Source organism: Dreissena polymorpha, chromosome 1 (assembly GCF_020536995.1).
Source record: "Dreissena polymorpha isolate Duluth1 chromosome 1, UMN_Dpol_1.0, whole genome shotgun sequence".
NCBI classification, from domain to species: domain Eukaryota; kingdom Metazoa; phylum Mollusca; class Bivalvia; order Myida; family Dreissenidae; genus Dreissena; species Dreissena polymorpha.
The window spans coordinates 82432458-82483625 of record NC_068355.1 but is presented as its reverse complement, the minus strand read 5'-3'; the positions used below and the strand labels follow the sequence as shown (position 1 = coordinate 82483625).

Sequence of the window (51168 nt, the reverse complement as noted above, 5' to 3'; positions counted from 1 at the left end):
TATACCAAATACGCACAATATGAGTTAGCGGTCGATAGTCGCATAATTTGGTATAAATTACCCACTTAAGGGATCAATACAGAGACCTCCCAGTGACTAAGCCAGTTAGCGGACACTCCATCCACTATACCACAGATACCAAACCAGCTATAAATTCCTATGGCTAGAAAACAAAAAAGTATCAGATGCTAGATCTGTAAGCTTGGAACATGTAACTCGTTTTAAGATTGATTTTTTTGGATGCATTACTTAATTATTGCAACAAATTATAATATGTTGAACACAATCATGTCCATATATTTATTAAAAATACATGGTTATCAAAAAAACTTAAAAACCTTTTGCCCGTAAATTAGGTAGCACCTATAATGATATTATATATAAGCGTTTACTAATAATCAACACTGAAGTCAACTTTTCAAACAAAATGTGTTTACTTGTTTAGCTATGTTTGAGAAATATTTTTTAATGAATTAGCAGTTTCCCATTGTTTATATTTATTAAAATAGGTAGGGGGAGTAACTGGTATAATAATTTCGCATTTATTTTAAATTTCAAGTCAAAAATTTTAATAGTATAAACATTGATTAATACTCTGAAATTGAGGACATTTGTCAAAAGATATTGCTTTGTAATTTTATCAGCAGATCAAACTGAAAAGTGGCCGATTTTTTAGGTACATTTAACCTACGAAAATGAATAGTTTACATGTCATCATTTTCTGTTCATTAAGTAACATTCACCAATCTAATTCTATTTAAATTTTCATGCTAGGTGAGTTTTGAACCCAGGATTATATATGTGAAGTTTAGTTTCAACCAGTTGCCTAACACTAAAGATTTTTCTTAAATAGTCCCAAAAGTGTCCGGAATTACGTACATGACCAGTACTACTAACACTGCTACATCTTCTAGTTCTTGAGAAGCTATTCAAATAGTTACTTGACTAGAACGACAAATGACCGAAGTGATTGCTGAACAGTTTGACTAGAATTTCTTAAAATTACAAAACAATTGTTTCATGCACCGTCTATACAAAATAGGAAATTGGAATCGAGAAATTGAAAACAATGAAGCAATTAACGTTGTCTGAGAGGAAACAAATTTAATTTCTAAGCTTCCCTGCCTTTCATGTTATTTTTAACGTATCATGGGAAACAATCAACAGAAAGCACCTCTTCGGAAGGCTCAATCCGTTCCGGATACTCAGGTTTCACGTATTTGCAAAATGACATGAGTTTGAAAAACAGCAGAAATTCCATGAATAAATATCAAATGCACTTATATGATAATAGGTGCTACCTAATTTAAGGGCAAAAGCTTATTTGATGTTTGTTAAAGAGAAGACGGGTAATATATGTTTGCAAATTATCATGCAACAAAACATTCAATTTCTTTACAAAACAATATGTAATTTAGCAAAGCAATAAAATATAATTTGTTTTAATCTTAAACAAGTTTATGAAGCTATGCTTTATGTATAGTAACCCCTTGTACTGTTTTCAAACTCTTAAACATGTATTCATTTTTTGTTTACTTTTAAAAACAATGTTAGAATTTTTAAAAACATTAAAAAATCTCGCGACACTGTGTTTTATTGATGTTTTCCATATCCAGGGATGCCATTTATGTTAAAGAGCGCGATAATTTCTAAAACGATTTTATTTAACTTAAGCATAAAAAAGAAAGGTGCCGTACTTCATTATTTTGGTCCCATGTCTAAATCATCGACATTGTAAATGTATCCCCTGCATATGTAAATGAAAAACTTTTTGTACTTAATTAATGTTAATAAACATATAAATGCAAAAAGGCTTGCTGGAGTGTTTGCATCTATCTTGAAAGAAGTGCATAGACCTCATTCACTGCGCAAAATTACACAGACCAGAAATATCACCTTTGGCTTTGGACACAATACTCTTTGCATATCTTCCGCACTGTTAGAGCTTATGTCATGAAATGTGGTAAACTTATTGTATTTTTCTGAATCCTCAGGAATTAACAGTTGGTAAAAACTATCGCTTATGGCATACACAGATTGAACATTACTAGGTTGGTGTTAAGGAGAAAATACTAGTAGCAAAAATTTAGATTTATGATGAAGACCCACATCATAAGCTTAACGCTAAATATATGAGTGTACCTGTCACTTAATGTGTGAGACAAAAAAAAAACAACATACGTATTATTACGAATTTACTGTTATGAACAAGAATTGTTTTACCAGTAAATAATTTACCAAACCATATTTAAATAAAATATAATCAAATATTTTTCACCTGAATTTAATTACATTATTTCGTTTAATTTCATTTAATTCATTTTCATGTTTTGAAAGTAAAAGATATTCAGTCATTATGGAATGTGGCATTAAACATATAGACAGCAGCTGCGTATTGCATGTGAATGAGGCCGTTTCCACATGAATATGATTATAAAATAACAACCCGATTATTAAACTGCATGTACATCCCAATTGATTAAAGTCAAGTTTTTGTATGTTCAAGCTCATAAACAAAATAACACATTCAGTATATTCATTTATACCCTTATCTTCTTGCCCTTGTTTCTGTGCACTCAACACATGTAGTATTAGACACACTGTTATGAGTTTGCATATATTCAGATAAGTTCCTACCACGCGTTTGTTAGTTAAAAAACACGCTCAGTCATGGCACTAAATGTCAATGAGTTGACTTCATCAAAGATGTAGAACCAAAAAAAATACTCCACTCATCCAGTAGGCCTTCTATGAAGAAATAATAACAAGCAGTCATCAAATAAAATGAATACTGTATCCTACACTTTCGCTTCTTATATGGTCTTCAAAAAATTAATCAGAGACAGCTGACAAGACTAAACTTTTGCTTTTCGCTTATTTGCAATTTTTTCAAAGTGTCAGCATAATGTGCAAAATAATAATGGTAATACACAACATGGTCTCAGGTGTGTCAAATGAATTTTTAGGCAAGGATTATTAATTATAGGTATAAGTTCAAGTGTACAACACACTCTTTTGTAATAAAAATATTGTAAAGTGTGCTACTGGCACTGCATTATGCAAATTTATATTTAAGCAAAAGTTAACATTCATTTATATAATAAACAAGAAATCTGATACTTAAAAACAACTTAGTAGATATTGTTTAATGTACAATGTATTACTCAAAGTCATCATCACACAATGAGACAACACAATGGTCTCTAAACAGAGTGTGCTTTTTAATTGTGGCATACATTTTATGAATTAATACTAGTAATAGAAATACAACAAAAAAACGTCTAGAGCTGCCTGGGAACTATGATCATTTTTAATATCAACAATTCATTTGACATGCCTGATTGCAAATTGTTAATTTCGCTATTCTTTCACATTGTTTTCACACCTGATATTTGTTATGCTGTATATTCTTTTTGCTTACAGACATACAGAGTCTCTTCACAATAATTGCAGTTTCTTTACAGTCCACTAACATTGAACATTACAGAGACACAATTGCTAATGTTTCAGTCCCGGTCAAGCTTTATAGGTCCAGAATTGCTTCGTTGTTGAGTACAAAGCACGCAGTCAGTTTTGCTCAGCAGAATGCTGCATGGAATGTGTGAAGTCCAGCATTTGACAGAGCAGCTTCTAAAAGAAAATCAAAGAGAATCCATAAAATGTACATATGAATTAGTCTACATGTATTTCCAATGTGTATGTAAGCACAGTTTGATTTTTTACAGTGTGGAACAGTTTGGTACGAAAATGATCAAGTATGAGTCGGAGATGCAATATTGTTTACAATCACAGCGTAACTTAATACATCACAAAAGAAAGGGTCTTTAGAATAATCACGTAGAATATACTCAAGAAATAACTCCAAAACTGAATAAAATGATAACTTTTATGTTCCATTCGTTTGACTGAATAATAATGACCTTAAATTAAAAATCGGCGAAATTTTGTATGTGCCTAAAACAGTTCCCATGTTATCAAAGGTAATCTTTAGCAATATAATTACAGATTGATGTTTTATGTAACCAAACGCAATATTTTAATTGAATAATTACTTACCAATCGAGTGCATTCCATTAATTTATTAAATTTAACAATGTAAACATCCACCAGAGTATGTCAGTTTCAGTTTTCACTTCTAAATGACGTATTGACGAAAGCAGTGACGTCACACAGACATGTATAGTTGTCGACGAAAGAAACGCGGCCGTTCATGTTGTGAACAAATTAAACTTTTAAACAATTGTTTATTTATGTAAAGGGATAATATTAACTATAGAATATTGGGTTCATTGAAGAAGTTAATTCGAAACTAATCTTATTCGATATTGTAAACCGGAAGTACGCAAATAATTTAGACTGGTTATCTTTTTTAAGATTTGTTAACAACATCTAGAGCAATTTTCAATTTGCAATGCATTATGGGAAACAGGAAGTGTCACACAGGGAGGCAAACCGACGTTTTTTGATCGTAGAAAATCATATAATGCAAGGAGATAGAGTACCATTACCTACAAAATAATAAATTTATTGTTGTATTTTTTATTGAGGTATGCAAATACATGCGATATGGTGTTTGTCGAGGTGTCTGTGTTGCTACATCTGTCAAGTAAACTGCCCATGCATCGCGAAAACAGACGACGCGGGAGGAAATATTTGACTTCAATACCCTATCAGATAAGTAAATTTGTATTTCAGAAAAGTGATACAAATAAACGGTCAACGCCCTTCGGGCTTTTGCCCGTATAATGCAGGAACATCTTTCTTTAAAAATCTAAGGTTTTTAGCAACTGTAAATTTCTTCCATGTATAGAACAAGTTCTATATGGCAGTAGTTCTTCTTGAATGCTGTGAGCTTTTATAAGTACATACGTACAGCTCAGAGTTCATCTTGTTAACCCATTTTTTAATGTCAAAAAATTATATCTCACGTATGTCTATAAAATCAAGTTCAATCAACCTTATACATCCTTACAAACACAATACCAGTTATTACCTTATATCAATTTGTGAGTTAATTGTGGAGAAATACTCAAAACAAAAAAACAAAAAGTCAAAAACATACTACAAAAACCCTTATCAATCTGAAACCCGAAGTTTTGATTTGACAATTGAATCTATCTTACCGATGTTCCAGAGATAGGAAGAATAAGAACTGTGCGACGGATTGCTTAATGAATATGAATGTGGATTAGCCCTAAAAGAAATGCAAAATAACAAAAGCCCAGGATCTGATGGCATCACAATCGAATTTTATAAAATATTCTGGAATGATATAAAAACACATCTAATTAATTCACTTAACTATTCTTTTAACAACGAAAACTTAACTATGCTACAAAAACAAGGTATTATATCACTTATTCCAAAACCTGGCAAAAATTAAGAATCCTTATCAAACTGGCACCCGATTAGTTTACTAAACAATGATTATAAAATTGCAACTAAAAGTATAGCAAACAGAATATAAAAAAAAATTACCATCAATCATTTAAAAATCTTAATCTGGTTTCATAAAAGGACGTTACATTGGTGAAAACGTTCGTCTCATCCAAGAATGCATAAACTATTTCAACAATTCAAATAGTCCTGGTCTAATATTCTTTGCAGACTTTGAAAAGGCATTCGATTCGCTTGATCATTCATTTATGTTCTCTTGCTTAGAAAATATGAACTTTGGTGAAAGTCTCATTCAATGGGTCAAACTATTCTATACCGATATTAACAGTATAATCATCAACAATGGCTTCTTTTCAAACAGTTTTAACATCGAACGAGGGGTTCGATAAGGATGTCCACTCTCATCATCGCTTTTTATTATTTGCATCGAGTATCTATCACATCACATCCAATCAAATGAACACATAAAAGGCATATCACTAGAACCTGACGAAGAAATCAAACAATCCCTATTTGCTGATGATGCAACTTATTTTTTAAATAACAATTACGATTCTTTTCATAACCTAATAGAGACGCTAACCCTTTACGGAATGACATCGGGTCTTAAACTAAACAAAAGTAAATGTACTGTGCTATGAGTAGGTAAATTAAAACAAAGTAATGTTCAATATAAAAAAGAAATGAACTTTAATTGGACATCCGATGAAGCCACAACGTTAGGAATTACATTCACAAATAATGAAAAGAATACAGTTCTTAAAAACATAATACCTAAATTACAGAATTTTAAAAACTGCTTAAAATCATGGCATCATCGTAAACTTACACTAATCGGAACAAGAAATATCTTTAAAAAAAGATATACGGCGTAAATAGTTTAATGAATGAGATCAAGGATAGCGAATGTCTTTTTCTGTGCAGTTCTTAGCTGCATCACACGCAGTACGGGATGTTACGGGGAGTTTTCGCGGCTTATTTTACATTATAACATATTGCTGGTCATAAACCTATAGATACAAAACAGAAAACCAAAAGAAGAATGGAAGTGAAATTTAAACATATGAGTCAACCGGCCACACGAGAAGTATCCGTATTTATAGGCGCGTTCTTCGAACAAACCTGTTTTAGTGGTTTGTCGGGCATTGCTATTTGATTCGATTATTAACAGTATCAATTATCATCGTGCTAATGCTTAAAGTGATATTATGGGCATTTTGCACTGTTGAATTGAGCTGAAAAGAATTAACAGGTCAAAATAGTTAGTTAAAATGTGGTTACTGATTAATTATCTGCAACTCACCTTGCTACCAGTTGTTTATAAAAATATATTTTATATTCGATATTCTTACGTGACCCACCCAGTCCTGTAAGCTGAAATGATCCGTAAAACAATTTCGTGTCTTTGTGTCGTATGAACAAATCTTAGTTCTTCTTGAATGCTCTGAGCTTTTATGAGTACATCTGGGAGTTGGATTATTGCAACTAGAACAAATCTGCACTAAAACTAAATTTAGGTTCAACTCGTAAACGCATGATCAGTTGTCAAACGAAAGTACGGTTGATATTCAAATGCATTATATTTCTCTTTCTGGTATATTGTTTTAGTATGATGATGCTGCATTAATTAATATAAGTGTATATGAAGTAGAAACATCAAAAATAATCAACGGTTGCGATAGACACCTATAAACTGTTACATGCTCATAATATCACTTTAGTACATTAGGCAATATGGACGAATAATTATTGTTAAATTTATCAACAATAATATTTATCATTGTATTGTTGAAAACACATTAAGAATCTATTATTTACATACCATAATTATATTGCTGAGTATCTTCATTTAACATATTTCTGGTCTAAAGAAAATTCCAGGTCACCTAGTTCACGGATAGCGTCTTTATTATATAACGATTATTTTACTGGCCGCCAACTCCGGTGATGACCTGTATATAAACTCTGAATGTCCGCGAATTGACCCGATATACCTCGCGGGTTGAAATGCAATGCTTTAAAGTGAGGCCTCGCTTCCATTGCTCTTTATACTTTTACATGTTAACATGTTGACAGGAATAAGGAAGTAAGTACTAAATATGAGAACATAGCCTTTTAAATATAAACGCTCTTGCGCTGGTAATACTCTGAAAATAAAAGGTGTACGCACAAACTGTATTGATGTCGAGAATTGAGTGTAAAACTGTTCTATCTATTAAGCCTTTTCATTCGAGATAAAATTGTTTCATACAGTAAAACAGTGTTACAAAGACGCGGATATGTTTCCAATGTTCTGGTGGTATACTCAAATCAGCCAATGGAATAAATGAAGTGTCTTCATTCGTACCTAGCCGCGGGAAATTTTATTGGAATTTTATTGGACACTTACAAAGGTCAGGCTAAGGTGAAAAGCTGGCTTATGCAGCTTACGCCGAAAAAACACAGTATTGAAAACGTTTGCACTTCCTAAATTAATATATGTATTAACAGTTCTCCCAAATTCACCAAGTGATGTTATTAACGATATAAAATCAGCAATATTCAATTTCATATGGGACGGTAAGCCTGATAAAATAAAAAGAACTCAGTTAATTCAATATGTAGAAAATGGAGGTATCCAATTAACGAACATTGACTCATTCTTGAATGCAATCAAATGCAGCTGGGTTAAACGATACCTAGATAATACCAATACGAGTAAATGGAAATTATTCTACCAGAAAATCCTAAAAAAATATGGTGACTCCTTACTCTTTGAATGTAACATCAGCAATACTATCTTACACGAAATTGCAAACGAAAACATATTTCTGTCTGATGTTCTATCAGCGTGGAGTGATGTCACTCATAACTTAGAGACCCAAACCAGCAGTAAAACAATTTTATGGAACAATAAAGACATAACTTCAAACAATAAGACGTTTTTCTATAAAGACTGGTTTGAACGAAGCATTAAATATGTCGAGTATTGTCGACCAATTATATGACTACAGAATTAAGGATTTCTACTCTTTTGATAATATATGCTACATATACGGAATACCTTCAAATAATTTTTTGAAGTACTACACACTAATCAAAAGCATACCCATACATATTAAATCTGAAACCAATACAAATAATACACCATGTACTCAAACAACATTTGTAGAAAACATACTTGGAAGAAAAAACTAAACAAATAAAATATTGTACACACTACAAATTAAAAACCCTACAGAAAAATCCAAAATAAATGGCTAGTCCTTTTTGGAGAAAAAGAACTTAATTGGAAACACATATTTACCATGCCATATAAAGCAACTATTGAAAGCACACTGAGAAATTTTCAATATAAATACATCCATAGAATTATAGCTACAAATACCGGTAAATATCTCTTTAAATGTAAACTATCTAACTCAAATCTGTGTGACTTCTGCAGTGAAAACATTGAAACTATAGAACATCTTTTTTGGGAGTGCAAACACATCCAGCCTATTTGGAATCAATATCTTTTCTTGAACAACATCAACTAAACGTTAAACTATCTCTCTTAAATGTAAGTTTCGGAATTAACTCATTGAAATCAATAGACTGTAATAATGTTGTGAATTTTATGGTTATATTGATGAAATATTTTATCTTAAACATGAAGTACAAAAAACAAGTACCAAATTTTAATTGTTTTGTCCATAGTCTTAAAATAAAAATTCAGATTGAGAAAGAAATAGCCTTCAGTAATGACACATTACACATCTTTGAACAAAAATGGAATCAGATTAAATTCTCATAATGTTTTGTCCACTTATATACATTTCATTCTTATGTTAGTTTATCTCTCTAAAATAGTTTTGTTTATTTTTTTTATTCTTATTTATTCAATCAGACAAGATCATTGTGAATATACAACAAAACACACAAGTCCATTATGTTTTCTTTCAACTTTATACAATTCATCATATTTCATAACTATTCCTCTGTTGTTCTTTTCTTTGCTCTCTAAAAAAATATATATATATATTAGCATATCTTGAATCACATGTCTGAACTATATTGCTTTGTACAATCACTATGTTGTATGATCATAAACATGTTTACATTGTATGTATAATATTGAATAAAACAAAAAATTAAAAAAAAAAAATGTTCCAGAGATAGTCAGTATATTACCATTTGTAGATAAGACACGAGATCTATCTCGCCAAGGATTCCGGAGATACACAAATGTAGTCTATAGTGTATTTTTGAATTCAGAATTACTCAGAATACTCGGCTTTGTCCATTGCAAAAACATAGACACATTTAAATGAACCGTTGACGTGTTTGAAACTTAGGATTAATATCAATATTATGCGAGCATAACATATCATGTAAGTTCTTTAAATTTGCGCATCATAGATATATTTCAGGGGGTTTTCTGCCTACTTTGGGAAAAGGAGTCTGACCAAATTGGGAATTTTTTATCGACAAAATTGCCCATTTTGGGAATTTTTGTTTCGTGAAACGGCTCATTTTTGGAAAAAAATGAATTAATCATGCTTAAATAAGTCTGTGGTTTAACAATTTTCTTTATATAAACACATGCAAAACAAACACTGCCCAAACACAAGTTACAGCAACATTTTTGGCCGAGCTAAAATAGAGCCATGGGTATTTCATTGTATACTTAAATGTATTAAATGATGATTGAACTACAACTTTCTTACAAGGCCCAGAGCATTCAGTTGCCGATTTTGTGATTGACGGCCCTGGCATTACTTCTGTTCCTGTTACATTTTGCTGCGTATTGTCCGAGCCTGTCTGTTCAGGGTTACTCGCAGTAATTTCGGAAGATTCTGAGCGTTTCGAAAACATCGATGACATCGTTACACATCCTTGAGCGTCTATTTTTCGTGTTTTTTTAATGTAATATTTACTATTGTGCGAAGACATGATTGAAAATAAGCGTCTACAGATGTGGTATAGAATGTGTATTGTGCGGCTCTATATACTCTTTTGTATAATGCGGAACAGTTCGAACGTCATCGCTGAGAGTAAATGCATCCGGAAAATACACAAAAAAATCTGTGTCACTAAAGGTTTTATTACGACGCGAATGAAGGGAAGTCACTCTTTCGATATAAATTATGTTTACTTGTTACGATTTTGGAAGATTTTATTTTTTGGGAAAAATGCAATCAAAATTCGATTGGGAACGGGTCCGTTTGCTTTGGAAATGCCTCCATTTCCCGGAGGCGCAGACAGTGCTGAAAAACCCCTGTATTTACAATCTATTTGTGTTTATTTATGCCAGAAAATAGTTTATATGGCTAATATTTTCGAATAAACTGCCGCCCGGATTCTGGGCGGCACGTTTCTATGAAAAATCGGGTAGCAGTTGCAACTGCCAGCGACCTGGAGGGTCAATAACTAGGCGTTGGTTTATTGCAACTATATACATGTACGGCAGGACATTTTGAGAATGGGACCAAGACCCTTTGCATTTGGAAAAACTGCAACGTTTTGAGTTAACTTAAATTGGGAAATATGTGTAATGGTTTTCTGGCTAACAAATGAAATTGAATTGAAAGTAAACATGATTTAAATGTTACATTTACTAAGTTTTATCTTATAGAGTTTGATGGGAGATAAAGAAAATGTTAAGACTGAAAATAAAACACCACGATTTGGAAATGTAGGTCCCATTTGGAAAAAATATACACTTTTGACAAGTGGGAATGACAGCCAATTTTTTCCTTCATTTTAACGTACCCATAAAAGGTACCTTCCCAATTGAGGGAAGACTACAAAAGGAAAACACATTCGCCATGAAACAAGCAAATTCATTAAATAAATATCACCTGCCAAACAAATTGTGTCTACGGATGGGTGTTGTTTTCCTACAGGCCCCTTCTTGTACGAAAAAACACTGATATCAAATAAAAGAAATGTTACACTCTTTGTGGCTAATATTTCAAAATGTCCCAACACGAATGGCCCCCATTTAAATGATTAAATTATTTAATTATAAAGATTTGCATCAGTGAACATTTCAATAGGAATTTTTTTAATGTACATGTTTATAATGTTATTAGGAAATATTTGCTTACACCAGGGTTGGTGCTAAGGAAGTAGTAGCCAAATTTCAGCTTTACAAAAACAACCCATATCAGAAGCGATTTTGCTCTATATATGAGTGTACCTGTCACTTTTTATGTGAGAATAACAAAGAATGATCAGCAACATCAGGGAATTTTTCCTTCTTATTAAAGTACTGTAAAACAGCACTTTCCCAATGACTAAAAAAACTACACATTTCCCAATTGCTGTTAAAAAAATTCCCAATGGAACGTTTCTTTAAAAAAAAATAAAAAATTAATAAAGTGCAACATTTAGTTAGTTTCCCTATGCAGCTTTATTTTCCAATTGAGCAAAAAAATGCTGAACATTATTATTATCATCAATTTATTGGTATCAACAACAATTTATTTAATTATCAATTAAACCACATTTTAATAAAATATTTTTAGCTGAAATTAAAGGCTTCGCATATTGTTTATATGCTTTTTGTAAACAAAATAGCTTTAAAAAAAATTACTACTGAAACAACATGGACCAGCGGTGTAATAGTTGATATGAAATATTGTTGTCATCTTCCAAGTTCGTTCAATCCATCCACGACCCAGGGCCAGGTGGCACATTATTTTTATTGACTTGTATTACAAAATAACTTAAAATTTGAACTTAAAACCACATGTACAAGTGATTTGGTATTTTAAGTGTAATGTCAGATGTGGTCTAATCAAAGTTTGTTATAATCATCTCCTTGGGTTTAAACAGACCATGCCATAGTTCATTAGTTGTCACAACTGCTTATGTTCTGTGAAATTTCAAGGCACAGAGGTTATGTGTTTTGGTATGTAACTTCAGTTCAGATCTTGTGTCTGTAGTTCAAACTGGCTATACCTTGGAGACACATGGTTATTAAAGATTTTGTAAGCAAAAAACAAACAGATGAGCAATCTAAGGCCATATTGGACCTTTTTTATGTTTTTATTTGCAAATGTTCGCCAGTGCTGCATTTTAATTATGAAGAGCATTGTTTTCAAGTATGCTTTGAAGAATTAGTTTTGGTCTAAACTTACCTACTAATACCTTTACCTTTCCTCTGACCTTTTATCCCAAATAACAGGTATTATTATTTTGTAGGCGCTGGATGTGAATACAAACTTCAACAAAGCAAACACCAAATCAGGAACTGCATGGCGCATGTTTAAGGGAAAGTCAACAAATGCGTTGGACAGCATGGACTCTGCAGAACCTGTAGACAAACAGAAAACGCAGTCCCAGCTAGCCGTGCCTTTAGTTGAAGCACTTTTCTTGCCTGATTTTATCGTTAAGAGCAAGGATACCGACTATGATGTAAGTCACAGTGTGTGTGTGTTTTTTTTTCATGAAACTTATTTTATCTGATACAGCATTTAGGTTTGTATTAAAAGATAATATCATAATAAACCTTTTTCAATTTTTTTATTTGACTGCTAATTTACATACATGTTGATTTTCTATGTTTTGCCAAAAAGTTATTGGCTCAATAAGTTCATGCTACTTAATTTTTTTTTTAAACAAATCATGTTTTTTTTATCTTCTTTATAAGTCCGATAAAACTGTACTTTCCAAGTGGGAAAAAGACAGTTGAAGGTTTCCACCAAAAAATTAAAAAAATAATTATATAAATAAAATGCAACATTTAGTTTATATCCCTATGCAGCTCTATGGCTTGGGCCTAGGTAAATATAATATTGACAACTTGAAAACACTTAGTTATTGATTTTAAAGTATTTGTTAGCAACAAATCAAATACACCAATTTCCCATTCTGAAGACTTCACGATGCAAATTTGCTCAATTTCATGTTTTGAAGCGCTAATTTCCCAATTGGGCTGTTTTAGGGACTTTTCCCAATGGGGCAAACAAAATCACTGCTAATTGACACCATATTCATAAAAACAATGTTAAGTTACTGAATACAGTACTTAAACCTTTTTTGGCTTCTGATTCATATGTGTCTTGCCAATCAAAGACTTGAATACAAGATCCTATTTTGTTATTTTATTTGCTAACTTACAAATTTTCTGCTCAAAGAAACTTTTCTTCTGGGAAAGTGGGAGTCAAATCTTAAAGTCAACTCCTTGGCACTTGTCTCTTACTCAATAGAGTATAATAAAAATTACGCACTTAGAACTGGTAAATAAGTTAATCCATGAAAAGTTTAGTATAATAACTAACCACCCTGATAGGATCTTGCTGAAAACAGAAAAAATCAGATTAACAATTAAAAATTCATCGCTTTGTTTCAGATTATTGACATCATTGCTAAAGGGGCTTATGGCAATGTTGTCAAAGTCAGAAAAGAAGATGATAAACAATACTATGCAATGAAGGTAAGGCTACCCTCTTGTTTGCTTTAGACGGATTTTTAGCTGTGCAATACACTGAATATTCCGAGATTTACTGATAACATTTCTTGGAATTTGTGTAATGCAATGGTTAAGGTAAACATGTAATGTGTCCATAGCACAGTTTTTACTATAGGTATTCACTTGATACATCACACATGTGTTCAGGATTATTGTTCAGGTCACTGACCAAGTTTATTTATCTTGACCCCCATAATTTAGCAGAATATCACTATTTATGTCACATTTTATGCTTAAAAATGCAGTGTAACATTTGCATGCAACCAATCCAACTCTGTACTGCAGTATCTACTACAGATATCAGACTTACACTTTTTACATGCAGTCAGATTATAAACAGTCAATGATCAAAACCTATGACTGCGACTAGCCTTAAGCAGAATTAAGTCCCTTATTATTCCTAAAAAAGTCTCATTAAGGTAAGCGTACTAGATGAAATTAAAGTTAAGATGGAACTTTTTGAGCTTTACTTGATTTTGTTGGTAGCCTTTATGCATACCTTGCTTGCATATGTATTTCAAATCAACTCAAATAATCAAAAAAAGAAGTTGAAAATTAGTTTCTTGGGATTGTAATGTTTGTTGTGATAATTTTTTAAATTGTAAGTGTTAAGTGTTAAGTTTACTTCTACCGATATTCAACTTCAAATATATTTGTGTGGTAATTATAGTGGGCAGAAAAATAAAAAGATATACTTTGAGCTCTTGTAAATTGATTATTTGGTCCAAAAGTTAAAGTTGTGAATAAATGTTGAATATGAATACTAGTTTGTAAATTTTTAATTATTACTAGATATTCTTTAGATGTTTACTGAGCTATAATTTTGTTTCAATTTACCAATTGAAAACAATATAATGTTAATTAAAGCATTTTACATGTTCAAGATAAGAATATTCATAATGTGTGATATTTAGCAAAAAGAAAACACAGAAAAATATATATGATAAATGCTGAAAGTGCAATTGTTTTGTGTGTCTCTTGATAACTTTTTAAGGCCTTTTATTTTAGGGTGTAGGGTGTAGAACCCTTTTACAAAGGCTTACATATCATTGTATTTCTACTCTTATAATGATTTCAGGTGCTTGAAAAGAAACAAATTATTGTAGAGAGTGCTATACAACAGTGTAAGGATGAGGCTGCTATACAGGTAAGTGCTATACAAGAGTGTAAGAATGTTCCTGCTATACAGGTGAGTGCTATATAACAGTGTAAAGATGTTCCTGGCTTCCTGCTGTACAGGTGAGTTCTTTACAACAGTGTAAGGATGCAGCTGCTTTACATGTAAGTGTTATACACCAGTTTAAGGATGAGGCTGCTATACAGGTAAGTGCTTTACAACAGTGTAAGGTTGAGGCTGCTAAACAGGTAAATGCTAAACAACAGTGTAAGGAGGAAGCAGATGTACAGGTAAATGCTAAACAATGGTTTAAGGATGGAGATGTTAAACAGGTAAGTGCTAAACAACAGTGTAAGGATGAGGCTGCTTAACCGGTAAATGCTAAACAACAGTGTAAGGATGAGGCTGCTAAACCGGTAAATGCTAAACAACAGTGTAAGGAGGAGGCTGATGTACAGGTAAGTGCTAAACAATGGTGAATGGATGAGGCTGCTAAATAGGTAAGTGCTATACAACAGTGTAAGGATCAGGCGGATGTACAGGTAAGTGCTATACAACAGTGTTAGGGTGAGGCTGCTTAACAGGTATGTGCTATACAACGGTGTAAGGTCTAGGCTGCAAAACAGGTAAATGCTATACAACAGTGTAAGGCGGAGACTGCTATACATGTAAGTGCTATACAACAGTGTAAGGATGAGGCTGCTAAACATGTGAGTGCTAAACAACATTGTTAGAATGAGGCTGCTAAACAGGTTAATGCTATACAGCAGTGAAAGGAGGAGGCTGATATACAGGTAAGTGCTATACAACTGTGTAAGGATGAGGCTGCTATACATGTAAGTGCTATCCAACAGTTTTAGGGTGAGGCTGCTATACAGGTTAGCGCTAAACAAAAGTGTAAGGATGTTCCTGCCATACAGGTAAGTGCTATACAACAGTGTAAGGATGTTCCTGCATACACATGTGAGTGCTATACAATAATGTAAGGATGTTCCTGCTATACATGTGAGTGCTATACAACAGTGTAACGATGAGGCTGCTATACAGGTAAGTGCTATACAACAGTGTAAGGATGAAGCTGCTATACAGGTAAATGCTACACAACAGTGTAAGGATGAGACTTCTATACAGGTAAGTTCTATACAACAGCGTAAGGATGTTCCTGGTAAACAGATAAGTGCTATTCAACAGTTTAAGGATGAGGCTGCTATATAGGTAAGTGCTATACAACAGTGTAACAATGAGGCTGCTATACAGGTAAGTGCTATACAACAGTGTAAGGATGAGGCTGCTATACAGGTTAGTGCTATACAACAGTGTAAGGATGAGGCTGCTATACAGGTAAGTGCTATACAACAGTTTAAGGATGAGGCTGCTATATAGGTAAGTGCTATACAACAGTATCAGGATGAGGCAGCTATAAAGGTAAGTGCTATACAACGATGTAAAGATGGGGCTGCTATACATGTAAGTTCTATACAACAGTGTAAGGATTAGGCTGACATACAAGTAAGTGCTATACAACACTTTTAATATTGTTTTTGTCAGAGGACTTCCGAAATTGCATGGAGGTATCAAAATATCCCCCAACCCAAGAGATTTCTTGTAAAGGACTATTAGTATCAAACTAAATTAATCAGTTTTCATACTTTACAAAACGTTCATGGAGAGGAAACATGTAAGCAAGGTATATGCTTTAAGTTTTAGTATGATAGTCTTGATTTTTTAGCAAGACTTCCAAATTAAAGGCCAAGTGTTTAAAATTAAAGTTGATTTGAAAAAGTATTGAATTTTTTTTTTAATTGCAATAGTAAAGTTCTTCATTGAACTGTGTTTATATAATTTATTCTGTTTTGTTCACAATTGTGTTTTGCTTGGATTGCAGTCTATCCTAGGTGATCACCCATTTATAGTCAAATGTCACGAATACTGGCAGTCTAGAAATCATCTTTATATAGGTAGGTGTTTTTTAGCTCTGCGTTTTGGGAGAAAACCCGAGGTATTGTCACAGCCAGCTCGTTTTGTCGTCCACCGGTGTCGTGCTAAATCTTGCACATTTTGCTCTAAAATCAAACTTCATATGTAGATGCACCTTGATGAGTTCTACACGTAACACCCATTTTTGGGTCACTTGGTCAAAGGTCAAGGTCACTGTGACCTCTAAAAAAAAAATTCTGACAAGCTTTCATTTATTCACAACTGCACCCGCAGCCGAGCGTGGCACCCGTTATGCGGTGCTCTTGTTTTAATTTTGGATCACTCTCAAATCAAGCATTCAGCATTTAAATATGTTCGCTCATTTAAACCTACATGTGAACCTACATCTTGTTGAGGAATAATAAAATTTAAGTTGCTTTGCCCTTTTGTTAAGTGAAAGTTATTAAAATTCTTTTTAGGAAAATATCTATTTGCTATTTGTTTGAATTTAAAATTTAAGAATTTGAAGATGAAAATAATCTTGTGTTTGTCATATTTTGTTTTGAATATATATTTAATATATACACGTTTCTTTAGTAGTTTTTTAATAGTTTTTAATTGTGTGCAAGCTTTTATTGAGCTTGTTGTGCTGAAAGCTTGATTAAGCAGTCACAATTATCGAGTGTGTGATTGAGTTCAAGCTTGTCTGTTGTGTTTCTTTGTCCTTCATTGAGGAATTTTGGAATAACTTACCAAAATTACTAAGCACAAATGTTTTTCACCATCATGAGATGCTGCGCCAAGGTAAACACTTGTCTCCCTACCTCATAATTGAAGGTAACACTTTAAGATTTAAGGTCATTGGGCCCTAAGACAGCTCTCACTAACTGTAACTTTGTTATTTCTAATTCAAATATAAGTAAAATAACCCCAAAAGTCCACAATGACAAGAGAATGTGTCATAAGTAAAATAGGTCTCCTCATCAAAGGTCAAGGTCACACATAAAAGCAAAATGTTAAAGGTCTAGCGAACACCAGAAGATCAAATGTTAAATTTTGCTATAACCAGCTTGTTAAGAATTAAACTGCATCATTAATAATGCTGTATGTTAACCATTTGGAGAAGGCCTGTTATCCCTTGTTCAAAGGTCAAGGCCAAGGGCTTAACATGTGCATGGTTCAGCTGGTCAAGTCAATACCAGCATAATTGACAATAGGCTCAACATTTTTCTTTCACTACCATAGTAATAAAACCTTTTCAGCTTTCTTGTAGATGTACATATGTGGTCATTTAATGTTTGTAAAGCATGCACTTGTCTTGAAGTGGAAATAATTTACTTAATTTGCTTAATATAATATCATATTTATTTTATATATTATAAGGTGTTTTAATTAAATTTAGCTTAGTTCTTACAAATGATCTACTAATTATTAAAAAATTCCTTTAGTTCAAATTTATTTTCACATCTTACAGATATGACTTGATAGAATTTTAAATTGAGGTTACAAATAAAAATAGTTTTCTGACATTAGAGGTTTCAAGAATAATCACCAAGACCAAGTGCTTTGTGCATTTCAGTCCTAGAATACATTCCATACGGGGACATGTTTACTCTGTGGACATTCCACGGCTTTTTTCCTGAGCGCCTGGTCACCATCTATGTAGCGGAGCTGGCGATGGTCTTAGGTAGGAACTAGGAAGAATGCAGCCTGTGGAAGTGAGGTCTCTCTCCGGGCTTTTAATTAGGCAAAGTGCCCAAGATTGGCAGTTATCAACAGCCTTTTTTTTCAATGTGTGTCATGTATTTTCTTCATTCATGAACAGCTAAAACAAATGCAAACAGGTAAATTTAAGAAACCCGTTTTTGTAAGTCAGAAACATGTGTACAGCTGTTGATATTTGATTGTTAGTTGGAATAACATGTTTTATAATCAAATGCTTTCATTTGAAGATATTAGCCGGTTTTCTGAAAACAAGGCTTAATGCATGAATGTTGTTTGCAGAGAAGAGTCAAGGACAACACTTTCTGTCTTAACTAGATTTTCGTTTAGAGGAGCCTTATACTAAAAAAATAATTTCACAAAAGCGGATATTGTCGTCCCAGATTTGCCTGGTTTGATTCACAAGCTGATCAGGGATGATACTTTACATGAATAAGCTCCCTTTCCCCAGAGCGTGGCTCACAACATAATGCAAAAATTATCAAAAAGTCTTCCTTTGCTATGCATATACTGAATCAAAGAAGGAATATGGTTTGCGCTCTGTGTGTCTGTCTGTGAGTCTGTCACACTTTTCTGGATCCTGCGATAACTTGAAAAGTTCTTAATATTTTTTCATGAAACTTGAAACATGGATAGATGACAATATGGACATTATGCATGTCATTTCATTTTGTTCCTACGTCAAAAATTCTGTTTGCTATGGCAACAAATAGACTAGAAATACTGCTGAAAATGGTGGTTTTCTGGATCCTGCGATAGCTTTAAAAGTTCTTTATATTTTTCCATGAAACTTGCAACATGGATAGATGGCAATATGGACATTATGCACGTCATTTTATTTTGTTCCTACGTCAAAAATTGTGGTTGCTATGGCAACCTGAAAATGGTGGAATTTCTGACAATGGTGGAGACGGTAGGGGACCATATTGCTTGCCTTGTTGAATTTGTTATCACTATTACGATTATTGTCTGGTTTGTTTTGCAGATTACTTACATAAATCAGGAGTTATATACAGGGATATGAAGGTAAGACTTTGGTATTTGTGACAGTTGGTAAGAATATGACAAACTTTAATAGGCACAGTTGCTTCACTAGTGTTTTTCCCAGGCTGTTTTAGCGTGGCGCAGCCCCATGCCGGTTTTTTGTAGCGCCATGCTGCCCCTTTTCAAAGACATTTAGCGCCACGCTGCCCTATCCAAAGGCCGCGGCCCTGCCCTTTCATGAGCACCTGATGTTTTCCGCCCTTATTGATAGCATCTTAATTGCCCCTTGACCAAACTTCTAACCGGATAGTATCAGATTATGGTCTAAGGCAGCGAAGATTCGCGTGGTTGTGAATTAGTAATGCGTGAATAACCTCGCGTCAATATCAATCGATAATGTAAGAGGCTATGTTATACCAAGCGCACTTATCAGTCGGTGATGTGTACTCCTCCACGATAAAATCATGGACTGTTACTTCGGAGACTTTTGATGAAAAACTCGATGTTATCCTCGTGGAAATTGTGCATTTCATGCATAATTCAGTTATATCAAAACATATTTTTACGCATATTTACATTTAAAAACACAAACAAATTAATTATTAATTGTTATCGTCTTTAAGATAATTAATTATTGAAATAATAATTGAGACGTATTATACTAATTAAACAAAATGCGAATCGCGTATTAGGCAGAGGTATTGTACAATTTTACTTTGATATGCGCACCTGTCGCTTACATCATGATTTTAACAAGATGGCGGACATACAGAATTAACTTGTGACTCGGCAAAAATGGGTTAAACGATCGAATTAACGATGAAGATCATATATTTAGAAGGAATTAATGAAATGTCTGTGATAATCAACGATGCATAAAAAGGTTTTAGATAGGAACAACATATTTATTGTAATCTACTCATTGGATGTATGTCACGGAAACGAGTGTTTGCATTATATTGTTAGCGATCAGTTTACTCGCCATGTTAAACATCTGACAAGATTATCGTTAGAAAATGGGATAAGACAAACATGTTTTCATTTATATGTTAGTGCATCTGTGTATAATCAGATTCATATGCATATATTGCTTTATTATGTTTGTCGTGCTGTACAGTGTATTGAAATAGCATGGAACTTAAATGAACATTGCAAGGTAAATATATTAATATAAATCAAAGTAAGTTTAATACATCAATTACCATTAAATGTGCTTGTTTATATTTTGTTTTTTATGTCTAGTGGGGGACATATTGTTTTTGCCCTGTCTGTTGGTCTGTTTGCGCCAACTTTAACATTTTGCAATAACTTTTGCTATATTGAAGATAACAACTTCATATTTGGCATGCATGTGTATCTCATGAAGCTGCACATTTTGAGTGGTGAAAGGTCAAGGTCAAGGTCATCCTTCAAGGTCAGAGGTCAAATATATGTGGCCAAAATCGCTCATTTTATGAATACTTTTGCAATATTTAAGATAGCAACTTGATATTTGGCATGCATGTGTATCTCATGAAGCTGCATATTTTGAGTGGTGAAAGGTCAAGGTCATCCTTCAAGGTCAGAGGTCAAATATAGGTGGCCCAAATCGCTTATTTTATAAATACTTTTGCAATATTGAAGATAGCAACTTGATATTTGGCATGCATGTGCATCTCATGGAGCTGCACATTTTGAGTGGTGAAAGGTCAAGGTCATCCTTCAAGGTCAGAGGTCAAATATAGGTGGCCCAAATCGCTTATTTTATGAATACTTTTGCAATATTGAAGATAGCAACTTGATATTTGGCATGCATGTGTATCTCATGGAGCTGCACATTTTGAATGGTGAAAGGTCAAGGTCATCCTTCACAAGGTCAAGGTCATCCTACAAGGTCAAACATAATATAGGGGGACATTGTGTTTCACAAACACATCTTGTTTCCACAACTGCCTCTGATGCGATAACATGTTTCTCCCTTATTCAGGTATTCAAGGAGTATTTTTGCCATTTTTTGCCTAAACTGCGCGCTAAAATGCCCTTTTTGAAAGTAATGCGCCATGCCCCTTTGCCCTCCTGGGAAAAACACTATTCACATGTTGATAATGTGAGTGAAATGTTCCCCAATATCATACATGCACTAAGTCTAATCTGAATATTTATTATTTTATGTAAAGCATTGATTTTATAACATTCATAACTTTTGTATGACATTATTTCTTTTTTTAAATGTGTTTTTTTACTGCCATGACGCATCTTATAAACATGATTAGGGAACGCAATTCATGTCACTCATTGGTCTGTGACATATTAAAACTGCACTAAGTGACTCAACAATTTAATTACAAAACCTTACAGAAACAGTGTGCCTGATTGTGTGTGATTGACAACATGGTTTTTACAAATGTGCTCCTGTCTTTCAGATGGAGAATTTACTGTTTGATGCAGAAGGTATGCTTACTTATATAATGGCATATTCAGGCAAAAAGAAAATGTAAGAATCCTGATAATAAACTGTTATAAGGTAGCAATTCCTCTTCAACTTGTCTGATTGATTTTCATGCCCCGAAGGTGGGCATATAGTGATTGCATTTCCATCTGTCCATTACACATTTGCGTTTAGGTTTTGAAAAATGCTCATAACTTATGTCACTTCAGATGTAACCTTCATATTTGGTATGCATGTGTAAATGGACAAAGCCTTTCCATACTCACACACATTTTTGACCCCCTTGACCTTGAACTTAGGGTCCGCATTTTGGTTTCGAAATATGTGTTTAGGTTCGAAAAGCGTTTTTCGGGGGCATATGTCTTCCTATGGAGACAGCTCTTGTTGAAGCATATGTCAATACATATATCAATACTGTAATAAATTTGTGGACTCGTGCAAACAAAAAAATATTTTGCATCCACAAGTGTAGAAACTAAAAAATATATTCCCAAAAAGTGTATGAAAATATATATCACATGGAAAAAATGTCAAATGCATCGCGTGTATATTCCTGTACATATGATCACAGATCAATAATAGAACTACTTAGGTTGCTTCCAGTTATAGTTGGGGTCGTGCAAGTTGTCATCACAGGGTTATAGAAAATCTGGTATGTGTAAATGTACTTGAAGAAATATCAGAAAACAGATATACTTACATCATCGGCCTATCGACATTTATATAAAAATAAAACACAAAGCTGATTAACATGATTTGTTCTTTGTCCCAGAACTAACATTTATAAATATTGTGATGATAACAAAAATATCAAATAAGATTTTTCATATGCCAAATTAAGATTCAATATTTGGCTCAGACAGAATATTTAAACATGAATTTACATCCCTAATTTATATTTAAAAAATACAGTTTACTGATTGCTATAAATTGTACTTGACCTTTATAAAGGGAAGCTTTTAAGGTGAACCCTGTAGGGGCGAGTAGGGTGTTTTCCTTCCCTGATGTGTTTTCAAGCTAACACCCCTGTAATGGACTGTGGCTAGAGCTAACAGATTCACATATTCCTGAATTATTTGCCCTTGAACTTAGCTGACATGGTTACCGTGGCCCTGGGGTACGTGTCATCATGAAGCTCTAGTTGTATATATTATTGACTGCAGCTTTAGCGAACATGTTTACATTGTTGGCATCAGGTCACATACAGCTTACAGACTTTGGTCTTGCCAAGTGGCTGGCGCGGGGAGAAAAGACACGGACAGTGTGCGGAACTCTACAGTACATGGGTATGTGCTAGAACCTGTCAGTAGGATGGAATAGATAGATTAGCAGTTGTCTGAATGTTTTTATTCCTCCACTTCTGGAAGGAAAGGTGGGGCTGTTTAAGAATTATTTTTCCTCATAGGTTAGTTTGTTTGACACTTTTGCGGATTATGATTTTCCCATGTATACATGGATTTTTAAATAACTTGTCAAACCAAACTTGCTACCATCAAGGTCATATGAGAAAATTGGTGATTAGGCAATACATGTACTGCTGTATGAATAAGTCCTTGCACAAATTTGGGCCTACATGAGTTTGCATGGTGCATGAAAAGACTATATTGCTACTGCCAAAGTCAAATTGTTCACATGAATGTCACATTGCTGGATTTCATTGCAAAAATAATGCTTGTCCTCTTTATAACTTGACCATATATTGAAGAAATTCTAAGTAACTATTACAATTTCATTGTCAAGTATGTTAAAAGTTAACTATCAAATTAAAATCCCTTGAATAAAACTTGTTTTCTTTTTTATTATTTAGATGTTTTCTTTTAGTTTACTATTAAGATGTGTTTGAAGTGGAAATACTATGAAATAAAAATTGAATGTATGTTTGGACAAGTGGTTATTTCCTGCAGACCAGTAGAAGTTTGTAATGAAAATGAACTTGTGTATGTTTAATTTAACGAATGTGATATTCGGACAAAACACCACAGAAGAACATATTGTTAGTAAACCAGACGTTCAATGTGTTCCAGCCCCAGAGGTTCTGGCTGTTTACCCGTATGGACACACTGCAGACTGGTGGTCCCTCGGTATCCTCATGTACGCCATGCTGGTTGGAAAGGTACAGTGCTTGCACTGGCAATAATAACGCCAACAACTTATGCATCCCTGAATAGAATGTTTTGGATGTTCCTTCTTCTTTTTAATATTGAATAACATTTATAAAGTGCTGCCTACAACAGGGTAAAACACTTACATGAAAAATTATAACTTAAAAACCTTCCACAAAAATTTCCTTACCATCTACCTTGATTTTGGAAGAAGGGCATATAATAGTACCCTGTCTATGTGTGTGTATTTCTGTGTGTATGTGTGTGTATTTCTGTGTGTATGTGTGTGTATTTCTGTGTGTATGTGTGTGTACTTCTGTGTGTATGTGTGTGTATTTTTTAGGGATGGCATCGAATACCAATATCGATATTCGAATGTTCGCAAATTCATTCAATCGAATATTCGCATAAAACGGCTGGATTGATTTTACCTTGTTATGTGTTAATTTCCATTGGTTTGTAAGTTAAATCCGTTTGCTAAATACGAGGCTGTTTATTAACGTTGCTATCGAATAACTGTATCGCTGTCGACTAATACTATGACCGATACTGTGATCGGGCACAAATAGAATGAAAAACATCGTGTTATAGAATTTTATTTTTTAATGATTCCGCAGATTTGTAGCAGGCCGCGCATATGTTAAACTAAGTTTACACACATTACACGTTGCGGTCTTCTTATCCACAGACCATGTAAAGTATTCCATACTGCAGAAAGGGCTGGTGGCATTTTCAGATTTGAATTATGATTCCTTGATGATTGTTTAATTTATATCATCTGTTACTTTTGAGTAATTCACATATTTAAATGTCTGTTCAAACTGTGATCACAAAAACTAAATTATTATTCGCCAGTAAATTGAATCCCTAAATTGGTACCTAATTGACAAACAACAGTTCGGGCCCTTTCTTATAGTAAGTATATTGTTTTGCGCGATTTGAGTAATTCACACATTTTAATGGCTGTACATACTGTGATCACAAAATTTAATTATTATTCGCCAGTCAATTGAAACCGTTAATTGGCACCCCATTGGCAAACAACAGTCGAGGCCTTTCTTAGAGCGTGTATATTGCATTGCGCAATCAACACTGATACGGGCCGCGTTATCAGTTTGACACGAAGAAAGTCACGTCAAACATGTTACTCCCGGGTGATTTTGGTTGCTTTGCAGTAAGCGGTTCGCAGGTCATTAAATATTGGTGAAATTACGTTTGAAAAAAAATGCGAATATGCGAATATTATTTGTATTATTCGAATGCTGACCATTCAATCGAATATTCGAATAATTTTGCCATCCCAAGTATTTTTGTGTGTATGTGTGTGTATTTTCTTGTTTGTGTGGGACTCACTTGGACATTTGTTGTCCGGCTCATAACTTTGTTGTTCATGATGGGATTTCAGACAATATCATTACACAACTTGTTACATTTGTACTTGCAACAACAATGCCATCAGCTTGGGTTCAATATCACAGTGGACACTTGAGGTTTTGCATATTCTTCATTCGTATGCTGTCAACGTTAATGCTAGTGTTTGGTTTGTTACTTTACTTGATGGGATTTCCAAATAAATGTGCACTTATTATCATCATATGAAGACAAACTGTCATGTGCAGCAAGAATATTGCTCACTTTAAGGCTGAGGTCACAGAAAACACTTTGCCTATTCCTTACATTTGCTATAGTCGAAGTACATGTGCATGTTTAATGGTCAATAACTTTGTGGTTTATTATGGGGTAATAAATTTGCCGAAAAAAATACATCTGCCCAATGTCATGCCTGAAACAACCATGTCAGTCACAGTGGACACTTGAACACATGTGCACAGTCCTTATATGGAAATAGTGTTATTAGTTGTTCATTGGACTGTCAGTTCTTTAATTATAGTTTATAAGCAAAGTTTAAGACAACATACTATGCTTATTGGTTAATGTTACATATATATGTGAAATAGGCTTTATGTGTAGCAACAGTTACTAAGGACTTGTGCATACATCCTGTATTAATTATTCACATTAAATGTGTCACACATCACTTGTTTCTGTGTCCAGTGAAATTAAGATAGTGAACCGTGTTTTTAAGACACATTTCTTCTCTTTACTGAGATCATTTTTAAGCAAAAAAAGCTATGTTATGTTCATAAATTAAAAGAAAATTAATTTGACTTTTCTTGGAATATTGGTTTCATTCACAATAAAATGCCCATGCTGATCTAGTGATCTAAGACATCTTTTTCAGCCTAAGTTGATCTTTGTTGTATTTTTCTTGAAATTAAAAACACCATAAAATTGTTGTCCCTTATAAATCTTTGCCAACCATAGGGCATAGATCCTTTATAAATAAATCTAGCACTGTGTGATCTGGTAAGTTGTTGAACTTGTGTATAGATGGACTACACTTAAACACACATGTGTATTAAGTTTTTATCCCATACCCAACATAACTGGCAATGTGTGCGAGTCTGTGTTCCAGTATCCACTGGACGGTGCTAAGGACCACATCGAGATGGCCCAGCGTGTGATAGACTGTGACTACCTCTGTCCTGACATCGTGTCAGACGACGCTCAGGATGTTGTTAATAAGGTATTTCACGTCATATAAAGCTCAGCTTGATCATGTTATGTCATATTCTGTAGTTCAGCGCTTTTGATGACCTCCTTCAAAGAAGGCAATATATAAAAGTCTCAATGTACGTCTGTTCTTTTGTGCCCAGCTTATATGTAGAGGTCAAGGTCATATTTGTCATATCTAAGCCATATGTTTGCCTGATATTGATGGATTTAGATTTCACTTACCACTTATGATCACCATCTTGAGACGATGTGTTGCCTGAAACACTTGTCCCACTGCTCTTAATATCAATGTAACACATTAATGTCAAAGTCAAATGTTTCCCATAAATAACTCAAAAGTCAAGTTAACGTTTAGGTCAAATGTTGACATTGTTTTCTCTGAGATTTAGATGTATTGGCCTGATATTGACATTGTTTTCTCTGATATTGAGATGTATTTGCCTGATATTGACATTGTTAACCAGGTTTTCCAAAGGAAAAAACTGGTTATTAGATTGGCGAATGCTGGCTGGCTGGCTGGCGGAACAAGCTTGTCCGGGCCATAACTATGTCGTTCATTGTCAGATTTTAAAATCATTTGGCACATTTGTTCACCATCATTGGACGGTGTGTCGCGCGAAATAATTACGTTGATATCTCCAAGGTCAAGGTCACACTTTGAGTTCAAAGGTCAAAAATGGCCATAAATGAGCTTGTCCTGGCCATAACTATGTCATTCATTGTGAGATTTTAAAATCATTTGGCACATTTGTTCACCATCATGGGACGGTGTGTCGCAAGAAAGAATCACGTCAATATCTCCAATGTCAAGGTCGCCACGACTAAAAATAGATTTTTTTTTAAAACAAACTTACAAAGGGGGTTAATTTTGTTTGTTCATTTCAAAAGTTCAGTTTGAGTTTTCTCCCTTTATCAGATTTTTTTTCACAATGAAAACCTGGTTTTGTGACAATTTTGTCCCTTGTTTTTTTTTTATATTGATATGAATTCGTCTGATATTCACACGGTTGTTTCTGACATTTGCGATGGTTTTTTGGTCTATTTAAGCTTCTGATGAAGAGTCCACAGAAGCGCCTGGTTGATCTCTTCTCGTTACAAAACATGCCACTGTTCTCACGCTTTAGCTTCACACACATTATTGAGAAGAGGGTGAGATAATTATACAGTAACATACCATAGCAAGATTCAGTCATGTAATAATGAAATGCTCAAGGGTTTGCTTTTCTGATCACTTTCAATTTGCCAATCACAATTCTTAGTAATTAACTTAAAAAATAATATCTGAAACCATCAGATGAATTTTAATTTGATTTTCATGATTGTTCCTGGGACTGTCCATTTATAAAGAACAACATTTGAATGTCTTGAAACCTCTGGATAACATGGGAACCAAAGTGAAACTTTACAAAATCCTCTGTCTTAAATTCTACTAGGTTAATTTAAAAAACACATAAATATTTATTTGGTGACCCTTAAAGAAAGTGCCTTTATATTATTTTGATCTATTTAAAACAGATAGTGGCTTATGGAAATAGGCAGATTTTCTCTATTGGCTTTATTGAAAACTGCAAACGTTTACTTGCCAGTAACCACTGTATGGATTATAAAATAATGCCACTCAAATGGTCCTTGTGTTACTGTCTACCAATTTTTTTTAATGATATAGATTTGTCAAAAAACATGACTGCAAGGGGTTGGAACAATTTTCCTTATGTGGCTTTATGTTATGGAGATTATATTAGTCTTTAAAAACACATATTTGATGGCCTTGTCCCAATGCTGAAAGAAGCCTCAAGTTGTTGCAATGGTTTCAGATCAGTCCCAGACAGGTAGTGCGGCCAGAATTTTTCCCCATGACTGGCACCAGTTACAGCTTTGCGCCAGGATCCTCACACTCTAGTGACAGCTTTCAGGATGTGAGTTGAGAAATACTTCGCTGTTGGTTGTCACTGAATAGTTCAAAAGGGAAGGGAATAATAATAAAAATCAAATTTACAATAAGCTATCCAAAGAAAGAATGTTGTTTTTGTTATTTTTTTAAACAAAAATAATTGTTTGCAAATTAATTAAACCCTTAAAATGCAAACTGCTTTTGCTTGTTTTTGTCCCCTACCGGTTTCAGCGGAGGGGACTTGTGGTTTGCGCTTCGTCAGTCTGTCTGTCAGACTGTCCGTCACACTTTTCTGGATCCTGCGATAATTTTACAAGTTCTTAATATTTTTTCATGAAACTTTAAACATGGATAGATGGCAATATGGACATTATGCACGTCATTTCATTTTGTTCCTATGTCAAAAATTCGGATTGCTATGGCAACAAATAGACTAGAAATACTGCTGAAAATGGTGGTTTTCTGGATCCTGCGATAACTTTAAAAGTTCTCCATATTTTTTCATGAAACTTGAAACATGGATAGATGGCAATATGGACATTATGCATGAATTTCTTACAATGGTGGAGCCGGTAGGGGACCTTTTTTTGTTTGGCAATCTCTTGTTCTTTATATGAGTGTTTTTTCATAGACAAAACATATGAAAGCATGGCATCAAAATGTGAGAAAAACTCAACATGCCCTATTGTCATAAATTGACAGTTTGTACATGTCTTGTTCCAGATTCTGTTGACTTTCATTTGATATGTTCATATTATACCCCCCTTTGAAAAAGAGGGGGTATATTGTTTTGCACATCTCGGTCGGTCCGTCCACCAGATGGTTTCGGATGATAACTCAAAAACACTTAGGCCTAGTATCATGAAACTTCATAGGTACATTGGTCATGACTGGCAGATGACCCCTATTGATTTTCAGGTCACTTGGTCAAAGGTCAAGGTCACAGTGACTCGAAACAGTCAAATGGTTTCCGGATGATAACTCAAGAATACTTAGGCCTAGGATCATGAAACTTCATAGGTACATTGATCATGACTGGCAGATGAACCCTATTTATTTTCAGGTCAATAGGTCAAAAGTCAAGGTTACAATGACTCAAAATAGTAAAATGGTTTCCGGATGATAACTCAAGAATGCTTACGCCTAGGATCATGAAACTTCATAGGAACATTGATCATGACTGGCAGATGGCCCCTATTAATTTTCAGGTCACTAGGTCAAAGTTCAAGGTCACAGTGACTCGAATCAGTATAATGGTTTCCTGATGATAACTCAAGAATAATTAGGCCTAGGATCATGAAACTTCATAGGTACATTGATCATAACTGGCAGATGACCCCTATTGTTTAAGGTAACAGTGACAAAAAACGTATTCACACAATGGCTGCCACTACAACTGACAGTCCATATGGGGGGCATGCATGTTTTACAAACAGCCCTTGTTTAGTTTATTTTTGGTAGAAAACAATGTCTTTATGTAAACAAAATGGCTTCTGCTGTGAAGGAATCAAAGAAAACAAATGCAAATTAATGCAAATCATGAGATTTTTTACAGTCTATAAAATGTTTTTATTTGTTGAAAAGATACCTAAATGAAAGAGTAAATGAATTTTAATTAATTCTTTTCATAGTTATTCGCTAATGTGAACCTTATAAGATGCAAGTTGCAGAAAAAAGTTTCATTTTTACAATTAAATGTATTTATTGTTGAAATATGGTAAATGTAATGTGAATTATACTTCCATTAAATTAAGTAGTGAATTCAAATTCTGTGAACATGGGTAATACAATCAACTCACAATTATATAATTATTACTGTTCTATGTTTTATAATATTAGAAAGCTAATTCACGCTTCAGAATATTAAGGAAATCCATTTGTACAGACTTATTGGAAGTAAACAACAAATGGCATGAATAAATATCGGGAGCAATGTATTTTGTTGTTAGTTGGAAATTTTATTTAATGTAACCATGCAAGTGAAAAGAGAATAATGTTCAAAGAAATCATTTTATTTAAAATGCAACTAAAATATGATTTTGCTGGAGGTTAAAAATCATTTGTCATTTTGGGATTATTTAAAAAACTGCCAATGTATACTGAAATCAAGAAGATAAATATGTATACATTGTACTGATCCACGTTTTTCGAGAATAAAATGTGTAACTTTTACTTCAAGAGTATGTTAATTAGTTTATTAATTTTGTATTTTATGATCTTGTTCTTAAATTTAGTAAGTTGTGTTCTCATTCTAACTTATTGTTCTCATTTCAGTTTGACTGTGTATGGAACTTGCCAAATGGCACAGACAAACCTGTGTATGTATGACATGAGAGAGCAGCTAGTAACAGTTGTAATCGGACGAAAACATTGCAATGACAGGCTAGACAAAGGGCAAACATGCCCATGAATGTAGGGATACAATGCTTGAACGCAGATCATTGGAATGGTACAACCATTCATAGAGGCAAAGAGAACCTTTTGAAAGAAGTAAATATGCTGAAGATTGTTACCAACCTGTGTTTGACTGATAGCAAACCATGCTGTGGTTTTGTGTTTGGATAGGTGCACGAAACGGAACTTAAAAATGGGCTGTGTAAGCCTAGACCCAGATGTGAGACTGTGATATTTGATAATGTAATAGAAACTATGTGAAGGAAAGCTTATACACATAATAACAGAAGAGCGCATACCTCTCAAGTGTTTCCAGCTATGTCCTATCCTTTATCATACCACCGCATTGATATCTGCCTGATATAACGTTGACTGATATATTTTTTTATATCATGGTCAACAGGAAGTTCATATATCAGTCAATGTTAGTAGTTACGTGGGATTTGCAATAAAGCCAACAGTTTCTATCAACATGAATCAGGTTCAGCAAAACAAACAATTTGATACCAAGAATGTACATATTTTATTCTAGTTTAAAGTAAAAAATAACAAAAACGTTTATATTTTAAAAATCACAATAGCCCGCACTGCAGGAATTAAATGACGTCATCAATGGGGCAATAAATCTTAAATATCGATATAGTCATTGCACTCGCAAGTGTTGCACAGAAAGTCAAGACAAATGATACCGTATGCTAATCCTCAACTATTTAAACAAACGGTTTAACACGCTTATGTCATTATTGACACCATCATCAAAATGTCAATTTCAATACACATCTCCAAAATGGCGTCTCCAAACTATTCGGTGAAATGTGTTGTTGGATTAAATTTGTCGCTGCAGTCCATTCCTGATCTCCAATTCAAGACGTTTATAAATAAAGCGATTGTACTATTCCCATTCGTAGTGCAAACAATTTTTTTTCTCTATACGATGTTTAAAATAAGCGATTATTTGTGTCGTCATTTCGAACGCCGTTTCAATATGTCAACGTGTAAACGCCGGATCAGCAAAATCAGCGGGGATCCGTACATTTTAAATATAAAGAAATGGATTGTTTTGCAGATTATTAGGAAGATGTGGTATGATAAACAGAAAAACAGGTTACTGTCCCATCGTTTTGTAATATATCAGGCTCGGCACGAAAAAAATAACGGCTCGGCAAGCCTCGCCGTTATATTATTCTAAGCCTCGCCTGATATATTACAAAACGATGGGACAGTTACCTGTTATTCTCTATGTATTAGCAGTGATCAATATATAAGATATCGGCTTAATCAGACTTGCTCAGATTTATATAGACAGGCTTCACATCTCTTACTCTCAGGCAGTCATATAAATCTGGGCTTGTTTGGCCATGCTGCTTTTGTTATTATTTTAACTGGAGAACATGTTCTATAATGGCATTTGATTCTGAGATTGTATATGCAGGAAAATGTCTTTTTGTATTTATTTATATAGCACATTCCAAACTAAAGTAAAGCTGTGAGTGTTTATATCATTCAAATGCATAATTACTGAGCACGTTTTATGGACTTATTTTATTATATACTTACTTCTGTTTGTATATTATTTTCTTCATGACTTTGATACGTTGCGAGTTTTGAAGACATGCTTACACAACTAATTTAACTGAACAATGAAAAACTTTCATATTACATCGGATAAATGGGTATATGCTATATACTTTTTTAACCAACAGTCCGGCATTTATACTCTGCACTTCTGAATTTATACTTGTTATCACCATGTTTTCAATGACATTTGTGACTGATTCATAAACAGCATTGACAGGAAATCAAAAACATAATGATTTTGCTCTTTGTTGTACATGGTTGTGAAAATGTTTCTCAAAACTTTTTTTTTAGCTCATCTATTTTTTGAAAAAAAATTATGAGCTATTGTCATCACCTTGGCGTCGGCGTCGGCGTCGGCGTCGGCGTTGGCGTTGGCGTCGGCGTCCGGTTAAGTTTTGCGTTTAGGTCCACTTTTCTCAGAAAGTATCAATGCTATTGCATTCAAACTTGGTACACTTACTTACTATCATGAGGGGACTGGGCAGGCAAAGTTAGATAACTCTGGCGTGCATTTTGACAGAATTATGTGCCCTTTTTATACTTAAAAAATTGAAAATTTTGGTTAAGTTTTGCGTTTAGTTCCACTTTTCTCAGTAAGTATCAATGCTATTGCATTCAAACTTGGTACACTTACTTACTATCATGAGGGGACTGGGCAGGCAAAGTTAGATAACTCTGGCGTGCATTTTGACAGAATTATGTGCCCTTTTTATACTTACAAAATTGAAAATTTTGGTTAAGTTTTGCGTTTAGTTCCACTTTTCTCAGTAAGTATCAATGCTATTGCATTCAAACTTGGTACACTTACTTACTATCATGAGGGGACTGGGCAGGCAAAGTTAGATAACTCTGGCATGCATTTTGACAGAATTATGTGCCCTTTTTATACTTAGAAAATTGACAATTTTGGTTAAGTTTTGTGTTTAGGTCCATTTTATTCCTTAAGCATCAAAGCTATTGCTTTCATACTTGCAACACTTACTAACTATCATAAGGGGACTGTGCAGGCAAAGTAATGTAACTCTGACTGGCATTTTGACAGAATTATGTGCCCTTTTTATACTTAGAAAATTGAAAATTTGATTAAGTTTTGTGTTTAGGTCAACTTTATTCCTACAGTATCAAAGCTATTGCTTTCATACTTGCAAGATTTATGAACTATCATAAGGGGACGGTGCAGGCAAAGTTATGTAACTCTGACTGGCATTTGGACGGAATTATGGGCCCTTTATACTTAGAAAATTGAAAATTTGGTTAAGATTTATGTTTTGGTCCACTTTACCCCTAAAGTATCATAGATATTGCTTTCATACTTGGAACACTCACAAACTATCATAAGGGTACAGTAAAAGGACAAGTTGCATAACTCTGGTTGTCATTGTTACGGAATTATGGCCCTTTTTTGACTTAGTAACTTTTAATATATGGTTAAATTTTGTGTTTCGATCCACTCGAAGTATCAAGGCTATTGCTTTCAAACTTCAAATACTTACATGCTATCATGAGGTTACTGTACCTGGCAACTTGAATTTTACTTTGACCTTTGAATGACCTTGACTCTCAAGGTCAAATTATTAAATTTTGCTAAAATTGCCATAACTTCTTTATTTATGATTAGATTTGATTGATACTTTGATGAAACTACTCTTACCTGACATACCACAATAGACTTCACCCAAACCATCCCCCGTGCCCTCCCCCCCTCCCCCGTTGCCCTCCCCCCTCCCCCCCCCTAATTTTTTTTTTTTTTTTTTTTTTTTTAAGATCATCTCACAAATGACCACCACACCCTCACACTATACCCCCCCCCACCCCCCCACCCCACCCCCCCCCAATTTTTTTTTTTTTTTTTTTTTTTTTTTTTTTTTTTTTTTTTTAAGATCATCTCACAAATTATCACCACACCCTCACACTATACCCCCCCCCCCCCAATTTTTTTTTTTAAACGGTTATGTTTGAAATACCGTCCAACCATCGCACCCAACCCCCCCCCCCCCCCCCCCCCCCCCCCCCCCCCCCCCCGATTTTTTTTTTTTTTTTTCGCTTTTTTGGAAGATAATGTAATAAATGTCCACAACCCCACACTATACACCCCTCTTCACTCCACTCCTCCCTCCTTTGTGATTGAAAATGAGAGTCCCTTCACCTTTAAAAAGAAAATAGATGAGCGGTCTGCACCCGCAAGGCGGTGCTCTTGTTCAATTTGTATTTGTTTGTTAATAATCAATTCATTTAACCCAAAATATCTTGCTATTTGTTAAGCATTTAAATATCATTGATTCATATTGATTATGATCTTCAAAAAAACTATCAAAGAGAGCAAGTTTTGAACATTTGTGTTGTTCAAAAAGTAAACCAAAAAGTTTGGTTGTCCTAACCTCCCTATTAAATTTGAGGTGTTATACATCAAGGGGAGGGGGGGGGGGGGCATTTTTAAATGGGTGAGTCATAAACATGGAAGATGGTCCCTCCTGCCTTTCCTTTTTAGCTAAATGTTAAGAAATATTTGTAATGTGTACTTCATACACAGAAATCAGTCCACTATTCTTCATTCTTAATAGACTTTAAGGCTTATCTGGCAGGCGATAGATTTTGTTAAAATGGACTGCTATTCCCTAAAATTATTTTTATTTCAACACGTTTCTTAAAAATAAAAAATGTGCAAGTTTTGGAATACAAGTGTTTGCTGGTGTGTGTAAGGAGCTGTGTATGAGTTATACTGGAATGCTGACTGGTATTCTTTATTCCCTGACATTAGTCAAGAAGGGTCTGTTATTATTTTGAAAGTATATTATATTTACATGTCCATTCATTTAATGGAAAAATGATCTGATTATTTTTCAACTTTTGTCGTCTATATAATTGACAGCTTGTAAGGGTCATTCGTTAGTATAAAATGGTCAAAAAGTTTTTTTATTGTAGGCAAATGTTTTATTAATACAGGTAGATACCAAAATGTGTAAATAAACATAAAACTATGATCCTCTACTCTAAACTATTTACTTGTACACTTGTTATCAAATTGATTATACTGACTGCTGGTTTGTTGTTTATATATGATAGGTTGTCATTTTAAGGTTGACTTATCTCCAAAAGTCCATGTTAGTCGTCCAATTAGTCCAATTATTCAACTCAAATGAATGCCAGTGTCTGTGTTATGCTCTTTTTAGCTCACCTGAGCTGTGCTCATGGTGAGCTTTTGTGATCGCATTTGTCCGTCGTGTGGCGTCAACATTTGCCTTGTGAACACTCCAGAGGCCACATTTATTGTCCGGTCTTCATGAAACTTGGTCAGAACATTTGTCCCATTGATACCTCGACTGGGTCATGCTGGGTCAAAAACTAGGTCACTAGGTCAAAAAAAAGAAAAACCTTGTGAACACTGTAGAAGTCACATTTGATGCCCAATCCTCATGTAACTTTTTCGAAATGTTTGTCTAAATGATATGTTGGTGGAGTTCAAAAATGGTTCCGGCCCGTTGAAAAATATGGCCGCCAGGGGGCGGGGCAGTATTCCTTATATGGCTATACAGAAACCTTGTGAACACTCTAGAAGTCACAAAATTTGCCCAATCATCATGAAACTTGGTCAAAACATTGGTTTCATTGCTATCTCGGAAGAGTTCGAAAATGGTCCAGATCGGTGAAAAAACATGGCCGCCAGGGGCGGGGCACTTTTCTCTATATGTATATAGTGAAAACATGTGAACACGGTAGAAGTCACATTTTTGGTCCAATGTTCATGAAATTTGGTCAGAACATGTGTTTTCTTAATATGACGGTTGAGTTCGAAAATGGTCCAGATCGGTGGAAAAACATGGCCGCCAGGGGGTGGGGCAGTTTTCTCTATATGTATATAGTGAAAGCATTTGAACAGTCTAGTTGTGATAAGACATAATGTTAAAGAAAGATAACCTGTACATACTTTCTAATAGTTAACTCTCTTGTATAGACCTGGGACTTCTTTCATCAAAAATGGTGAACATAAAGACAGTAGTTTGCATGCAATTTAATAAACATATGTCATAAAATAACTGTACATGTACTAATGCACAGTAGAGCCTTATCTTTGATCTTTACTGATAAGCCAAGTTAACCTACTGTGTTTTGGTGTATTTAGCAGACTACTGCGCTATGAAACTGTTTCCATGGCAACCTTGTTATTTGGCATTTTCTAAATTAGAAAGACTCTTTTGATTGAAATAACTTTTGTAAATTCTTCTTATTTTATACATTTGAGTCACTGGAGTTTTCCGCTCTCCATAAATTGTTTTCTTTAGAATGAGTTAGACTTATTTTATAAACAAAATTTTTGAAGCAACTTCTAGACTAACAGTAACTAATATTTATATCAGTTTTTTTGACAGATAGTGAACTTCTTTTTACATTCATTAAGGTATTTGCTGTATTTGTTCATTTTTAACGATGCATAGATTATTTAGACTAAAGTTAGTTTTTTCATTAAAGCTGCTTTGGTTTTCACTTATAGATTAATTCTTTGAGTGTATTCAGGCGTATCTGACTGGACGCCTTTAGTTAATTGAATTACAACCAGTAAGTGTGTTAGAAATAAGCGTTCTTTAATTAGACTCGATAAATATTTCCGTAATATTTTCATAAGTGCTCACACAGTTACATAACTCGTAACCGTCCTGTGACCGGTTTGCGTAAGCGAACGAGACCGCACTACCACAGTTGTTTATAGTAAAACATTGTGAATACTTTTAGTCACATTTTAATTCAATCTGAATGACACTTGCTGATCTTCACACATGGTGACAATCTTTATGAGCATAATATTTTTTGCTCATGGTGAACTTTTGTGATCACCTTTTGTCAATTGTCTGTCTTTCGTTGTGCGTCATGAATATTTGCCTTGTTAACACTGTAGAGGCCACATTTATTGTTGGATTTTCATGAAACTTTTTCAGAAGATTTGTCCCAATAATATCTTGGACGAGTTCAAAAATGGTTCCAGTCTGTTGAAAAACATTTCTGCCATGGGGCCATTTGTTGTTCATTCTTCATGAAACTTGGTTTGAACATCTGTTCTATTGATATCTTGGGATGCAAAGAACAGGTCATTTCTTTTTATCTCAGGTGAGCGACTTTGGACCTTTCAGGCCCTCTTGTTAAGGTAAATGTGCAATATCACTGTTACCACTATAGGTATTCAAAATATACTGCTTAACTACTTAGATCATTCAGTTCATGTCTTCTTGGTAACATTATTAGGTAACTAGAAAATTCACATTATACAGTGTACTATCAAAGAGTAAGAATACTCGAGCACATTTTGTTGGGACAGCTCTTGCTATGAATCCAGTTTTTTATGCGCGTCCAGCAGAATGATGTCCACTCTTGTACTTAAACAGTTCATATCGGATCATCATGAAACTTGGTGATAATGTTTACGGGCATAATATTTTGGTTTAAGAAAGATAACCAGCCATATGGCCTGAAGCACTTCTGATTTATTGCCATTGAATAATCTGAAATATGCCAAAGTGATAAAACTCATGTTTACCATTTTCGAAATCAAATAGTTTTAATCTTGTTATCATTTAACTTGATTAATTTATTCCAAACAGGAGTATCTTGCTTTGCCTTATTCAGTTAGCATGTTTACATTCTGTAATGTATCTGTTAATAGGAATAATATTATACCAACTTATTGTGTGTTGACATATTTCATTATGAATTTGATTTTGGATTGCTTTTTAGCCGGATTTTTTTCGAAAAAATCTCGGCTTATAGATTGATGTTGTCGGGCGGGCGGGCGGGCGGGGGTGGCGGCGTGCTCGAAAATGTTAAAGTTCTTATTTCATGGTATAACTTTGGTATGCTTGGACCTAGAGTCTTCAAACTTGACATGAAGGTTGGCCAGGATTAACAGATGACCACTGGTCATTTCAAGGTCATTCATTTGAAGGTCAAGGTCACTGTGACCTTCAATATAAAAAATGTTAAAGTTCTTATAACTTTGGTATGCTTGGACCTAGAGTCTTGAAACTTGACATGAAGGTTGGCCATAACTAGTTAGTAACCACTGGTCATTTCAAGGTCATTCATTTGAAGGTCAAGGTCACTGTGACCTTGAATGTAAAAATGTTAAAGTTCTTATTTCATGGTATAACTTTGGTATGCTTGGACCTAGAGTCTTCAAACTTGACATGAAGGTTGGCCAGGATTAACAGATGACCACTGGTCATTTCAAGGTCATTCATTTGAAGGTGAAGGTCACTGTGACCTTCAATATAAAAATGTTAAAGTTGTTATAACTTTGGTATGCTTGGACCTAGAGTCTTGAAACTTGACATGAAGGTTGGCCAGAACTAGTAAGTAACCACTGGACATTTCAAGGTCATTCATTTGAAGGTCAAGGTCACTGTGACCTTGAATGTAAAAATGTTAAAGTTGTTATAACTTTGGTATGCTTGGACCTAGAGTCTTGAAACTTGACATGAAGGTTGGCCAGAACTAGTAAGTAACCACTGGACATTTCAAGGTCATTCATTTGAAGGTCAAGGTCACTGTGACCTTGAATGTAAAAATGTTAAAGTTCTTATTTCATGTTATAACTTTGGTATGCTTGTACCTAGAGTCTTCAAACTTGAAATAAAGATTGGCCAGTACTAGAAGATGACCACTGGTCATTTCAATGTCATTCATTTGAAGGTCAAGGTCACTGTGACCTTCAATGTTAAAATGTTAAAATTGTTATAACTTTGGTATGCTTGGACCTAGAATCTCAAACTTGACGTAAAGGTTTGCAAGCACACTTAGATGACCACTGGTCATTTCAAGGTCATTCATTTCAATGTCATTCATTTGAAGGTCAAGGTCACTGTGAACTTAAATGTTAAAATGTTAAAATTGTTGTAACTTTGGTATGCTTGGACCTAGAATCTCAAACTTTGCTCATGCCTTGAAAAGTACTTACATTTCATTTTGACCTTTGAACAATATTTCAGTAATTTAAGTATTGCATTGACAAAAACACGAAAGGTACTTTCCTGTCATTTAAATCAAAAATCCGGCTTCAATGCGGTCATCTCCGACCGCGGAACTCTTGTTGGAAATAGGAAAGATCTGGCTGTTGAAATTTTATGTAAACAATCTACGCATGTTTGAATATTGTTTGTTTTAAAGTGTAGAACTTTTCTTGGCAGACAGAGGGACAGATGTTCATGGTGATGCCAGTATACGCCTGTTTACTTGGTATTAGGGTGGGGTATATAACAATCAGGTGACAGTTTAATTCTCTTGAAAAGGTAATAATGTGTTATAGTGTGATTTACTTTAAGATTCTACAAAATAATAATAACTTCTGTATGGTTTCTTGTGAAACTGCTTTCTATGCAATGATAATTAAAATTTATATGAGGACTCTTTCTTTTAAATTTTTTAAACTCCTTTTAAGTAAAAAAAACAAGACAATTTGTTGTGATTTTCTCACAATGTATGTGGCAATGCATAATTTGTATGACAATCTTCGTTAACATATTTACATATAATTTGTCATTTCCATATATGAACATTTCACATTCATAAGGGTGGACAAGGATTTTGTAATTATGACTTTGTCAAAATGTCAATCTACCAATCGATTATATTCCTCACACCGTAAACTCCTATGTAATTGAAATTGCTTTATATTTATTAGAAAGAAAATATTAATATAATTTGTTTTTGGTTAATTTTGTTTGAATGGTTATTTTATTAAATGATGTACTTAAATGAAGTAAAACAGAATGTTTCTTAATTCTTGTTTGGGCAACAATTTTTCTACTCTGAATGTTTATATTGCATATTCATTTTACACATTATTTCCAGGAAAAAACAACATAATTATGTGATAAGTTAGGTAATAGTGCCAAAAAAAAATGCTTTATTGTCATTTTATTTAAGATTTTTAATTAATGTGTATGTTTACCATATATTGTTATATATATCCTAATGATATTATAACATAAGATGAAAATTCTGTCATAGAAGTATTTTGTGCATGTGCGGATATACAGATATTCAACTATTACTTAACAAATACAAAGCATCCTACAAAATAAAATAAACCATGACATAATATATTTAAACATAAATTATTTGCATTACATATATACAGCTCTGTAATTACATTATTGGTACATTGTGGCTTTTAACAGTGTATTTTTAGCTCACCTGATTGCTCAGGTGAGCTTTTGTGACCGGTCTTTGTCCGTCCATCCGTCAACATTTGCTCGTAAACACATTTCTTGTCCCATCTTCATGAAACTTGGTCAGAAGCTTTGTCCCAATGAAATCTCGGCCGAGTTCGAAACTGTGTTTTGCCAGGTCAAAAACTAGGTCACTAGGTCAAAAAAAAAACAACCTTGTAAACACTGTAGAAGTCACATTTGATGCCCAATCTTCATGTAACAAAATGTTTGTCTTAATGATATCTTGGTTGAGTTCAAAAGTGGTTCCGATCCGTTGAAAAATATGGCCGCCAGTGGGCGGGGCAGTTTTCCTTATTTGGCTATAGTGAAACCTTGCACAATCATTATGAAAGTTGGTCAAAACATTGGTTCAATTGATGTCTCGGACGAGTTGGAAAATGGTCGAGATCGGTGAAAAAACCTGGCCGCCAGTGGGCGGGGCATTTTTCTCTATATGTATATAGTGGCAGTTTTCCCTATTTTGCTAAAGAGAAACCTTGTTAACACTCTAGAAGTCACAATTTTTGCCCAATCATCATGAAAGTTGGTCAAAACATTGGTTTTATTGATATCTCGGACGAGTTTGAAAATGGTCGGGATTGGTGAAAAAACATGGCCGCCAGTTGGCGGGGCATTTTTCTCTATATGTTTATAGTGCAAACATGTGAACACAGTAAAAGTCACATTTTTGGCCCAATTTTCATGAAATTAGCACAGAACATTTGTTTCCTTGATACGAGAGTTGAGTTAAAAAATGGTTCCTGACAGTTGAATAACATGGCTGCTGGGAGGGGGGCAGTTTTCTCATTATGCCCCCCCCACCCCCCCTTTCGAAGAAGAGGGGGTATAATGTTTTGCTCATGTCGGTCTGTCCGTCCGCCAGATGATTTCCGGAGGATAACTCAAGAGGGCTTATGCCAAGGATCATGAAACTCCATAGGTACATTGATCATGACTCGCAGATGACCCCTATTGATTTTCAGGTCACTAGGTCAAAGGTCAAGGTCACGATGACCCGAAATAGTAAAATGGTTTCCGGATGAACTCAAGAACACTTATGCCTAGGATCATGAAACTTCATAGATACATTGATCATGACTCACAGATGACCCCTATTGATTTTCAGGTCACTAGGCATACATGCCAAACGTCCCGATCTTGGCTGGACAGTCCAGCTTTTGGGCTCTTTGTCCCGGCATCCTGATATGAGACCATTTGTCCCGACATTTGTTAAAAACGATGTACTGTCTATAAGTTCCCAATAAAATTCGCTTTTCGAGCTCTTTCTGGATAATCACTAATCCCTTCATTGCCCCAAATTAACAACCCACTTCTACTACTCGATTGCACCAGTGTTGTTTTTGACACCTCATCAGCGATTTATCAGCAACTTATTGATTTAATCAACATTCACACTATGGACCGGCATGGTGTTTTTATGATAGGGGTTGCTAATTGCTATCTAAAGATGTATCATACAAAAATTAACGCCACCTGCATTTGTATTTTATGGCCCAATCAATTCCAACAATACTATTATCCTGTGTATTATACAACCTGAGGTTATAAATCCTGTCAAAACACCGATTTTGTACATTAAACACATTGAATGCTGACCAATACATATTGATGTTTCTCACAAATTACCTTTCATTTTTGACTGATTTTCGGAAAATAGTTTGTACATATTGCATCAATCTAAATTTATGATTGGTTGAATAAGAACAGTACGCGATGCGCTCACATCGTGTCACGCGATTTACATATGTTCAAGGGGATATCCCTGTACCAATTGGATGTCAAATCAAGGCATACGGGGATACCCCTCATTTCAGTTTATGGAGTGTGTTTACTTCTGGAAAATGGAGAGCGTCTGTGTTCACGAAATTCTGAACACAAATTTATTGCCAATATCGGGCAGAAATTTAGAGTTTTTGTAAGAAATATACTGACTATTGATTTGACTAAAGAAAAGGTGGAATGATTGATCGTTTTAGGTGTCCCACTTTTTGGTAAAAGTCCCGACAATTTGTTATGGAAAGTCCTGATTTGGACATGAAAAATTCTGGCATGTATGCTAGGTCAAAGGTCAAGGTCACGGTGACCCAAAGCAGTAAAATGGTTTCCGGATGATAACTCAAGAACCCTTATGCCTAGGATCATGAAACTTCATAGATACATTGATCATGACTCGCAGATTACCCCTATTGATTTTCAGGTCACTAGGTCAAAGGTCAAGGTCAAAATGATTTGAAATAGTAAAATGGTTTCCGGATGATAACTCAAGAACAGTTAGGCCTAGGATCATGAAACTTCATAGGTACATTGATCATAACTCGCAGATGACCCCTATTGATTATCAGGTCACTAGGTCAAAGGTCAAGGTCACGATGACCCGAAATAGTAAAATTGTTTCCGGATGATAACTCAAGAACGCTTAGGCCTAGGATCATGAAACTTCATAGGTACATTGGTCATGACTCGTAGATGACCCCTATTGATTTTCAGGTCAAAGGTCAATGTCACGGTGACCTGAAATAGTAAAATGGTTTCCAGATGATAACTCAAGAACGCTTATGCATAGGATCATAAAAACTTTATAGGTACATTGATCATGACTTGAAGATTACCCCTATTCATTTTCAGGTCACTAGGTCAAAGGTCAAGGTCACGGTGACCTGAAATGGTAAAATGGTTTCTGGATGATAACTCAAGAACGCTTATGCCTAGGATCATGAAACTTCATAAGTACAATGATCATGACTCGCAGATGACTCCTATTGATTTTCAGGTCGCAAGGTCAAAGGTCAAGGTCATGGTGACCTGAAATGGTAAAATGGTTTCTGGATGATAAATCAAGAATGCTTATGCCTAGGTTCATGAAACTTCATAGTTATATTGATCATGACTCGCAGATGACCCCTATTGATTATCAGGTCACTAGGTCAAAGGTCAAGGTCACAGAGCCAAAAAACGTTTTCACAAAATGACTGTCATGGTCACGGTGACTCAACTTAGAAAAATGGTTTCCGGATGATAACTCAAGAATGCTTATGCCTAGGATCATGAAACTTTATAGGTACATTGATCATGACTCGCAGATGAAATAATGATGAAACTTGACCAGGATGTTTGTCTGGACAATATCTAGGTCAAGTTTGACATTTGGTAAAGATTGAATGAACTGACTTCTCAGGTGTGCGAACTAGGGCCATCTTGGCCCTCTTGTTTACCTATACTGACATGAATCTTTTTGTTTAAAGCCATTCTTGGAGGCTGTTTTTTGTAAATGGGGAATAGTGTGTTAGTCTGTACTATTTTGGGATCAATATATTATTCTTCTATATAAAATTTAATGTACATTACATGATGGTTGTTTAGTTATGGTTATGAATTAAAATTGGAATCTGCTGACTAGTGGTTTATAGAATTTTATTTGCACATCCCCAGTATTCTCTTTAAATGAAAGTGCAAGTTGTTTTAAATAGTGACAAATCCGTACAATGAAATCGTTGAGTAATTGTAATTACATACATCATACGTTAAGAGCGTTTGTGAACAGAATAACCCAGTTGCTGAATTCTTTCAGGTTAAAGGCCTATACCGCTGGCTAGCCTTGAGCGAAAAGGAAGCGGAGTGTGTAAGTCTTCACTTCCAGTACATAGCCTCTCTACAGACAAGTCCTACGTAGTGCCTCCTAGTGGCGACACACGTCAACTGAGTACCACCCGGCCTCAGGCTGAACTACAGGAACTCAAAGGTGGTCTGTCCCCAGACCTGGCATCCCAGGCCCACCGGTGTGTGGAAATGCCTTCATTCCCATGAATAGACCCCCAGCCAATGGGTAAAATGGCCCCTGTGTTCCCAGGGTTATAAGGTTCCCTGCCTACTGGGTTAAGTAGGAAACCACTGCCTTGTGGTTTGTCGTTGGATCGGCAAAGGCTTAGGGTGAGGTAACCCCGACAGAAAACCCAGGGAGTTGAAATCAGAGACGTTGGGCCATTGGCACTCCCTTAACCCATTTAGCCCAGTGTCGTATATATGCGTCCAAATAATATACAGTGGAGTTCCTAGCGTCGTATATATGCGTCCAATAATCTACAGTGTGAATTCCTAGCGTCTTTAATATACGAAAACTTAGATGTAGCTCTGAATTCCTAATGACTGTAAAATACGTCTGTTCAAATTGGCATTTAAAGAAACAGCTATTTATTTGTAGTAAGTTTTTCAACCTAAGAAAATTATTGTAACAAATACTTTCTTAATTTGGAAAATGATTTTAACACTGTATTATGTGAATTGGGAATAAGACATCAATTTGGGAATAAATTGTGTTTTGTCAAAAGTGCATAATATGCAGTTTTATATATTGCATTTTTCTAGTTTTACAAATTATAATTAAAACATATACTTGCATATATAATAGCATCATTTAAATTGATTTTACTTAAAAAATGGATTTTTAATTAATTTTAAAAAAAATCGTCATGAAATGAAACTGTGTCCATGCCGCGCATGGACACGGTTTAAAAATACACTTGTAATGATACAAATTCAATCACTGTGAATGAAAAAGTCATGGAAAATTTCTTATCAAGCTTAAATTATAGATAATATATTACAAAAATATAAGTAGATCATGAAATGAATAGTTTTGTTTGAGAAAATCACCAAAATGATGTCCATTCTCAGTTTGATGTCTTATTCCCAATTCACATAATACAGTGTTTTTTGTTTTATCTTTTCTGGTCAAAACCCTGCAAAAAAAAAAGATAAAAATAAATAAATTAAGTAATGGTGACTCGTGTTTTTTTTATAGTTATTTGTATTCTGTTTTTGAATTTTATTTTATTCTACATTTTAATTAAGTTTTAATATAAGCATATTAAGATGTTCTCATATTTTATTTTTATTTTCATAAAATTACTTGCAATTGAAAAATAACTGTGCTTATTGATGTTTGTTTTTATTATGAGCAATATCTTATTATTTTTTATATGTCATTTAATTATTAATTTTGTTTTATTATAAAATAATTTTAAAAGATCATTTTTATTCATTATAACATTTTCTATTTGTAAAAAGTGTATACATAGATAATAATGGTATTGGATAAATTATTTGGATATAATTCAATGTTTTTTTATTTGATAAGTTATGCAAGATTTCGAAATTTTCATATATTACTATAATCATTTTTAAATTAGAAATATAATAATAAAACATCTGTCATAAACCGTCAACAAAGTAACAATACTTAAAAACACTATATACCATTTCACACCACTAAAAGTAACAATAATCAGATGATCTGTCAGGCATTCAGAGCTGATCAGGGTCCTGATTAGCTAGGGGTAGATAAGGCTACTACTGATAGGGGCTGCCTAGAGATAAGGCTGTAGTATGGAATGAGTTAACAAAAAATGACGTCATGTACATCGCTATGTCTAAACAATTTGGGATCCCTCCAGGGAGATTCAGTGCCGGGCTCAGAGCCTCGAAAGAGTCCACACACAGCTACTGGGGGTCCCTCCTTCATTCCACAACAAGCCAAGAGAAGAGGAAAGAAAGCTGGCTACAACAAGCCTAGGAGGAGAAAAGACCTACATCAACCTTTCAAGGTGATGCATTGGAACGCACAAGGAGTCTTCAATAAAAAGACAGAATTAGAGCATATCCTTCATGAACACGACAATAATGTCTGCTGCATTCAGGAAACTCATCGGTAGCCAGCTAAATCATTCAAGGTCAGAGGATACCAGAGTTTCCGATGTTACAGAGAAGGCAGAAAGAAAGGAGGCATCCTGACATAAGTCCAGACTAAACTGATTTGGATGACTCTGAATTCCAAGTTCTGAGTCTCAGGAAGAATGCTTTCAATCTGAAGCTTGTGAATCTCTACTCTCCAAATGACAAAGCTCTTTAACTAGACAGTATCCCAACAGAAGAATCTAACTTCATTGTTGTTTGCGACTTCAACAGTAATTCACAAAGCTGGGGATATGACCACATGGGCCGATGGGGAGAGAAAGTGAAGAACTGGCAAGATGATATCAAGACTAATCTTATCAACCAGCCTGAAGATTTGGCAACTTTCTACTCCAGGAGATGGAATACAAAGTCGACCCCTGACTTAGCTTTCTGCACTGGAGATATCCATGTGCATATCAAGAGAGAGGTATGTGATCAACTAGGAGGAAGCGACCATCGCCAGTTCTAATCATCATGAACCAGTCTACCTCTTCATCCTCAAGCATCCCCTGATGGAACTACAAGAAGGCCGACTGGACCTTATACAAACGTCTGAGTGATGACATCTGCAAAGAGATCAGAGTGGATGGTAGAGATATTATCAAAGTTGTGAAAGACTTCAATGCAAGCATACTGAACGCAGCACAACAGGCGATACCATGCGGGGCCAGAAAAGAATACAAGCCATACTGGAGTGAGGAGTTGGAAGACCTCCAGACCAAGTAAACAGAAGCCAGGGTGGAAGTAGAAAGCAACACTTCACAAGAAATCAACCTCTCACTACAGCGAGCCAAGGCCAAATTCCTGTGGCACAAACTTGAAGCCCAGAGAAAGAGCTGGTGAAACAAAACAGCATCACTCAACCTTGAGCCGGAAGCTGTGGAGGTTAACAAAACAGCTGAATGACGATGAAAGTCAAGCGAGAGGCTCAGTAACTCTGAAAGAGAATGGAGAGCTGCTGACAGGTAAACAAACGGCAAATGTCTCTGCCAGCAACTGCAAAGATGTCAGTGACATCCCTGTCAGTAGAGAGAGACAGAGAGAAGTAAGACGAGAACAAAGGGCTGGAAAACAGATGATGTGACATCAGACCGCATGAGCCAAAGCCTGACACTGCACGAACTACAGACAGCAGTCAGGAACCTGAAATTAAAGAAGTCTCCTGGACCAGACAATGTAACTAATGAAATGATCAGCCATATAGGCAGTTCAGCAATGCACAAGTCTGGAAAGAGGCCATCATGATCCCTATTCACAAGAAAGGCAAGGATCCGAAGCAGACTGGAAGCTACCGTCCAATAAGCCTTACTAGCTGTGTTGGGAAGAGAATTGTAAATGCACGCCTAAAGTCGTATCTGGAGACGAACGACTTACTTGCAAAACAACAAGCTGGATTCAGGCAATTCCGCTCCACCGAGGACCAGACTACCTACCTGGCCCAAGAAATTGAAGATGCTTTCCAGGAAGAAAAGGTTGTCCTGACAGCATGGATAGACCTTCAAAGGGTCTTCGATAAAGTCTGAACTGACGGGCTCCAAGTCAAACTGATGAGGAATGGAGTTGGAAGAACCATGTTGAAGTGGATCAAGTCATATCTATTCAATAGAAGGGCAAGAGTCAGCTTGAACCAAAGAAGCAGTAAGAAGTTTCTTCTATGGCACGGTGTCCTACAAGGAGGAGCTCGTCCCCCGACGCTTTTTCAACTCTTCATCAACGACCTTGTGTCTGAATTGCCAAGGGGAGAGAAGGCGGCACTTTATGATGTTGATCTTGTGATATGGTAGAAGAGCATGCCACCACAGCCACATACAGAATGCAAGAAGCAATAGACACGCATACCGCATGGGCTGAAGACTGGTGTGAAATGATCAACAAAGAGAAATCATCCACCACACTATCGTCATCAACACAGAAAGCAGGGACGGTGAGGATGTGAGACACTCCTATGACTGAAGCAGACGAGACTACGTACCTGGGATTCACCTTTGACAAGAGGCAAACGTGGAAGCCACACCTCATGAAAGCAGAAGGAAAGGCCCGACGAAAACTTGCAATGATGCAAAAGCTTGCGGGAACCACAAGGGGGGGGGGGGCAAATGAGCACATACTCAAGACAGTCTAACAAGGCACATTGAGACCCCAACTAGAGTATAGTTCTCCCACATGGTCTACCACAGCCAAATCCAATTGCCAGGCTCTGGGTAAAATCCAGAACCAAGCTCTGCGCATTATGACAGGAGCAACCAAATCCACACCAATTGCCTTCATGGAAAAGATAACATGAATACAACGACTTCAAGAAGGAAGAGATGTCAAAATTCTGCTTCAGACAGAGAAGTATGAATGTCTCACGGATCTACCCATGTCAGCCAGTGTAAAAGGGTACACCTCAAATCGGATCAAGCGTAGCAGCTTTGTACACAAAGCTAAGAAGCTGGACAAGGCCTATGCAACAGATCTGACCATCCCCACCACTCCGCTTGGTAAAGAAGACATCGTAGATCCATTACATAATGACCTGTCAAGTGTTGCAGCAAGATCCAGTGTTCCTCACCTACAGCCAGGTAAACAAGAGGATGAGCATATCAGAAAGAGCCACACACTTGCCAAGATCGATGACGAATACCCTAGGGATGCATGGACTCCTGTCTACACAGACAGTTCTGGCACTAGAGCAGTCACAAATGGAGGTGCTGGCATCGTCATTCTGTACCCATCCTGAAAACGAGAAACACATCTTGAAGCAACCGTAACACACTATAGCAATTACAGAGCAGAGACTGAAGCTCCCATGAAGGCAGTCTCAGTGATTGAAGACTCGACTGAAGCTGTCAACTCGGTAGTCTTCGTTACAGATGCCATGTCTGTAATAGAAGCCCTGACCAACAACAAGATTCCTTAGCTAGCAAATGCCTTAGAAAGAATCGGCACCAACATAAACGTGACCCTTCAGTGGATCCCAGCACTGTGGAGTGGCTGGAAACGAAGATGCTGATCAACTGGCAAAACAAGGTGCTAAGTTAGAACAGCCACCTGTGCAAGTAAGCTATAAGGAGAAAGTTGCCATCATTAAATCACTTACTAGGCCAAGACAAGAGGCAGATGCATATCATCTCTTAAGCAGAGCAGAGCATGTGATAATGGTCAGACTCAGATCAGGGCACAACAGACTCAATGCACACATGCATAAGAAATACAGACGGGCCCCATGGAGCTGCACATTTTGAGTGATGAAAGGTCAAGGTCATCCTTCAAGATCAAAGGTCAAAAAACAAAATCCAAGGGAAGTGACAAGCTTTAAAGGGAGATAATTGTATATAATTTGGCAGGTACAAATCAATTTTACAAGAGAAGTAATAGTTTTTAAAGGGATATAAAATAAAAATTCAAAGCGGCGCAGTAGGGGGCATAGTGTTTCTGAAAAACACATCTATTGTTAAAAAAAACTTTGTTAAATCATGCTTATGTCTGAATTTGCACATTTACAAAAAAATGTAACACATTGGCCAAGATTCACCAACTTATTCAGAGAATAGCACTGTGACAAATTGGTCCAGATTCACCAACATAATAAGAGTATAGCACTTGTGACATTGGTTCAGATGCACCATCATATTCAGAGTATAGCACTGTGAAACATTGGTTCAGTTCACCAACATATTCAGCGTACAGTATATCACTGTGACACATTGGCCCAGATTCACTAATATATTCACATTAAAGCACTTTGACACAAAGGTCCAGATACACAAACATTTTCAGAATATAACAGTGACCCAGTTTTACCAACATATACAGAGTACCGGTAAAGCTTTAACACACATTTGCCAAATTCACCAACACATTCAGCTTAAAGCACTGTGGCACATAAGCCCAGTTTCGCCAACATGTTTTAGCGTATAGCACTATGACACAGCCCAGAGAAATATTATACATGTACAGAACATGTATGAATGACCAAACACATTTTTGGAGTATATATATTTTATGTGTGTTTATATAGAATACATCGTTGGTGTCTAGATGGAGAAAGTTTATCAGGCGAGGCTTGAAAAAAAGGGCGCGATTGACGTGCCCTTTTCTTTTTTTCGGGTCGAACCGGATTAACTTTCTCGATCTCGGTACCAACCATGTATTCTCTATTTATCCTGCCTCTGTTGTAAACAGTGACCTTATAAATCAGTGACCGAATGATATGTTATATAAACGATAAAATTCATGATTCGTCTCAATAAATTTGAAAGGTCAAATACTGCAACATCGGCGCGTAGGAATACGTACTGGTGGTAGATCGCGGTCACGTGATCTACTGCCAGAGATCAAATAGTTTGTTCGGTCACTGCTTCAAAAGGTCACTGTTTGCAAAAGAGGCAGGACAAATTAAACAAGACTATTGTCAGCTTTTCACCTTACCTGACCTTGTAAGTGTCCAATAAAATTTCCCGCGGCTAGACACGAGTGAACACACTACATTTCCAATGGCTGTTTTGAGCATTCCACCAGCACATTGGAAACATGTCCGCGTCTTTGTAACACTGTTTTACTGTGTGATCAGCATGAAACAATTTTATCTCTAATGAAAAGGCAAGATAGTTTTACACTCAACTCTTGACATCAATACAGTTTGTGCGTGCACCTTTTTTCTTTTTTATGTTCAGAGGATTGCCAGCGT

General features: G+C 35.2%; 1 protein-coding gene across 2 annotated transcripts; it reads left to right on the top strand.

The window, feature by feature from the left end:
* Positions 1–1021: 1021 nt before the first annotated feature.
* LOC127837951 (serine/threonine-protein kinase S6KL-like) lies at positions 1022–45652 on the top strand. 2 transcript variants are annotated; one of them, XR_008029568.1, is made up of 15 exons: positions 1022–1209; positions 12568–12780; positions 13718–13801; positions 14916–14984; positions 16840–16912; positions 18451–18558; positions 19579–19619; positions 21980–22007; positions 23202–23291; positions 24030–24118; positions 26584–26694; positions 27732–27833; positions 28499–28600; positions 30850–31065; positions 44335–45648. XR_008029568.1 is itself a non-coding variant. In XM_052365420.1 (15 exons), the coding sequence occupies exons 1-15, from the start codon at positions 1150–1152 to the stop codon at positions 44357–44359; spliced, it is 1239 nt and encodes a 412-aa protein (XP_052221380.1). In that variant the 5' UTR covers positions 1022–1149; the 3' UTR covers positions 44360–45652. The 2 variants fall into 2 exon arrangements, 1 of the variants encoding a protein (XP_052221380.1); XM_052365420.1 differs by having other exon boundaries at positions 30850–30893; positions 44335–45652.
* Positions 45653–51168: the final 5516 nt, after the last annotated feature.

What these genes read in the sequence shown, in the direction of transcription:
- LOC127837951 (XM_052365420.1), top strand. Translation starts at nt 1,150, where the DNA reads ATGGGAAACAATCAACAGAAAGCACCTCTTCGGAAGGCTCAATCCGTT. An exon ending in ACGCCATGCTGGTTGGAAAG is followed by an intron (nt 24,119 to 26,583) that starts GTACAGTGCTTG and finishes TCTGTGTTCCAG; the next exon opens with TATCCACTGGACGGTGCTAA. An exon ending in CTCAGGATGTTGTTAATAAG is followed by an intron (nt 26,695 to 27,731) that starts GTATTTCACGTC and finishes GGTCTATTTAAG; the next exon opens with CTTCTGATGAAGAGTCCACA.